Genomic DNA, 60,925 nt, shown 5'->3' on the forward strand with positions numbered 1-60,925 from the left:
GTAGTGTAGTAACAACTGTGCTTTCACTTTTTACGATCATTGATCCAAAAAAATCAATGCATGATGCAGTCAGTCGGCGCCGCGCGTGTTCGCATCTCTCTCTGATTGATGCAAAATAATTGCCCAGCTGAGCCAGTTCTGTGTATGCATGCAGCCTCTGGTGTAGGTGGAGAGAAGACAGCGACATAAAAACAATTGCGCACTGACGAAGCTTACCCTGGTTTATTTATACCTTCATGATCCGATACCAATGTGCATCCACCTAGCTGGCTGGCACCACTGTGGCACATGAAACTGGAGAAACCAGATCGCTTTGTTTTCGTAGCTTTCTTGTTGATGGCTGATGGCACGTTTTTCACTGGCATATTTAAATAATGTGGGTTTGGTTTCGTGTTAAAGAGACATAATGTTTGACCGACGCGGGGATAATAACGTTCCTCAGAATCCAGTCGATGAAATATTTGCTGTGCCATGATCGGCAACGGAATGGACCTGTTCTGGAGAATCTTGGCGGCTCTCAGCTTCGATTGTCTGAAAGATTTGACTTCATCGAGGTGAGTGACTATTTTTCTTGACATTTAGGCTATATAAATGAAAGGCCATAGTAGCCATGCAAGCCTTCTAGAGAATATAATTGTTATTTTCAATTAATGAATCAAAAATGTCATATTTTCAGAGATAGTTGCAGTTAGGTTGCAATGTTTTTTCTTCTTCTTTTAGACCAATTCTGAGCTCATTGTCCAGTTTCAATATATACCAATAAAAAACAAATAGCAAACGGCTACCTGTAGCTGTGTCCTATATACTGTAGGGTAGGGTCTAATATAAAAATCCCACATCTCCAACCATAGCCCTAGAATGGCTGTCATATAGGTCTGCATTTACACACAAACACACATGTGTTCACACTCACAACCACTGCAGATGTGCAGTCGATTTGCAGCTTTAATAATTTCTTAAATAAAACTATTTTATAGACAATCCTAATGGAACACTAGTGAATATATAGACCTTATGAAATGCCCTGTTTTCTTGGTCACTGTAGCCAACATTAAGCAACCAACAGAGGAAGTGTAAATCAACAAGCAACAAGAGAATAAATGCAACAAGACATTTAAAAAAATCTGGAAGGTTTTATTATCATCATTCATGTATTTGACCATTCATTGATTTTTTAATGATTTATTTATCTGGTTCTAGTTGTTGGATGTTTATGGTTACATCACATGTAGCCTACTGTACACTAGTTTATTTTATTTCTATTATCACTTATCCCCTACCCCAAGAACATAATATAAATCGATAAACTGCCTTTGTGATGAGATAGATGAGGGAGGTCAGCAATAGTAGAACAAGTGAGAAAAAGATTGGCAAAGATTATGAATTTGTACTGTATAATGTATTTTCCTTTTTCTTTCTCCCTTTTTATAGTTGTACTATGTTAGATCATTAATTAGGCCTATTATCGATGTAAATTGATGATGATTGCATGTTATCGTTTGTTTTGTCTTCAGTTTTTATGTTATCATATATATATATATATATATATATATATATATATATATATATATATATATATATATATATACATATACATATACATATACATACACCTGTATGCGTATAGAGACAGACAGGGAGTGACTCGCGGTCGCCGCATTAGAGCCTACTGTACTGTATGTGGCATGCACCTTAACCACTGGGCCAGCAGCGCCCCAGACATTAACTATTTCATCTCCATCCCTCAGATCTCCCACCAAGCTGAGCTCCAGTCCGGACAGCAGCTCCTTAACTGGCTCTCTGTCCCTGGGACCCGAACTGCCCCACTGCCAATGCTGCATCACCTACGAGGCCCGTCTCAAACGCCTCTCCTGTGGCCATCACTATTGCGACCCCTGCAGTGACCAGATTGTCAACCTGGCCTTTACGGACATCGAAGGCCTGTCCAACTACCCTTGTCCCGTGTGTAAGTCCATTCAGCAGCTCGGGGGTCTGGGGCCGTCCTGCTCGAGCTACTTCTATGGGCCCTACACCATCCTGCAACAGCAGCGCACAGAGCATGGCAGCCAGTGGGGCTAAAGCTGATGCTTTTGCATATGGGAAAGGATGCAGAGTTAAACCTAATGCTCTGTAATGAGTCATGACACAGTTGTGTAAAGTATACATTTATATATGAAAAGGTTAAATAGCACAGGGAAATGGTTAACAGCAAGAATGTTTTTTTTTCTCTTCCTTTTATGGAATGGAACAGGAATTGTGGGGAGAGAATGGTGAAACAAAAACATTTGATTGATTGACGGTTCACTGCGTCATTGGAGCGCTGGAAAAAGCCGGCTCAACCTTTCTTTAGCGCCTGTCAAGCAACTGCAAGTGTTGCTGTTTCTTTGTTGCTGCTGTGTGAACTCTATGAACTGACAATGCTGCGGTATTGTTTTCCGTTTTCTTTTGATGGTAAATGGAAACATTTTATTTATCTGATTTTAATGCATTTCCACTGCCATGATACAGTATAATGTTGTGCTGCCTCTGTTTCTTTTTACCTGTTATTGCCAAGTTTTCCCTGTATTTGCCCTGTGTCTAGTGGATGTGCAACCTTTTTTTCCTTTTATGATCGCTATGTTGCCATGTAGGACAATGGCAGTTACCTGGTTTATTCTGTGTTGTATATGGTGGTTAGGTAAAGCTAATGGAACCGCTAACATCAACTGGTTTTAAGTGCCAAGAATCATCTCAAGTGAGTAAGTGGTAGGAAATCCACACACTACCAAAAGTCATAAATGTCGGTTTTATTAAATATATTAATAATTTAAATTCCAGCTACGCACCTAAAAAGACTGCTCAGATGTTTGTAAGGGGCAGTTACACATTACTTAAATACAGTGGAATCTGGGAAAAAAGTTTGTGATTATTACATATTTTGTAAATCAAGTTTACTTTTGAGTAAAAAAAACTGTTGTGAAACTCTGAAAGAGTAAGACAACTGCACCTTAATTCTTAGTTTTAATGATTGTTTTAATTTCAGTCCTATTAATTTAATTTTTAAGAGTCCTATTGTACAGTAAGTGCCATGCTATTTGTAAAGTGTTGCAGATCATATTGTAAATATGTATTGTTGAAATGAAATTAAAGTTATTGTGTACTTTAAATGCAGAGATGAACATTAAGTAATGCAATAATAGTATTGTTTCAAAAGAGATTATTTAATCATGGTTATAACATGCTGATACAAAAAAATATGTACATCTGGCAAATGAAGTTTGTACCAAAAACAGTGGAGAACTGCACCTAGAAGATATAAAGGGCATACATGCTGGAGAAGAATTTTGAATTGTAGAACCTCATCTTTATAGTCCATGCAATTAAATAGTGTCCCTGTGTTTTTCCATGAAAGGCAAGCAAATGCATTGGCATCACATCCAGAAAGTTCTTAACCGATGTGCTTTTATATTCAAACAATATTTACAAATGTATAATTCACTGTGCCATCAAGTGAGGTACCTTTGAAAGAGACAGTCAACATTAGGCATAGATTTCTGTCAAATATGGATCCATTAAAAACAATACATGCTTGTTTGAATACATACTGCAAATGCACTCATGGGTATGATGCCAGTGTATCTGCTTGACATCCACATCATGCAAACAACATTTTGGCTTTTAAGGCCCAGTACCAAATACTTCCCTCTGTGATTTAAATAGAGCCAACCACATCCAAGTCATTGACCCAAATGCTACCTGCATACTAATCCAATACCACACAGGAAGCTGGATGCAATTAAAGTAAACACTGAACAAAAGCTTTCCCTTAGTTCGTAATAAAACCACCTTTGTAGATCATGGTTTGTTTCAGTCGCACAATAAGAAAATGGAGAGCAAAGCACAATATAACTCAACTTGTAAAAACACCTGAAATCACATTCATTCATAGCAATTCACTATATACAAACAGTGTGTGTGTGTACTCTGTAATGTATATAAATTGCAATGGCCCTATATTTGTCTCAATCATGCATTCTAAAATCTAAAATAATACTTCACAGGCAGTATCACTAATAACCTAATATAATACATGGAACTGAATGTAGGCCTCTCACAGCTTTCCTGCATCTATGCAAGTGGGGAGTTACGTACAGTACCAAAATAGCACATGCCCCATATTCAAGATTAATTTGCTGTGCATGATGCCTGAAGTAAAAAAAACAAAAACATTTGTTTTGCTTCTCTTTTTCCCCTAGTGTCCACTTAGTGAACAATAGTCACAGCTATTGTCTATTTTTCCATTCCAACCAACGGAACACTCTTAAACATTGGAACAAAAATGGTACAGCGAGGCAGGCTAAAAGCTAAGCTATGTTTAAAAAAAAATGTCTGTTGAAAGCTTTTGTTTTTGTTGAAAAATGTCAAAAAAAAAAGAAGCTTCTGAAGCCCTCATGTTACCAACTTTATTGAGCATCTTCTGCCCTTTTTTTGTTTAGAAAAAACAACACAGTGGTCAAGTAAAGCTAATGGAATTGCATGATATTAATAACCACCAGTTTTAAGTGCTAAGAATCACTGGAGGGTACTGTAATAATTAACAGCGTGGAGGATTTTCAGTCCATTGTCATTTTTATTTCGATTTTGGGACTTAAACTAAAGCAACAACCTATCTGTAAGGTAGAGTATGTTAATACAATATAACTAATATATATAACTGGTCATTGAGAAAATTTGACACTATTGTCTATGCACCGCCATCTTAACTGTAGTTCAGACATCCTTGCAATTGCAATCTCCACCGGGAGAGGGAGACAACATGACTCGTACCTTAACTTTAACTTAACTTTAGATCGGAATACTGAATATCAGGATTTTGTGCAATACACAAATCTAGTACAATATAATGATCATACTCTTCAATACCTTACAGCTCAGATGATAGGTTGCAGAGTCAAGAGCACTTGTCCTGCTTGCAGCACTAATCATTTCATCACTATACTGCAGTTCAACACATGTTTATCCTCCCACAACAAGACAAATGGGATTTGACAGGAGACTTGCTTCAGGATAAACTCAGTGTCTGCTGCTGTCAGTGAGGTGAGAATGGTCAGTTTTATATTGTGTGGGGGTAAAACTTTGTCACAGTCCCACAACATGGGGGGGGGGGCAATTGTCTGGATACTTTCTATGAGAAATGGATGAGGGTCAAGTCTCAGGAACCTAATGAAGGGCCATTGCTTTTTGTCAGCTTGCCGTTATTGGGCATCGGGTAGTAACGCTGGTCTTGGCGTGCCTCTGTCACTGAGGCATGGCCAAAGAGAAAGGTGTGCTTGTTGCTGCTGCCACTGCTGTCCTTGTGTCCGGGCCTCGACAGCGGGGCAGAGGAAGGCGGAAGGGCCCTCGAGGTCTGGAGGTTAGTGGAGGTAGGAGGTGCCACCTGTCTAGTCACACCCAGGCCCTGGGACCTCGATGCTGGGAAGAGGAAGGTGCCGTTGTTGGTGTTCTGATTGAGATTGGCATCTGTCCGTCTAGGTTCGGCTTGCTTGCTGGGTGGGTTTGCATCAGTACTGGCGGTGGACAGTGCTAGCTTGTCTTTGAGCTGCTGCACCTCCCAGGCAAGCTGCTCCACGGGGTGGGGGTGGTTAGAAGAGATGGGGTGGGAGAATGCCTGGACACAACACAACACAGAATGGGGTTGATCTCAGTTGGTCCTTCACTCTCTAGCTCACGAGTAGGTCTATTGAATCGCTGCTTTCACACACAATTAACCAAAACGCTGCCGATGTCTGGACTATTAATCCTCAAGCATGGCCATCAGTTTATAGCAAACTATCCTAAAACAACTCATTAAGTACCGCCATATTCCCCACATTATTTTATTTACCATTTTTGTCTTCAAAAAAGGTCCAAATATCAGATGACTACTTGTGAGAAAATCATTAAACCACTTTCAACTTGGCGTCCCTCTTTTCGGCATATGATTATAGGCAGAAGATTTGAATATTTGCCGGTCCTGTCAAACGCTCAATGCCATTTCAGTGGTATTTAAAATGTTTTTTCTTGTCTAAAATGTCCTAATTTACAGCCCTCTGCTTTAACTTCAAGGCCCGCTGTTAGCCCCGAAATTATAATAGTATGATACAGTAGGTCACGTGGTCTATTTGAAAACACTTTGAATCAAAATTTCCCGCAGCGTAGCCCCCTCCACTGCCCGCCTACTAATACCAGGCAGCCGGGGAGCTTATTGAATCCGTAGGAGGAGACGTGCGCGGGGAGGAGGAGGTGAAAGAAGAGCAGACAGCCTCTTTACTAGTCTGGAAAAATGCAGATAAACACAGCGTTTCCATTTCATATATATATCCTTCTTCAAATCACTTACTTAGCCCAACATCGTTCCTTATATTGAAACTATGTAACGTTATGGAGAACGCATTATAACGTGATTAACCAGAGCTCTCTGTTGGGTTGAAGAGGTAAATAACTAAACAAGGCTTTTTATTCATATCCCCAGTTAAGCCAGAGAAATAGGCAGGTAAATATTTTGGTCGAACAGATGGCGGCCAGTCCAAAATAAGATTGATGGCCAAATTCTCCCATTAAACAGTTTTTGATTGACTGAGTGAATCTACTCTACTCAGTCACTTTTAACTCATTTACTACCGGAATATTTAACCAAACTGCTCGTCATATCCCGGTTATTTTTCTTACCTTTTAATGTGCTCGCAGCGTGCCCATTGTGCACAATGCGCATGCAAGATCGCTACATCCGTGTTATGATAGTCAGTCACTCATATATGATACAGTCTGTTTCTGGTGAAAATTTAACTAATTCGGCGACAGTAACATTAGCATTTTCAATGTGTCAAACCGCTGAGATCATTTGTTTATGTTTGGAACACAGTTCTTATATGACCCGATATGAAAAAGGTCTATGGGAATTCAGAATGGGGGGAACAAGAACCAGGTAGTATGTGTAAATGACATCAAACCTCTGAGCTCTATTGCCATTTGTAGCCAAAGGACACCTGTTTGCCTCATACCTGAGCATGGAGCGCACCTCGGAGGTAACACTCCTTCCATACACCCACACAGGGACCCAGGAGGAGGGGCAACAGAGGCTCGTAGGGGTCGAGGGGTCCCTGGGGACCCATGGTGGAGCTGAGGCCCTGGGGCCCCTCAGTCAGGGCCCAGGCCTTCAGGAGCCTCTCCAAGCCAGGCAGGTTCTCTGATGACGGTTGCCTGCGGTGACTTTTCTTGTAAACGCCGGAGCTGCCGCTGCGCCAAGGAAGTAGGTTGGCAGGACAGGAGAAGGTGCCTCGAGAGAGGAGGAACACCGAGCCCGGAACAGTATCACTCAACTGATGGAGGGAGGTAGAGAAAGAGAGGGAGGAACAGTATCACTCAACTGATGGAGGGAGGTAGAGAAAGAGAGGGAGGAACATTATCACTCAACTGATGGAGGGAGGTAGAGAAAGAGAGGGAGGAACAGTATCACTCAACTGATGGAGGGAGGTAGAGAAAGAGAGGGAGGAACAGTATCACTCAACTGATGGAGGGAGGTAGAGAAAGAGAGGGAGGAACATTATCACTCAACTGATGGAGGGAGGTAGAGAAAGAGAGGGAGGAACAGTATCACTCAACTGATGGAGGGAGGTAGAGAAAGAGAGGGAGGAACATTATCACTCAACTGATGGAGGGAGGTAGAGAAAGAGAGGGAGGAACAGTATCACTCAACTGATGGAGGGAGGTAGAGAAAGAGAGGGAGGAACAGTATCACTCAACTGATGGAGGGAGGTAGAGAAAGAGAGGGAGGAACATTATCACTCAACTGATGGAGGGAGGTAGAGAAAGAGAGGGAGGAACAGTATCACTCAACTGATGGAGGGAGGTAGAGAAAGAGAGGGAGGAACAGTATCACTCAACTGATGGAGGGAGGTAGAGAAAGAGAGGGAGGAACATTATCACTCAACTGATGGAGGGAGGTAGAGAAAGAGAGGGAGGAACAGTATCACTCAACTGATGGAGGGAGGTAGAGAAAGAGAGGGAGGAACATTATCACTCAACTGATGGAGGGAGGTAGAGAAAGAGAGGGAGGAACAGTATCACTCAACTGATGGAGGGAGGTAGAGAAAGACAGGGAGGAACAGTATCACTCAACTGATGGAGGGAGGTAGAGAAAGAGAGGGAGGAACAGTATCACTCAACTGATGGAGGGAGGTAGAGAAAGAGAGGGAGGAACAGTATCACTCAACTGATGGAGGGAGGTAGAGAAAGAGAGGGAGGAACAGTATCACTCAACTGATGGAGGGAGGTAGAGAAAGAGAGGGAGGAACATTATCACTCAACTGATGGATGGAGGTAGAGAAAGAGAGGGAGGAACATTATCACTCAACTGATGGAGGGAGGTAGAGAAAGAGAGGGAGGAACAGTATCACTCAAATGATGGAGGGAGGTAGAGAAAGAGAGGGAGGAACAGTATCACTCAACTGATGGAGGGAGCTAGAGAAAGAGAGGGAGGAACAGTATCACTCAACTGATGGAGGGAGGTAGAGAAAGAGAGGGAGGAACAGTATCACTCAACTGATGGAGGGAGGTAGAGAAAGACAGGGAGGAACAGTATCACTCAACTGATGGAGGGAGGTAGAGAAAGAGAGGGAGGAACAGTATCACTCAACTGATGGAGGGAGGTAGAGAAAGAGAGGGAGGAACAGTATCACTCAACTGATGGAGGGAGGTAGAGAAAGAGAGGGAGGAACAGTATCACTCAACTGATGGAGGGAGGTAGAGAAAGAGAGGGAGGAATAGTATCACTCAACTGATGGAGGGAGGTAGAGAAATACAGGGAGGAACAGTATCACTCAACTGATGGAGGGAGGTAGAGAAAGACAGGGAGGGATGGTACAATAATGTAGCCTTACAACTAGCAACACTAAATTAAATTAACTCTGAGCGTGTCAATATTTACCCATTGTGGTAAATTCAAAAATTAATTAAATCAATTGGAACAGAAATTGGAACTATATGCAAAATGCATAACCACCACAAGGGGGAGCTTTGGTCTTTTGAAAATACTCCAGAGCAATTGCAAAAGCTCAGTATGCACAGATGAAACTATAGAGGAGTCTAAGAAAAATATACAACGCTCAACAAAACTCAACTTTCTTTCAGTGAGAATTGGCTAAGACCACATGCAGAGGTTTTTGCTATGCTGTTTAACCATCCAGTGCAACCTCAGTCCTAAATATGAGGTTGCACTACTACACAACTTGCACTACTTTTCACCTGGATAGGACAGCTTAATTGATCACACACCGTTTTTATTGGTTCTTTATGTGTGGTCTGGGTACGCCCTGTAGTCGTTGAGGGGGTCCCATGGGTCCCTGGCTAAATGACTGATACCCAGGAACCAAATGGACCCTTATGGAACTGCCAACTCAGAGAGTTTACAAATTGGTTCCATTTTGTACGCTTAAATTAACACTTTTTACAGTGTAGATTGGGGTCCCAGTCCCAGAGGTCCATGGCCTCGTGCATATCAAACTGAGGATCCATAAAAAGGTTGAGAATCAGTAGGCTATTGCCATTGCGAGAAGAAAAAACATTAACTAGCGACAGTGGCGACGTGGCAACAAATAATCTGCTTTTCTGTCACACTATAACAACTGGCTGGCTCTGGTATTGAGACAAACTTGAAGAGAGTGGATGACATCATTTACCCTATGTGTGTCTGGGTTGGTGTTGAGGTTGCCGTTGAGCAACGGTTGGAGCGGGGGTGTCGGAGGGATGGGCTGGGTGAAGCGGGCCCGTCTCTCTCTGCTGTACTGCAGGGCCCAGTCCCACACCGAGGGCAGAGGGGGGTCCGAGTGGTCCGGAGACGCGCCTCGAGGTAGCACATCTCTCCAGCCGTTGACTGGAGTGTAGGTCTGAGACAGGTGCTGTGGCACAAGTGACACAAGTTGGACATCGGTACAGTATCTTGTGCAATGTTGAATCAGACTATGGACTTATTACAGATGAGTGGAGACAGATGTATGCATAAGAACAAGGGGTCATCAATACAGTACGTCCGTACATGGACAAATGTGTCTGTGGCAAATGGATCCATAAGGGTCCATTTCCATTTGGACCCATAAGGTTTTTTTTTTCAATAGCTAAAGCAGGGGTCTTCAACGTTTTCAGGCCAAGGACCCCTTAGTTGAGAGAGAGATGAAGCAGGGACGCCCACAACCTGTTCATAGATTCCATATAGTTTCATGGTTTGACAGCACAATCATCAGTGTATTTTGGATTAATGTCAATGTGTGTTTTCAGATATTTAACCACTTGAACTGTCAATACTTAATAAACTTGACCTTTCACTCTGTACTTAGTCTGCTCTTTTTACCCTCTACCACAACCTCTTTGCCAAAAATAGCCGATCTACAAGCTCACAAGCAGCGTGAGGCGTTGTGAGCTTGTAGATCTGCTATTTTGGGCTAAAGGTCTCCGAATATGGATGCTAGGGTTCAAGTGGTTAATATAAAAAAATGTTTCTATCACTCAAAGATTTGGAGGACCCCCTGTAGTAACTCTGGGGACCCCCTAAGGGGTCCTGGACCCGCTGTTGAAGACCCCCGAGCTAAAGTATAAAATAATTCCAGGTCTTAACGGGTTAAAGTTTGGGCAGGGCGCCTGCTGCTGTATCTGCACCCCGTCCAATAAACACTAGCATGTCACAGTCGGACTGACATAATGAAGCGGTCTCGCCCCCCTCGTACCTGCGTGCGTTTGCACCTCTCGCGTTGGCAGTTGGCCAGGAAGCTGCTGAAGAGAGGCAGGTGAACGCTGTCGTGCAGAGCCAGCAGGAAGTCAGCAGTCATCTGGAAGCGGGAGGGGTGCTGGGCCAACAGCTGCCACACACAGTCCAGGAAGAGTAGGAACACTGGAGCCTGGAGGAGGGGGGAGGGGAAGGGAAAATAGGGAAACAATACTTGTTGTAAACGACATAGAATTTATTAGTACAATTCTGCATTTCAATTATGTATTTGAATTAGGGCATTCACAAATAGTGATTTTTAGTATTCGAATTATTCGACCTCAAAGTATTCGAATAGTCGAATATTCGAGAGGTGAACATTGTGAAAATAGCCGATCTACATGCTCACAACGCCTCGCGTTGCGAGGCGTTGTGAGCATGTAGATCTGCTATTTTCACAACATTTATCTGCGGAAGCAAGTCACATTAAAATGTAATACCTACAATTCCAAGTGCTTGTCAGGGTGGGGGTCCCCTGTTCAAATATGTTTATTTTGGGGGTCACGGCCTAAAAAGGTTTTGGTATAGAGCATTAACAAATTCATCCACCAGGGGCATTGACAAATCATTCTTATGACTTCCTATCTAGCCAAGCTTTATAAACTATATATTTCTTAAAGAGAAAACAATAAAATAAAAAAAATAAGCGAATATTCTACTTTGGTGAACAGCGTCGAATAGTGACTTTGATATTCGAATAGTCGAATATTCGAATATTTGGTGAATTCCCTAATTTGAATTATGTACTGTATTTCCGAGTGCAGTCTATTGACGGTCCTCCTCACTGCACACGGGAAGAAGCTGTTCCGCATCCTGCTGGTTCTGGCCTTAATGCTCCTGTACCTCTTCCCAGAGGGTAGGAGAGCAAACAGGCCATTATCCGTGTGCCCTCTATTCATGTGTTATTAGCTTAACGGTCAGGTTAGCTAGCCAAGAAAAAGTGCCTAGCCTACTGGTGGTTACCCTATCAACGGGTACAACAACTACGATGGTATAGCATGCAGTAAATGAGTGGGGAATTCATTCCCCATTCACATCGTTCCTGACTTGCATTGATTTCGAGTAGACTGATCCTCGTTTATAAATAACCTATCAAATTGCAATATCTATGGATCACATTTTACAAACCTGCATTAAATTATCAAAAGAAAGCACACTTCTAAAAAAAAGATAAGAGGTATGATAAAATATGATTTAGGAAACTTTATTCAATCGTGATGCCATGATTGAAGTTGAAGCAACATGAAAGTGAGTTGCAGGTGTTCCTCATAATGACAGTTTGGCAAGCACCAAGATATGGGCATGTGTGTTTAACACAGAACCTGCCAGAACCTTCCCTAAAACACCCTGGACAACAGTCCTTACATCCTAGACCTAGACTCTTCTCCTGGTCAGGAGAGATGTCATATAAAAGGCCTTCTATAAGGAGGTTAGAGGCATTTTGGGGTAAAATTGGAATCTGGCCATTTTACGCTTTTATGTAAAATGTAAAAATTGACCTTCTGATTTGCATAACAAATGGCTGCCGGAATTGCCAAGGCAAGCAAAAGAGTCTGCATCTTTGTTCTGAGTGTCAGGCAATGCGATCAAGGTTTAATTTGTCATGGAATAAGTGCTAAGCCTGCTCCTAAATATGAAAATTGGAGGCCACCACAACAGAAAACTGTTTAGTACTCAAAGGGGTCCACACACAGCACACACCTCTTATTACTTGTGCCAACAAAGTGTGCAAGTAGGGTGATGAGTGCTGTCTGTATGTGGCGCCAATTAGCCTATGAGAGAGCAGCATTGGCAACAATTAGCCAATGAGGGAGCAGGGCCATTGAACTCAACCTGTATGAATGTAGCCAATGAGGGAGCAGCGTTGGCACCAATTAGCACATGCAGACAGCACTCATCAACCTACTTGTGCGCTCTGCTGGCCCACACGTATGCCATATTTGGCTATGAGTGCACAAGACGCAAGTTGGCGCCTCGACAGAGTGCAGTCTAGTCTTTTGAGCAGTGCTACCGCTGCTACATCTGGCTTTGTCTGTTTGTACATGTATGTGCCGCAAAGCTTCGCTTTTATTTATTTTTATTGATCAGCCTACAGCCATATTTCGGTGTGACCACATTGGGTGTTTTCCTCCATTGTGCAGATGGTGGTTTTCACTGTTTACAGTGAAAGGTTTTTCTCCAGTGTGTATACGCTGGTGAATCTTCTGTACATCTAACCGACTAAAATTCTTGGATCACTGTTTACAGATGAAAGTTCTTTCTCCTGTGTGGATAAGCTGGTGTGTCTTCAGGTCACCTAACTTGAATGAAACTCTTGTCACTCTGTTTACAGATGAAAGGGTTTTCTCCAGTGTGGATACGCAGGTGTCTCTTCAGGTCACCTAACTGACTGAAACTCTTGTCACACTCTTTACAGTGAAAAGGTTTTTCTCCAGTGTGGATACGTTGGTGAGTCCTCAGGTTATCTAACCGACTGAAACTCTTGTCACACTCTTTACAGTGAAAAGGTTTTTCTCCAGTGTGGATACGTTGGTGACTCCTCAGGTTATCTAACCGACTGAAACTCTTGTCACACTCTTTACAGTGAAAAGGTTTTTCTCCAGTGTGGATACGCTGGTGTTTTCAGGTCACCTAACTGACTAAAACTCTTGTCACACTGTTTACAGAGAAAAGGTTTTTCTCCTGTGTGGATAAGCTGGTGAATCCTCAGGTTATCTAACCGACTAAAACTCTTGTCACACTCTTTACAGTGAAAAGGTTTTTCTCCAGTGTGAATACGCTGGTGACTCCCCAGGTGACCTAACTGACTGAAACTCTTGTCACACTCTTTACAGTGGAAAGGTTTTTCTCCAGTGTGGATACGCTGGTGTGTTCTCAGGTCACCTAACTGACTAAAACTCTTGTCACACTCTTTACAGTGAAAAGGTTTTTCTCCAGTGTGAATACGCTGGTGACTCCTCAGGTGACTTAACTGACTGAAACTCTTGTCACACTCTTTACAGTGGAAAGGTTTTTCTCCTGTGTGGATTGACAGGTGTCTCTTCAGCCAAACTAACCGACTGAAACTCTTGTCACACCGTTTACAGATGTGAGTTTTCTTATAAGTCAGTTGATGTGTTGTGTTGTCTTCTCCTTGTTGAGATAAAGTAAAGTAAGTTTGATGATCTGAGGGGATCTGTCCATTTATGGGCATTAGGTTGTCATGGCTCGATTGAGATCTGAAGTCCTTTGTCTCTTTGGGAAGACTGAGACCACATTCCTTCCTGGAGTGGCGGTTCATGATCAAATCTGAATCTATACATGGACTGTGATAGGGACAGAGTTTTAGGTTCTGTTGGGTAATGGACAATTTATTTATCCTCTTTCGTCCTGACTCCATATGCTTTCTATCTCCTTCTCTCAAGACAGCATGTGATAACCCGGGATCCCCGTCTCTGGTCTCTCTGGAATGAAGTGGAATCCAAACATATCGTCAAATCTTATACATGCTGAGCAGAGCTCTGTTCTGACCTCACTCACAACACAAACGGTTGCCGTGCATGCCTGACAACACCGATGTGCGAAGGCTGCCACCCCTCCATATTTGGGCAAGAGTGACATCATCAATATGACATCACCACCATGATGGAAGAGATCTACGTAGATGCCACGCTGTAATTAGACCCATTTTATTTATTTTTGAGCATTACATTTTTGTGTGTATTAGTACGGATCCCCATGTACTGTATGGTCATCCGTGCTCTTCGTCTTGGTTCTCATATGCCTGATTAAATGAATATCAAGTACATTTTGAATCAAGCAACTGTCTGAGGTGCACACAAAAGTCAGAGTAAACGTGGGAATTACCCCAGAAGTGTTTTAAATTAAAATATCCTTTTAAATCTATGGAGCGTTATATGTTTTGTGGTCTTCCGCGGCGCCTCCTATAACCTGACCCATGAAGCAGGTGTGTTATACAGGCGTAAATCCCATGGTGGTCTATTTATGGAATGTCACTCTGTTGACTTCAATATATTTATGCCTGGTCATCAGGGGCCAAACGTATACTTTGCCCAGGATCTTTACATGGGATCATCTAAATGTGTATTTTAGACGTCCAAAGATGCCAAAAATACAGATAAGTAGAAAAGAAAGTCTACAGTGTGTGGACCCCTTTTGTGTGGACCCCTTTGAGTACTAAACTGTTTTCTGTAATGGTGCCTACAGTATCTAAGGAGTAAGCTTACCACTAATTACATTACAAATACCTTACACACATTGTCTGACACTCAGAACATAAAAATATACACTTTATTTGTCTGTTTTGCTTGCTTTGTTATAGAGTTAGAGAAATTGTAAAAAAATGGCAGCCATTTTGTTATGGAGATTGGAAGATTATAAACTACACATTTTGCTTGGGAACCATGTTTTTCAGATGCAGCACCAAAATGTGTCTTTAGAGACAGTAGGGCTGTCACAATAAGACATTTTACATGACGATTAATAGAGGGCTATCTGGGCCCGCCCCTTTCCCCCCTCCCCCTGAGCGGCAGCCATGATGGAGTTACTGCTGCAGCAGTGTGTGTCTATGTCTATGGAGATGGGACTTTTAATGAAATTAGTCATTACCAGTCCCATCTCCATGATATTTAGATCTAATTCCTTCGCCAGTCCCATGCTTATGATTTGTAGATCTAATTCCATCACAAGTTCCAACCCTATCATTTGTATGTCTAATTCTATTGCTAGTTCCATCCACATGATTTGTAGATCCAATTCATGTGCCGAATCTGAAGCCGGTGGGACGAACGTTTCTCGAGATAAGTGGATTACATACATACATACATACATACATACATACTCACAGAGATTTGTCACATTTATTGTAAGCAGATGAATTATGTGGATGGGACTGTATCGAGTTAGACCTACAAATCATGGGGATGGAACTGGCGATGGAATTAGATCTAAACATAATTGAGATGTGACTGATAGAATTAGATCTACAAATCATGCGGATGAAACTGGCGATAGAATTGGACCTACACATCATGGGGATGGGACTGGTGATGGAATTAGATCTACAAATCATGACGATGGAACTATATAGAATTAGATCTACAAATCATGCGGATAGAACTGGCGATGGAATTAGACCTAAACATAATTGAGATGGGACTGATAGAATTAGATCTACAAATCTTAAGGATGAGACTGGCGATGGTATTAGACCTACAAATCATGGGGATGGGACTCATAGAATTAGATCTACAAATCATACAGATGGAACTGGCGAAACTGATGATGGAATTGGACCTACACATTATGGGGATGGGACTGGTGATGGAATTAGATCTACAAATCATGGGGATGTGACTATCGAATTAGAGCTAAAGAACATGGAGTTGGGAATGTATCGAATTAGACCTACACACCATGGGGATGGAACTGGCGATGGAATTAGACCTAAACATAATTGAGATGGGACTGATAGAATTAGATCAACAAATCATAAGGATGGGACTGGCGATGGAATTAGATCTACAAATCATGAGTATGGAACTATATAGAATTAGATCAACAAATCATGTGGATGGACCTGGCGATGGAATTAGACCTAAACATAATTGAGATGGAACAGATAGAATTAGATCTACAAATCATAAGGATGGGACTGGCGATGGAATTAGACCTACAAATCATGGAGATGGGACTCATAGAATTAGATTTACAAATCATTTGGATGGAACTGGCGATGGAATTAGACCTAAACATAATTGAGATGGAACAGATAGAATTAGATCTACAAATCATAAGGATAGAACTGGTGGTGAAATTAGATCTAAAAATCATTGGGATGGATCTGATAAAATTAGATCAACAAATCATGCGGATAGAACTGGCGATGGAATTAGACCTAAACATAATTGAGATGGAACAGACAGAATTAGATCTACGAATCATAAGGATGGGACTGGCAATGGTATTAGACCTACAAATCATGGAGATGGGACTCATAGAATTAGATCTACAAATCATGCGGATGGAACTGGCGAAGGAATTAGATCTAAATATCATGGAGATGGGACTGGTAATGACTAATTTCATTAAAAGTCCCATCTCCATAGACATAGACATAGACACATAGACACACACTGCTGCAGCAGTAACTCCATCATGGCTGCCACTCAGGGGGAGGGGGGAAAGGGGCGGGCCCAGATAGGCCTCTATTGTCACTCAAATAATTGCGATTAGCGATTTAATTGTGTTTTTGTCGTTGATAATTACATTTCTGTTTGGCTTTTAGGCTTTGAAGTTGCACATGGCAGATATGACACTGCACACATGACCTACATACACAACGAAATTACTGACATATTTGACAACTTAATACTTAAAAAATAACATTGATCTACAAGCTCACAACGTGTCGCGATGCAACGCGCTGTGAGCTTGTAGATCTGCTATTTCCACTATTTCTGAAAATGTTTGAACATTTTTCAACATTCACAATTATTACGATTATGACAAAATAATTGCAAGTATGTCAAATCATTGCGATTAGACGATTATGTAATAATTGTGACAGCCCTAGGACAGGACACAGATTAAGCAGGTGGGACACAGTGAAGTGAGCAGTCACACCAGCTGATACATGGTCTTTGTTGGGTTCTCTCTTCTGATTGGATGAAATTGGTGTCACACCTGAAAATGTATTTTCTGTTTTACTAAGAGCAGAGACCCCCTGTTACAGAACACAAACACTCTATAGCAATTACCACTATCACAGTATGATAGAGCTTCAACCTTTAAAGTATACAAAAAAAAGATTGCAAATCTAACGTTGTTAGTGCTGTGGTAACGGGTACCGCACTGGGCACTTTAACAACGAGTATAGCGAGTACTCTGACAGGTAACACGGTTATTGCATAACCGGGTGGGGCATGATAAAATAGATAAAATCTCTGAGCATGTACCTGGGACAAATCATTGCTTGGATGCCTTATGCTGAACATTTGGCAACAATGGCAGATCTATAATTTCACGACGCAAAGTGAGCTTGTAGATCAGATGTTTTTCGGTGAAGTGGGGAAAAGGAAGTGGACCTAGAGCCCTGGGGAAATCCAGTCATTGAAGTATTATGGTTTAAGTGGTTAATCTGATACTGCGGATCAGCTCAGTGGCCTTGTGGTTAGAGCGTCTCACCTGAGACTGGGAGGTTGGGGTTCGAACCCCGGGCCGGGTCATACCAAAGACTCTAAAATGGGACCCACTGCCTCCCTGCTTGGCACTCAGCATCAAGGGTTGGATCGGGGTAAGTCCCTGCGACATACTAGCGTCACGTCCTGGGGGTGTACTTGTACATCAAACTAACTGCCTCGCGCTAAGGAAACAGGAGATGGGCTCCTGCCCTATGGGCCTCCGGGCTCGGGAAGACTTACAACTACTACCGATGCTGCATGGCCTCCCTGCTGAAAGCTGATGACCTCTGTCATGTTGATCGTCTGATGCTTCATCCCTACTCGGATAACCTACAGCAGACTGCTGCCAAAAAACTGTCTGCTTAAACCGTGGATGGGTTCACATGCACACTCACATGCACACGCATACAATGCATGCCTGTATTGAGTCAACAGACACACAATCAAACGCTTGTAGACAAACATGTAGACAAACAATAATATGCGAGTGCGAACAAAGTAAGCTAGTAAAAAGAAGGATCACATCCTTACATTCAATCCATCAATTGTGTAAACTGTGCCCACACACACGTACTGTACGTACACACACACGCAAACGCACACACACACACACACACACACACACACACACACACACACACACACACACACACACACACACACACACACACACACACACACACACACACACACACACACACACACACACACACACACACACACACACACACACACACACACACACACACACACACACACACACACACACACACACACACCTCCTCCTTGTCATTGTCACGGTGGTGGTTGAGGCGGCTGTAGTAGCGGTGTCCGGCCATCACCCACTCCTTCTGCACCAGACCCTGGAAGCCCACCTGCGTCCGGCTGTGCGGGTCACACATCACCTGGACCAGGCTGGACACCACACAGCTCATATCCCGGTCCTCTGACTCTGGAACACAGCAGGAGAGAACAAACTATTTATGTTTCCTGTGCCTCTTTTTCCATTTCTTTACCTAGAGATAATATGTCTGTTATCAGTGCAGCCTACCAAGCTGCAGATATTGAACAGTTTTTTATTTTATTTTATATAATGAAGATGTTATCGTTTTCCCTTTTTAGTCATTGATATTAGCCCAGAATCTCCATATTGGTGCATCCATATTACTCCTTTATTATTTTATCACAACTAAGTATGCATCTCATTTGAGTCCGACTGTATTGTAGTGTTTGTCTAAATCACTGCTGGAAAAATTTCCAAATAAATACTTGAATAATAATATTAAACTATAAAGCACTTTATTGCACATTGCTTTAAATAAAACTGAAAATAAAATATGTTTTTAATCAGCAACAGCATAGAAACATGGTAAGTGCAACGAGTAATACAATCATTAAGTGTTTTTTGCTCAAGACATGTTTAATACGATTGCAAAATTAAAGGCAAATAAATATTGGATTCATTGGACGCCTGCCCCCTTTATTAAAGAAATCTGTCAAATTGCAGCCCCCTCCATTGGCATAACACAGAGGCAAGAGGGAGTGAGTGTCCTATTGCTGTGATCACATTGCAATGTTAAGCACTGAGCAGTTTCTTTCCAGTTTTTCAAGGCACAGTTACTGGTTGTTTAAAACCTGGATCATTGGATAGCTTTCACAAAGTGAGTTTGTGCTGGATATTCAAACCAAACAATGAAGATCTGAATGTTCCAGTGACAAAAACATTCAGAACATTCAGAAACATTCAGACTAGAATTTGATCGTATAGTCTATACCCCACCCCCCAATTCACAGCCAAGCATCTGGGGAGCAGACCTCTGGCTTTTCCTTCAACAGAATGACAACAAGCTAGAGAGAGAGAGAGAGAGAGAGAAAGAAAGAGAGAGACAGACAGACAGACAGACAGACAGACAGACAGACAGACAGACAGACAGACAGACAGACATGAGAGATTGAGAGGGAGAGAGACAGAATGACACAACAATGCAAGCTTGAGAAAGAGAGGGAATATGACAGGGACAAACATGCTGACAGACAAAGAGAGACAGGCACATACCACAAAAGCGCAGAGAGCGTAAGAGAGAGAGAGAGAGAGAGAGAGAGAGAGAGAGTGTTTTGAAGGACAAAGTGTTTTGGGGCCTGTCTAGAAGTGCCAGTGAGTCATTACTGCAGTGGCTTATTTACTAGTGATCAGGCCAGTGGTGGGCAGTTCTGCGGCTTGGACTGGGGTCTTAAGTCTGAGACTGATATATGAGCCTCTCAGCCAAACAGCCATTCTCAGACCCTGCCAACTGCAAGACATTTACAGCTGGAGAAGAGAAAATCAAAGGCCAGGCCAGTAGCTAGCAGTAAACATTGGGTGAAAACAGCAAGCTCATCCCCATGTTTATGCCAGACAGACAGACATATGAGTATTAGTGAACAACAGCCTACTGTCTCTGTATTGAGTGCCAGTAGTTGCTTGTACCATGTTCACATTGTCCCACGTAACTTAAAATGAGAACAGTAGATTAAGTAACGATTAATAAAGAGTGATTAAAACACAAATAATTAAATGAGACAATCACTAATCAATTATCCAGTTATACATACTGCATAGGCCTAGCAATATCTATCATGGCAACTGGAATACCAAAGTAGACCGCATTACAGCATTCCTTGTTTGCACGGAGAAATGACAAAGGCCGCTTTGAACATCTTCCACTTTAGAAGACTAGACAGCATTTGGCTACTTTCACTCTGTACTCTGAACTTTGCTTTGAAGCGCCTCAAGTCACAACAATTAAGCTGGCTCGTCCGTACGTGACAACCACAACAATGCAGGCGGCTGTAACAGTGTCCTTGACGCCGTGCTCTGGGTCAATTAAGTGACTTCATGTAGGCCCATTGGAGTGTGCTTGTCCCCAGTAGCAGCTCCTTCAGGGAGCATAAACATGCTCTTAATGACAGTGAGGTGCTGTGAATAATGGATGAATCGCATAACAAGAGCTGGGGTCGAGGGTCACGTGACTCACCTTGCAGCACCACGGTCAGGTGACCGCCGCGGAGCAGGCAGGAAACCTCGGCCGCTTTCCTCAGACAGCACCTGGAGACAGAGGCCTGCAGGTGAACAGGGTCTAGCACAGTTGTTCTCAACCTTTTCTGGCTGTGACCCCCAAAATAATCATATTTGAACTGGGGACCCCCACCCTGCACAAGCACTTGGAATTGTAGGAGTCGGAATTACATTTAGTTTAACTCGATCTATACCATTGTGAAAATAGCCGATCTACATGCTCACAACGCCTCGCGTTGTGAGCATGTAGATCTGCTATTTTCACAATTTCTGCCTCTAAAATTTGACAATTTGAATCATGTTTGACCAGAGGTACTAAAAAGGTCTTTAAAGTCCTTAAATTGACACTTTAGATACCATGTATACACTTATACTGTATGTTGGTCTGTTTACTGTTGAGTGAGAAAACAATGTTTTTTTTTTTGTTATCAATTATTTTTATTTTCCATAACATGAAATTAGAGACATACATATGAATAGAACAAGAAAAAGTAAAACATTAATCAAAAGAAAAATGCAATTAACAGACAAACAACACAAACAATAGCAAAACAAGAAAAGGAAAAGAAAACCCACCCACCCCCTTTCCCCGGACCAACACGGAATGTACAATAGTGCATGCCTGTGCTAGGCTGTTACCACTATATAGTGATTTCTTGAATCATAGCCTTAAGCTTATCTGCAATGTCCGACCACATATTAATGTTTTCTTCTTTTGCTCCGTGTAACCTTGCTATCGACTGCTCTAAATATACTATATCTAGAAAGGTCAAGGCCCACTGGCGAAACGTTAACGTATGAGGAGGTTTCCACCGCGTAGCTACCATCTTCTTCGCCGCCGTTAATCCAGCAAAGAAGATGCGCTTGCGTATATTGTTTAGTTGCAACTGTGAGACGTCATTTAATAAAAATAAAGAAGGAGAAGATATGATATTAATACTAAAAATAGTTGAAAGTTTGGAGGCAACCATATTCCAGAATGACGACACATTTGGGCATTCCCAAACCATGTGAAGGAAGGAGTGAGAAAACAATGTTAACATTTAGCTAAACATCTGGGGACCCCCCCAAAATAATTTGGGGACCCCTCTGGGGGTCCCGACCCACAGGTTGAGAACCACTGGTCTAGCAGATTACGGTGTGCAGAAAATATAATGCATTTTAACAGGAATACAGTACATAAATAGTAAATGCATTAGGGAAAATAATGAATTTGTTCATTCTTATCGTTTGTCAGATCACTTGGAAAGATGTTTAACGGCCATGTTGAGATGACAGGCAATTTTGCAAACATTGAAAAGATTTCAATCTCACTGTTACAAATGCATACATGACAGATACTGCATGTATCAAAGACCCTTATCTGTTTCTATGAAGCCCAAACATAACACTGTGCTTATAATGGTGGTATGCTGTGCAATTGACACTGGAAGCATTGAGTTCAAGCACAGATTAGCATAAATCAACATTATCAGTTTATTGGACAAGTATGTTCACAAGCAAGGAATTGGAGTTATCCAAGCCTATGGCCTGATTTATAATTTGTTATTTGGTGGTCTCCCACAACAAAAATAGCAGATCTACAGGCTCAAAACACGTTGCAATAAAGAGTTGCTATTGTCGGCATGGGTTACCATCGTATGACAGTGTAGTATTAACTATTAATTAGGCATATGATATGAAAATGTAACATCATATCCCCATGATACAATCAAGGCATCATAATCATGGCTAGTGGTTTTGATGAGAGAATATGTTTTAACTATGGTCAAATCAATTGTCAAATCTGTAAATATTATGGTCAAAAGAGAGACATTTCAAATCTTTGTGATCAATGTAAAGCCTTGGGTATCCAATCCATTATGGATGGTCCGTTACCTGGTGTAATCTAGCCAATGGGTGCTCTCCAGGGTTGATAGCCATTTGTCGTCGGGCACAGACACAGACGAAGAGATATCTGCAAGCCAAGACAACGGGACAAAAGAGTGAATTAAGGTTTTGTATCTCACACTACAAATCAGTGGAAGATTTGCCTACATAACAGCATTTCAACCAGAATATTTGTCTTGGAAGGGTGGAAAGGCTTCTGTAACTAGATTCTTAGAGATAATGAAACTATTGATATTAATTTAAGAGATGCAGCCACTGGCAGAGGAACGGTCTCCAAATTGTATAGATTATTATTTGAAACTAAATCTTTTGGCAGAAGTGCATCTATAAATAAATGAATAATAGGGAGAAAGATCTGGGTGTACCTCTCCCAACAGAGCAGTGGAAAGCAATACGAGTCAGTCAAACTATCTTTATTCAAACTAAATCATGAGTAACATTAAGTACATGGAGCTGATGGTAGGTGTTGCTCTTCACCTCAGCAATTCATCTCCCAGTGGTCTAGCACATTGAAAAAGGGATTGACATCCTGAGATTGTCCAAGAGATTGTCAGGCTCTGCATGCTACTTTGTTCTCTTGGGTATTTCATTCCCTTGCTGGCTCACAGCGTACACACAGGGTCGTCACAAGGGGTAGGAAAGTGGGACTGAGTTACCAGGGCCCAAGATGGAGGGGCCCTAGTGACTTTAGCTATTGAAAAATAGCAGATATACAAGCTCACAGCGCGGCATTGAGTGCCGCGCTGCTTGTAGATCTGCTATTTTTGAAAAGTCGTGAAAATGTGCGCAAATCTTTGAATATATGTATTTTTTAAGTGAACATTTGTAACTCAAATTTTGCTTCTGGGGGGGTCCCAGGAACTAAATATTTTGAGATGGGGGGTCCTTCACATGAAAAAGTTTGAGCATCACTGACATGGAAACATAGGTTTCTTGGCACACATTTTCACGATTTTTCAAAAATAGCAGATCTACAAGCTCGCAGCGCGGCACTCGGTGCCGCACTGTGAGCTTGTATATCTGCTATTTTTCAATAGTTAACATTCATGGGGGGCCCGCAGTGAATCCTTGTACCCAGGGCCCAGAATTTGGTGTGACGTCCCTGCGTACACAGCCTGTCACTGTCCATCAGCGATGGTGCTGAACCATTTGCCAATCAATTCATGTACTGTACTGTAGAGCGACAACATGCAATGTCCTTGGTTTGTCAATTGTATCCGCTTTCTTTCATCAAGTTCGTCCTTGCGGCTTATATGGCTCAATAAATGACAAGTTGTTTATGAAAGCATAAAAGCTATTTTAGTCGTGAATTTTTAAAATGATTTTGCGAGTACTTTACTTTATTTGTTTATTTAGACGGGACAATGCATATTAATGAACACTACATGAAAGCAATGTAAATAAGCCGGAATTAGCAAGAATGCTAAATTTCATCCGTAGTCCCCACATGAAGACAAAACAATACATACCAACAAACAGTAACCCTACATTAGGAGAGGGCGCCTAAGAACATACATACAAATACTATTTTTCCTCAACCAAGAGAAAACAACAAAAACAACACATATTACTAACAGTACCCTACATTAGAAAAGAAAAGTTTAAAAATATACGTACATGACATGGGCTGTACTCTTAAAACTATACATGGTCACAGGTTTGATTGTCAACTAACCATTTTTTTAGCTTGAACTTGAAGGATGGAAATGACAAACAGTCTCTTATTGTTAGAGGTAGGTCATTCCAGATTGAACATCCCTGCACTGAAAGGGTGTTTTTTCCAAAAGCGGTTACCCGGTACGGTACTTCGCAATCCCCTCTAGTGATTGCTCTAGTATTGAGTCCTCTATCGGGCTTCCTTTTTATGAATTCCTTTAGGGGAGGTGGGCATAGACCATTTAGGGTCTTATATATGATACTGACCTGTTTAAATACCTTAAAATTAGCGAAACTCAGAAAACGGTACCTCTGAAGAATATTACAATGGTGATATGAGCGGGGTTTCCTATCGAATACCTTAAGCGCACTCTTATATAGCTGTTCAATGGGTTTGAGAATCGTTATACCTGTGCAAGACCAGTTTGTGAAACAGTACTCAATGTGTGATTGGATCATGCATTGGAGATAGGATTTAGCAGCACTAACTGCCAAACAAGGTCTGATTTGTTTAAAGTTCTGAAGGTTGAACTTGATTGTGTTTGTAACCTTTTTTACATGTTTTTTAAAGGTTAGGGTTGAGTCTAACATGACCCCGAGGTACTTGAACTCAGGCACAAGTTCAAGTTCCTCTCCACCCAGAAACACATTTGATGACTCCATCACAACTGGTCTTTTGGAAAAAGCCATGCAGACCGTCTTTTTTGCATTCAGGAGCAGGCATGAGTCTGTAAGCCAGTCCTGAACGCTGGTCAGAACAGAAGTTAAAACCGTTGACACCTCTGCATAGCTCTTTCCATGAGTCAGTATAACCGCATCATCTGCGTACATCTGGATATGTACATCTTTACATACATCAGGTAGGTCGTTTATGAACAGAGAAAACAGAATTGGTCCTACTATTGATCCCTGGGGGACACCAACCGAGCAAGTGTGATAAGGAGACTTGATGCCATTTATGCTTACACACTGTTCTCTATTTGATAGGTATGATGTAAACCATTTGATGGCCTCTGGGGACAAGTTGAAATGTGTTAGTTTGGACAAGAGGACCTGATGGCTGACAGAGTCAAATGCTTTCTTGAAATCTAAAAATACTGCCATTGCGCAGGGGGCCTTGTTCAAAGCACACTTTAGCTTTTCAATGAATAAGCAATTTGCTGACTCAGTGGAGTGGAAGGCTCGAAACCCAAACTGCATAGGATGCAGAGGGGTGTAGCCTTTGTCTAGATGTTTAACAATAGACTTTACAATCCACTTTTCAGCCACTTTTGATATAACAGGTAAGATGCTTATGGGTCTATAGTTTGATATGTCCGTTTTTGAGCCAGATTTGAATATAGGTGTTATAACAGCAGCTTTCCACTGAGTTGGGACAGTGCATTTTCTTATGGACAGATTTACCAGATGTGTGATTGGTGCCACCAGAGATACAATATTTGTTTTAAGAAAGTTTGTGTCAAGCCCGTGTGCATCTTTAGCTTTGGATGCTTTCAGTGATCTGACAATGTTTGTCACCTCGTTTTCTGTGACTTCCTCCAAATTAAAAATGGGGAGATCATTTTGAACAGGGCGTGAAACAAACTTAGAGGGTCTGAACAACTGTGTGATTTCATACACAGAGTTTAGAAAAAACAGCATTAGATTGCTAGCAAGCGTGTGGGGATCTTTCACCAGGACATTATCTATTTTAAGTTCTAAGTTGTTATTATCCTGCTTATAGTATTTCCCTGTCAGTTTATTTATGTATTCCCACACTTTTTTTCCATTTCCTCTGGCACTCTCTATGATGGAGATATAAAATCCAGCTTTAGCCCTCCTTAAGAAATTTGTGACTTTGTTTCTAGCATGTGTGAATAGCTGTCTGTCCGTTGTCAGGCCAGATTTTAATGCCTTTTTAAGCAATAAATCTCTGGTTTTCATTTGATCTCTACATTTTTTATCGACCCAAGGTAGAGTAATTTTTCTCACTTTCCTCTGGTTACCACCTCTGGTGAAAGATTCCATTACCCTGCCAATTTTGGAGAGCAGGATATTACATCCGGTCTCAACATCATCACATGAGTGTAGATCATCCCACTCTAGCCCTTGTAGGGCAACCTCAAGGCTATGTTGCAGATGTTTTGGGATTGTTTTGACTATAGGCTGGGACTGAGCTTTGCTAAACGCCTGTTTTGAGAGTTTTCTGGAAAAGAATATTATGTTGTGATCAGAGAGACCTGTCACGAAGTTAAATGTTTTAGCGATTCTTTCCACTTTATTTGAAAACAGTAAATCTATCTTGGTTGCTGAGTGACTGGTTATTCTTGTAGGTTGCTCTATTAATTGGGTCAGATTATAGTGGTCTGTTACCAGTTTAAGATTTTTCCTTATTTTTTTATCGTCCCAGTTAACATTTGTATCACCAATTAGTATTACTTCTTGATTAAAATCACACGCCGTGAGGATGCGTGAGTAGCGCCCCCTCAGTGTTGTGTCTGGGGCTTAGCTACCCATACAATTCCAAAACCCTTTTCATTTCCTATCCCTTTGTTATGATGACTCTAAGCTTATTTCCCGAAAGTTCACCAACGATGTGAAAAGGTGTTTTCATAATTATGCCAACTCAGTGAGACACAAAAGTCAAAACAGCGTGAGCAATAACTGAAGAATGTATGTGCTGTGAAAATGGGACACTGAGTGTACACTTTCTTCCCACCAGTATGTGTGTGTGTGTGTGAGATAATGGTTAGTGACCCTGGTCATTGATCTGCCCATGTGAAACAACTGTGTTTGTGTGTGTGCATAATGCACTCGCTTACGTGCGCGAAGGCCGTTTAGTGTGCAATGCAGGCCAGGCATGCATCTCACACTTCCAGGGCCAGCAGTCGGTTATTTGACCATGGGCTTTGTCTACCCTGCTTTTATTCGACCGTGGAATGTGCTGCTGTGTGCGCCTACGCACACAGAACACAGCAACACCATCTCCCACAGCTTGTTCTGACTTGTCAGTACATGGTAGGAGAGTCTCCAAAATAATAATTATGTGCTTAGAAATAAACGACTAAATCTGAAGTATTAAAAACAAGAAAACGCCCATCAAAGACTGTTTGTCCTGAGTAAAGTAATGGGTTGACTATGAATCAAAAGCCTGTGACCATTACAATCTAACTGTCAGCTATCTACAGTCATACTGCATTCTGTAGTACCCAGGTCTGACTGTATACAGTATATCTGGTATATATAAGTAGGAATGTGAAGTAGGGCAAGGCTGAAAAACAGTATAAGCAAAGCATTGATTTATGATCTTTTTGGCTTTCATCCAGGTCCATGATTTGAGGAGGTCTGATATGTTGTGAGGTCCTGTCATCTGGTTCTGATCTAAGAGCTCATTTCTCCTCTTCGCTCGGCCCCAGTAGCATGGTAATGTAGTCCACATGGGAGCAGATTAGCACCACTTTACATTATGTCCAACCTGCCTGCTGGACCCTCAGGGCAAGAGGCTGTATGCAAGATGAGACTAAACTGCTTTGCCAACAAATCATAATGACTGATTAACAATGTGTGTGTTAATTAGATAAAGCACGTGCACTGGCACTTGTTCCTTTCAAGGTCTGCACATGTGTTATTAATAATGGGCTGAATAAAGCTTTAATGGAGGATGCCCAACTGTTCTGCCTGCATCACAGACCAAAATACATCTATAGAAGGGAAATATACTCAGTGTTGTACCCGAACGCGTTCAAAGAACGATCGTTCATGAACACGTTCATATTTTGGGTGAACGTGAACTGAACGTAATTGTTTTCGCTTGATGAACGATATTGTCGAACGCGGTCATTCTGACGCCCGTGAACGACGTTCGTCGGCGTTCGTCGGCCGTTCATGCGGCGGTCCGCGCCTCCGCGGTTGTCTGTCCTCTCCTTTCTCTTTTCATTCACATGCTCCAATAGAAGCACGCACTGTGTGCCCATTCACTGAGCTGAAGTGTATTCTCTCGGTGGAACACTGTCTTACGGACTAGTATAGCGCTGCCCCTAAACTCCCCATCCCCCCTCCCCTTTCTACACACAACACTTCAGCTCAGTCTGCACTCTGAGCAGTGAGGGAGAGAGGGATCTGCCGTCTCTAAGTGAAGCTGTTAAAACAGGATTTCACTCACTGGAATAATAACTGATCATCATACAGTACATCTTATAATATAGTCTAGCCTACTTCTACCTATTCTATTTGTTCCTGAAATCCGCGATGTTGTTAGGGTGCTGGGTGCTCCAACTTTCTTGGATCAGATGACAGACTGCACGCACGGTAACACTGTCTGCCAGGCATAACGATCGACTCGATCGCCTCATTGAAAATGTGCATTTGACACAGATTTGACCACAGGCAATTAACAGCTCAACATTAATAGCAGCTGTTACAAACGCTTGTTTTCTCTGTCTTGTGCACGTGTGTCAACTGTTAAATTTGTAACCAAGATGTCAAATAATTCTGTGTTATATAGTGCAGTGGTTCTCAACCTGTGGGTTGGGACCCCTAGGGGGATCCACAATTTTATTTTTTGGGGGGTCCCTGACTCCCCAGTTGTTAAGCTTAATGTTAACATTGTTTTCTCACTCAACAATAAACAGATCAACATACTGTATAGGTGTGGCATCTGCACATTTCTAAAGCACATGTTCACATCCTAAAAAGGTTGAGAACCACTGTAGTAGAGTAGTGCAGGTAGGGCCTACTCAGTAGATTCTCTCCACCTTATTTTAAATGACTTGTAAGTTCCACTTCTCAAAGGGGCAACTTTATTTGTCAACCTGAATGGCAAGCATAATATTATTGTGTTCATGTCTTACTTTATTTAATTCATATTTCTTCAAGACGTTGTGTGTAGGCCAGTGTTTTAGACATAGCCTTAGGCCTATTGTATAGATTGCTACACAATAAATGGTAAGGTAAAAAAAAGGGAAAAAAAGAAAACATAAATAAAAAAATACATAAATAATTTAATTTATATTTTTTGAATAGCCAAAAGTATAAAAAGAATTATGGTTAAAAAAAGAACGAAAAAGAACTAAGTTAGTTCATTTTGGGGAACCATGAACTTTAGTTCAAAATATAGAATCATGAACTAGAAATGAACTAGTTCCTTTTAGAAGTTCTGAACTTGAACTTGAACTAGTTCGTTTTTAAAGTGAACTTTCCCAACACTGAATATACTGTACCGTTTCATGGTCAATTTCACTCTGGGTCTCTCTTTGCAGTAAAATTCCTTACCTACAGATTCAAATAAGCTCACTGCCAGCTCTCTACATCAGGGGTATTTCAAAGTTTTCAGGCCAAGTCCCCTTAGTTGAGAGAGAGATGAAGCAGGGACCCCCACAACCCTTTCATAGATTCCATATAGTTTCATCGTTTGACAGCACAATCATCAGTATATTTTGGATTCATGTCAATTTGTGTTTTCAGATATTTAACCACTTGAGCCGTCATTATCCAATAAACTTGACCTTTTACTCTGTACTTAGTCTGCTCTTTTTCCCCTCTACAGCAAACGTCTTGCCAAAAACAGCCGATCTACAAGCTCCCAACGCCCCGCAGCGTGAGGCGTTGTGAGCTTCTAGATCTGCTGTTTTTGGCCAAAGGTCTCAGAATATGGACACTAGGGTTCAAGTGGTTAACAAAACATTTTATTATTATGTATTATTTTATTATTACTCAAAAGATTTGTAGGACCTCCTGTGGTAACTCTGAGGAACCCCTAGGGTTCCCGGACCCCCTGTTGAAGACCCCTGCTCTACATAATGTTCAGTTCTGGTGTATATCCCTAACCTACAGCGCATGCTCCAACTTCCTGCTTTACATAGTACTACAACTGAAAAGGGCAGCCAGGCGTTTAACACAAGATAAACACACAAATCAGGCGGTGTCTCTGTAGATTGGTTTGAGTGAGAGTAGTGATACAGTACGCATTAGCACATATACCTCTCCCAAATTTGCTGCAAGCTCTGCAACTCTTTAGACAGCCACATAGGAAGATTTGATAAGTTATGCCTCGATCTGGTAAATTATTATGTTTCCTGACAGGTGAATTTCCCTTCAACATATATTTTGGTAGCATTTTATATCATTATTATTTACAGAAGTATTTTAGAAATGTGAACCATATACACCGATTATGACTTCCTTGTGTGTGCATGAGTGTCTCATATTAGTGTGTTTGCGTCTTATCGCACCTCCCAGACAGAGCGCACGCAGACGGCTGTGAGCCAGCTGTATGTCAGTGGGTGAAGGCATCTCCTCTCCCAGGTCAACCACCACACAAAGAGAAGAATGGCCGCCGAACAGGATCAACTCAAGGTTCCTATCACACCCACACCCACACACACACACACACAAAACAGAAAAAGATGGTGAACACCGCATCATGAGTGTGTATTGAATCTGATCCATGTCTAACTTCCAGCATGCCATGTTTTCTATCTATACAAGTTTTAATTTTTCTTTCCTTTTTTAATGTATTTTCTTTTCTATATATTTTTTTGTAACTGTTCAGTCGTCCTTTAATGTTCTCCCCAATTTACTGTTGGTCTGGGGAGGGTGTAAACAACCACGTGTTTCTTCCGATACAGATGGAGTCATCAGACAGTGAGGTGTTCCGCCATGAGGGCGTAATGCGTGCAGACGAACACACTTCCTTTCAAGGTCCACACCTGCACCCCGAACAACATGTTGGATTCTGGTCACTTGTGTTTCGTTGGAGTGCCTGGCCAAGCCGAAGTCACCAGAGCATAAATCCAAACACAGTCTACACTATCCACAGTGGTGGGCGGATCCTTTATCACTTTCTTTTTAAAATAACTGCCACAAGCCATCACACTGCTTGTATCGTAGACATCTACATGTACAGTATGTGAATGCATGAGGGCTTGGTTCTTAGCCGTAGGCTTCCTACTATTAAAGTGCAACATCAAACACATATTTTCACAACCTCCCTGGAATGAGGGGTGGTGAGACATGATGCTTTTCCCCTTGTGATAGTTATAGCCCTCAGCTAAAAAAAAATAGTGGGAGGGGTGGAGGATGTGGTGGGGATGGGGACACGAGGAGACTGTGGTACGGAGGATAAAGTTGCATTTAATGCTCTCCTTGCACAGACACAGACACATACGCATGCATGCACACACGTACACACACACCCACCCACACATACACTCACCTGATGTCATCCTTCTCATGGTAAATGTTGTTCTGGAAGCTTGCCATTCGTAGCAAATCACTGCCCCTAGGGTGGCGCCAACACCAGCGCTAAAAACACAAAAAAATATCCATGTCTCAGCCTTGTACCATTGCAACAGCACTCTTTTTTTAATGGCAAGATCATACAGCTTAGAATCCACAAAATAGTAATTTGCTCTGTTCAGTGTGTGATTTATGACATTTGAACGAAAATTAGCAGGTTGCACGTAACCTCTCTGAAATTACGGCAGCTCAGAGGTTACAAAGTGTATAGTAAATACACTGAAAGAGGAACACTACTCATTTTAAGAATTCCTACACATCATTTCTTTCACCATCTAGGGCTGCCAAATCACTATGTTTTAACGTGAACAGATATTTTCCAAAGCCAGAGAGCTAAGACTCAAGCGTGTGATGTCACGCAAAGTCTATGTCTACTCCCTACAACTGGATTTGTGGATTGTTTATGTCCCCAGTTGAACTTTAATACAGACTGCATCCCCAAAATGTCCCCAAGGGTGCTCTCACAGTTACCTTTACCATCTTTCTCCAATAAACCTCTGTTGCACCTAATGTAACCTGATCACATTGAAAGTCTTGGATCTCTGGTTTCTGCCAATGGGAGACGGTCTGTGTTCACAATAATGACTGGAATGTTGAGACCATATGAATGAAACTTTTAAACTGCATGGTACGTCATTAAGTGTACTCAAAATGTCTCTCTATGCTAGACTGTGTGCTTACCGGGATGCGTCCTTCATTGAAGTGGGCAAAAGTCCTCTTCAGCTCCGTGTCTAGAACTTTCTGTGGAACTACATTGAACCTGGGAAGACTGACAGGGGACAAACAAACGGTGCTCAATGCTCAGGGTTTAAGCAATTCCTGCTTTACACTGGAGTGTGACAGGATGAATGGGGAAGATAACAAGCTAAGTTGTGTGAAGAGTTGGAATCATACCTATGATGTCTCAAGAACATGTCATTAACTGACATGTAAATGTTCTTAACACAAAAATGTACTTCAGGATACATGTGGACATTTACATGTATTGCAATTTGTATTTTTCACTAGTGCAGCTATTTTAGCTAATTCCTTGCATATGCTACAGTACCTATTTCATATTTATGTAATGCAAGCCATCTCAAAATTAGGTTGACAGATAAAGTTTGGCAATAGAGGGTATGCGTGTGACATCACTGTAGCAGGAAGTTATGTGGGAACACGCCTACTGAGTGGCAAAAAACTCATTTCTGCCATTGACAGCCCATACATCCAAACAGAAAAGTCCTATCTGATTGTATTAAACAAAGTTAACTCACCATCATTGTGGCTGTACTGAAAGCTTGAATTATCCTCTTTCTATCTGCAAAGTTTTTGTTTCATAAAAATCCACCATAGGCGTGTTATGAGATACTTTCTGTCAAGACATTCTGTGCAGGTTTTTACTTTTCCAAGTGTCAGAGTTTGGAAGCACTCGTTTTCTACAACACAACATCCTGCTGCCTCCTGCATTATGTGCAAATTAGAAACAGGTGGTATGCAGGGCCATTGAGTGATTTGCAACTAGCACTTCCAAACTCCAATGCTCCAGGCTGCTCAATGTTTTGCCACTCAGTCTAGATTAGGGGGGCGGGTCCCAGTGGACGTGCATACCCTCTATTGAGGCTTCTTTATTTTGTTGCCTTGCACCACCTTTCAGTGCCACTTGACACCATTTCCTTAGTCGGATATAAGCCTTATTCAACTGCGGTTGACTAGTTGGGGGTGGGAACGCTGTGAGCAAAACTACAGCTTTGTAATGCCGTTAGTACTGAACAACAAAACTATTAACTTTGTTCCGCTCTATCCCTGACTTTATGGGGTCATGGTGATCTGGGTGATCTGTTAAGTACTGCCATAGTGGGCTGCAAATGTTATTTTTAACTACAGCAGCATATCGAATAGTAACATCCATTCCCTGCCAGGTGGCATCTTTTTCCAGAGCTTTTGAGGGCGTTCTCTCAGGAGGCATTCTGAGGTTTTATGTCAGATTTTTCACGTCCTCCTCACGGCGATAGGATTCAGGTTAAAACTACCAATGCTGGGGTTGTCACTGGGAGCATTTTTAACTGATAGGTCATAATATGTATTCAACATATGAGGCGAAAATGTCCACCAAAATGTTTGTTTCACTTTTCAATTTCAATGTCTGTAAAGGGTCTAAGCCAGTGGTTCCCAACCTTTTACGAATCGGGGCCCACTTGAAAATCAAAAAGCGACCCACCCATTTGGAATGGGTCGCGTGGAGCGCATGCATTTTTAGACCATGTTTATTTGAATGATTAAACGAACAACCGAATTGAATCGATTGCGTTCCGGCCTTTATCAGTGGAATCAAAGTAGCATACTTTAAGACTCACTGCTCTGTGGAATGGAACTGTACCTGGTGGACATCTCGAAGCGATCGTTGACCGAGCTGACCCTCCAGCCAGTGGCCCGGCAGCGCTCCAGCTCCTGCTCCCAGTCTGCCGAGGACTCGAACCAGTTCATGTGGGCGTCCTGGCGACGGTTGCTTAGGAACTGCTTCATCTCTGGAGGAGTAGAGAGTGGGACATGGATATTCAGAAGAGAAATGTACGTGAGTGTGGTCAACCTGCGGCCGCATGCGGCCCCTGCAGCATGTCTATGTGGCCTGTCATGGTCATTCCAATAAAATATATTTTGTCTACTTTCAGTCTGGATAAATAATTTCTGATGTCATATTTAAGTTTCTCTGAGAGATCACTAAGAAACTATTTTGTCTTGTTTTGTACAATCGACATCTTATCCTGTGTTTCTTAAACCGAGACGTTTTTGCTTTTTTGTTTGTTCCAAAAGAAGAGACATCATCATTTCATCATTAATCATTCCATGACAATCTTTTTGTTCAACGAGGTTTGGCCTTAAAGATGGAAATGTGTCTGTTTTCTGTATGTTTCCTTAATTTTTAGACAACTTGTGTAGTGTGTTACAAAGTCATTGTCTTAATGTCCAAAATAGGACATGTCATTTTTAGCTTGCGGCCCTTGGATTTTTTTGTATTTTGCTGATTGGCCCCTGAGCCATCTTAAGTTGAGTAGCCCATAGCGAATGTACTGTATAGGGGGACTGCCCCATAGGTCGCAGCAAAGGGACACAGGAGGACTCACTACCCCTGCTACGGAACAAACATGCTATAGCGCAAATGTTGGATTACCCATCTCCAGCAAGTTTCATGTCCCTGCCAGCTGATTTTGCAACCATACTGAGATCAATGGAATCAAATTGGCTTCCACGAGAAAAACAAATACAAGCTTTAAAAATGTGCATAATGTCAAGTATACCATGCAGTCATAGTCAATGTACTAAACATGCCAGACTGGTATGGTTCCTTAAATAATGAGATGTTGACAAAGTGGTTGAAGATCAAAAGGTTACACTATAAACTGTCACTCAAGGTGGTTGAATTGAGCACCCTGTAACTGACCACACACTGGCCAAACTTGACCCTTGGGCAGAGTTGAGCTGGGGGTCATCTGGTGACATGTTTCAGAGAGGCCTTTGCATTATTCATCTGACAGCCAGCAGCCATCTATAACCTGGGCAGCCTAGTGTGGCCTTAACATAGCATAATGTATTGTACATCCATCCGGGCTCATGTTTCTCTGCAACCACAATGGCTAAATACCCAAAACTCGAAGCAATCGGATGCATAGACTCATTTTGTTCCAAAAAAATGTGTTTGGCAAAGGTCGACCTGCTGGTGGCGCTATAACAAGTAATTATGAAACGGGTGGCATTTGACCTAGTGGGAATGTGCATGAAAAAGTTCATGGAAAGCGCAAGCTGCGTTCATGATTTGAGGCATTTTGTTCAAAACAGACCAATCCTGCAAACTTTGGAAGCCAATCAGGTTGGAATACAAAAATGGATTATGGACCGTAGAGATACTGAACCATGCCTTTCCCCTTATCCCAAAACTTCTTTGCCTTTTTTTTTTACTATTTTGAAGAATGTTTTATAATACTTCAAATAGCTGATCTACATCGACAAGTTGTGAGCTTGTAGATCAGCTATTTGAACCATTTAAAAATGTTTTTCAAAATAGTAAAAATTTGCAAAAAAGTGTAGGGTTAAGGGGTAAGGCATGGATGAAAATAGAGCCCATTGTCTACCCATTTGCGTGATTTTTGGAAATAAATCTGTAGAAGTAGTGTCAAAAAATTTTTTTTTGGAAAAAGCTGCCTCATGGTGGCGCTAGAACAGGCCCATGTGAAAAAAATGGGGCAGAGGTACAGACAGGGGGCAAAGCATAGTCTCAGCAATGCCTTTCGGCCTGGCGGAGACAACCAGTAAGTCTCAGATTTTACACTGATAAAAGCTGTCTGGCTTCTTTGTCGATTGAAACATTTCTACATTTCATTGCAAAATGAGATATTCACCACTTTAAACAAGTCACCTACTCCTATCAATAATCGTTCAAATCAAAACAAATTATTGGACTCTTTGCTTGTCTTTGGTTGACAAAATGTTTAAAAAACAGAGAGGTTAATATACTGAGACATACTGAATGATGAACGATGAATTTGGACCAATTTCTCTCTCCCAAAAATGACTTATTCAATTGTTGTCAAGATGGATTAATGCAGTCTGGGTTTTTGTACCCGTGCAAAAATAAATAGACTTCCTCACATCTGGCAGTGGTTTCAGCCTCGGGGAGGTTTCTTTGTTCTCTCATCGTGACAGAGCACATTTCTCCTTTTGTCAGCCACCGAGGATCTGAGCTATACATCTCATCACGGTCCGCCTTAGAAACCAAAATACTTCCTGTTTAATATCCTCTATCTGCATTAAGGTTTTAAAAATATGCTGACGATAAGAAGAATTGAGAGAGAACCCCAGACAAAAATAGACGGAGGGATGGTGTAAAGACATTATTTAATGAATCTCTTACAAAGCAAGCATGCACTTTCACTAATATAAGGCACAAACAAAAGGCTGTCTTGCCTGGTGACACTGGACTGCCACCTTTCATAACGAGAACAGCTTCATTGTGCTTAAGTTTACAGTAGAGAGAGATACGATATAAATCAATATACAAAAAAGGAAATACAAATAAATGGACAGATGTTTGCACAGTATTTGAGTAAATGTGATAACCATGGTACAATAGACACTATTAGACTACTATTAACATTATCCTATGCGTTATGTGGATGTGATAGTAGGTTTCTTCATGACCACCCAATACATTCTGCCCATGAATATAAATTAACTATAAATGAATATAAATGAGAATATGGGGGAGGTGCGCACACACTCAGCTACTCACCCACGCTCCCAAGGGCAGCATTCTGGAAGGATAGGACGGTCCCGGCTTTGAGAGGCTGATACGTCTTCGCAATGGTGTAGGTTATCTAAAGCAGGACGACACAGAGAATCAATATGACAAATGTCATTGGCGCTCAGCTCAGAGGCCCATTAGCATCAGATTAACAACCCACACACAGCACAAATATGCCTCTCGAGGCAGAGGACTTTTGTCATGAGATGGTCGTTGTACAATTGCAAATGGAACATGTGATCTACACCTAAACCTTTAACTGAAATGTACTGTATGTGTACACATACACAAATAGATACACAGTAGACTTGATTCCATTTGTAAAGAAATAACCACAGGATAGAACAATTCGAGGATAAGACACATTGTGGTCCGCACAGAATTACGGGTTTGATTCCATTTTGGAAATATCAGCCGGTTGAGAAAATGTGGCATTTTCTCTGACGAAATACATGATAGCAACACCAACCATTAAAGGCATTTGAGCGTTTTTCTTTGGTTTTGATATTGAGCGATGCACATCAAGTTACATACGTTGTCCCAAAATGGATACATTAGCCTCTGGAAATGAATCCACTCAATTGACGCGCACGGCACGGCGCGCACACGCACATGCACACGCACACACACGCACACACACACACACACACACCTCTACTGCCTGTGTGTCTGGGGTGAGGCGGTCGAAGAGGAAGCAGATGACTCTGAGGTCCCTGCAGTAAAGCACCAGCTCCTCTGGGGTGAACTTCAGTGAGGAGTTAGGCGTCACCAGCTTGGTCCTCGATGGGCCCACTGCAACACAGACCACAACACAGTTGCCGGGAAGCCAAATTACATATAGATAGGAGCCACGAGGGTGCTTTTCATCTTTTTGTTTATTGTATTTATCCTAGGTAGCCTATTTTCCATCTTAATGGATCCCCATTAACGTAGTAATGTATATAGGATCGATTTACTGGCATACGTTGACATTTGAACCCTTCTGGATCTAGATCTTCCCACTGGTATCCGCTGTTGTGAAAAACCCTGGCAATGGCCATAAAAGCCCCAAAATTTAAATAATCGTAAAAACAAGAAAACCCTGGCAATGCTAATAATAACTTCATGTAAAACCAAAATTATACTACTACTACCAGTAAGACTCCCTAATAGGCCAAAAGTTTGTTTTACCAATTATTACACTCTATGTGAACATTTACATCAACAAATCCCAAGTACTGGTTTTTAGGGGTGCTGAGTGTGGCGCAGCAGCGTGTCATGCATCTTCTGCAGGGCCTTGTCAATGGCTTTGCGTTCTTGCTGCTTTTTGTTGTTGTTGATCCTCTGGAAGCGCGCCCACTCGTTTGCGTGCAAATCAGCTGGATAGAGGCACAAGCCTTACTATTTTAAGATGATAACATTGTAGTTAACTGGTTTGCAGTCCTGCACACTTACAAACAAAATGTATTACCGCCTAAACGCCTAAAAAACAAGATTATAGAATGAAAATAATGTCTTTTACTCACAAGCATGGTAACAGGTAAAAAATAGCAATCTTGCATGTGTATTCTTTACACATTCATCAATATTGTTGAATGAGTTAGCTTGCTGCCAACAGCATCATTGGAAGCAAATACTGTAGCTGCAGATGGCCAATGTCATGGCTCAGCTGTGTCCAATATTCCCTCTCATCACATGAAAAAAGGTCAGTGGTAGATATTGGCCAATGTGGTCACAGAATGTGATAATAGAATTCATTTAACTTCTGCAATTGGCTCTGTCAGTGGTTTGCAGGCCAGACACCAGACATAGAAGTGCTGCTACTTACCAGCCACAACCTTCTCTATGGAAGCCAAAGCAACATCGTGGTCTCCTAAAAGCACTGGGTCTGCATTGTCCTGCATAATCACATTTGAAGGAATCTACTGTTATAAGACAGTTCTAAGATGCTCAACAGTACTACTGCGTCAAAATGGCAGATTACAAATCAGACTTTGTCTTAAATCAATCAATCTTTGATTTAAATCTTTGAAATACCATAAAACCGGAACGTAGGCCTACAGCAATAGGAAACCGTGATTGCATCACATAAGTTGTCAAACAAACACAGAACTTTTTTCTGAAGTGACTTTCAAATATGCTTGTGCTGTAATGTACAAAATGTTCTAGAACGGTAATGTACTACTTGGTCAATCCTAGTAGCTGGCACAAATTCAGGTTAAAACAAACCAAGGGAAGTCATTTTAAATGCCATTATTGTCATGTCAATTCCACTTGAAGTTGAGAAGGGCTTACATCAGGTTTGGGACTGTCCTGAGGCACGAAGGCCACCCTGAAGTGGGTACAGAACAGGGTTCCGGACAGCCAACCTCCTCCCTCCCTGGCAGTCAGCTTCTTCCTCACCAGCACGGCCCTCTGAAGTACGCACTCGCCTAGAAGGAACACACATACCCACATTAGAGATGCAGTGCAGAGGCCAGAGGCAATCGCAGGATATGGAATAAACTGCAGGTTTGTGATAAGTGAGTGGGGGAAGTTGTGTTTTTACATGAATCTCCAAGACGGTTGCCCACTCTAAACTATGCGTAATAGTTCATGTAAAGCAGCCTCAGCATGGATATTTATTTACCCTGAAGATTCAGACTAATATGCTTGATTAGCTCAAGTGGATCTGGGTGCATGTGTGATTTACATATTACTATGGATTATGATGGGAGAGAATTCTGGGATTAGCAGACAGTTTCTCTACCTTTCTAACCGCACAAGACCAAGAATTGTTTAGAAGCAATGGGAGCTAGAAACATTCTCACCTCGATCCAGCCTGGTACTAGACTACTACAGATGGAGAATGCTACTAATTCTTCACAGGCAGCCCCCCGACTCCCAAGGTGACTAACAACATTAATATTGAATAAACTGGTTTGTAAACGGTCTAATCAAATATGAACATATTTTTTATTATGGGTTTCCCCTATTAGTATGATTTGATGTGCAGGGATAATGAATTGTCTCCTTGTCGAAGATAATCCAGAATGTTGAATTCCAGGACAAGAACAAACTATTTATTCACCCAGTGACACACAAACAAAGTTGGCAACATTCTCAAAGGTAAAACATAAAAACGAAGCGCCAATGTGCATACAATATGTGAATATGTACTCAGTGAGACGGCACATTTGCACACCTCTCCCCTATAGGATTACAAAACCTTTGCCAGGCTAAACGACAGTTGCCATGGTGACTAGGACAGAGTACAGGGGGAGAAAACAGGCATTTTTTCCCTGACAAGAGAAGTACTTGGCCAGACAGATGATGAGGTAAAATGTTGTCATATTTACTTATTACACCATGAAACAGGAAAGGCTGATGGGGCCGCTCCTTCCTCGAAATCATAACAACATTTCAAGGAACCAACAAATTCCTTCACAGCAATTGTGAAGGGACCAGAAACCCAAGAGAAAATTACAGAATGTTTTGGGTGTTAGTTACAAAGCACCAAATAGGAAGAGGTCGTTTTACACATGAAATGCTTGTGTATCTAGGGGCAGAAACAGGAAGTATGGTTGTAATCAGAGCCTTCATTTCCAATGCCACAAGAGATGAGAGTGAGAACGTTTTCAGTTAAAGACCAAAACAGATTAGACTGCAAAAGATTCAGTCTAATCATCAAGGCCTTGTTAAGTCCACCAGACTGAACTGTGATTATGCAAACCTAAGAATAAAAAAAGCCAAACAAAGTGAGAAAACGCTAGTCTTATGGAGTTATAAATACACAGAGCCTTAAGATGCTTAATGCAGAGCACAAGTGAACCCTTTGTGGTTAACTTGTTCCTCCCAGGACAATAGGCCTCAGCAGGATTTGCGTGTTTCGTTTTTATGCCTCCCCAGGGCGCAGCGGAGACGAGAACATTCCTCAGGCGTGCAACCAAGTCAAGGGCTGAATTCGTGGAATGGGACAGGGAAGGAGATGGAGGATGGAGTGTTCCTGGCCTGTTCTTTGGCAGATGTCTACACTGAGTTTAATTCAAATATGGCTACATTTGGACACACTCAATAGTTAAATGAACACCATGGATTTGACTGTGTGGTGAGTTTATTCTAGCAGGTAGTTTTAACACAGCATGAGAGCCGGTGAGATTGACAACTGAAGGTGTTTACAAGATGGGCCTCCTTAAAATTGTGTAAACCGTTTTATGTTCTTGGAGACCCCGAGGTCTAGCCGCCCACACACAATCTCCAGATTTAGCCCTAGAACACAGTTAAGTTAACTAAATAGTTGCGGTGTACAGTAGGGCAGACCCCAACAAACGTAAGTCACCCCAATATTTTATTGAGCTGGTGAGTTTCCGTTAAATAGTTAGTTATGTAAAAAACGAATCCATAACATATAAGAAGCCCACAACATTTCGGTCCTTTCGTACGAGAAATGATCAAAGCGTAGATAGTGTAGATGTGAACCAATGATTCCCGATCCATGTGGCCCAAAGGTCAGCAGCCTACAGTATCTCCTGTTTCTATAGCGTGAGGCCATGACACTATTATGTCACGTTGCGAGCTTGTACATTGGCACAAAAGAACACCACCTTACCAGGAAATGTGAATCAGGCTTTATGTATGCTTTACTATCAAGTGTGACACAATGCTGTGCCAGACACTGAGACCTAACAAAACCTCTGTGCATTACTTTGTGAACAAAGTAATTCAGATCATGATTATTATTATTTTTTTGTGGTCAGTGATTTCTAGAAGGGAGGAGGGGACAACCTGCTGCTGAGAGTCATGCGTTCCACATGCTCTCTTGACGCTTTTATTTGTTTTCATTCACATTTGTTTCTCGTTTTCATCTTGGATGCGTGCAGAGCTGAAGGTTGCTGCCCTCCTCAACCAAGAAAGAGGCCACTTTTCAAATTGTGGACCACACGCAGCAATGTTTTCCTTAAGTTATTTAATCTTATACATAATTTAGAGTTTCAGAGTTGTTTCTTTCTTCTTTATTTTGTTCTTTTTCTTAATACTTTTTTTTGAGCAGTGCTGTTGACACTTTATTTGTAGATTTATTTGTTCATTTCCCTATTTTAATTCTTTAAAAGCCCAAGTCATAGAAAGTAAGTAAATAAATGTCACATGTACAGTCACCACAGAAACGCCCAGTGAGGTTTTAGTCTATGCTGTGATTTGATTTTCATTTTACTTAGTATAATTAAGTGTACTTTTAATGACATCATTGGGAAGACCAATTAAAACTCTCATAAAGAGGCATGAGTTAGTGCGAGATGGTTTATAGTTCTGGGATATGAGCAGAATAAATCTAATGCGTTTCTTAATGACCTGCCCAATTCAACCCATTGTGTCTGGAATAACTTTGACTTTTTATTATGCATTGGAATGCCCTGCCTATATGCAAAATATATCAAACCCAAAATCAATCAGGTGTCGATTTTATACTTTCAACATTTTTCAAAAATAGTGAAAATATCCCATGTACAAGCTCACAATGTGACAGGTTGTGAGCTTGTAGATCTGCAGCATTTTCTTTTTGCAGAAAATGTTCAGCCATAATGATTAATTAAATTAAAAAAGATGATTTTCCACGCAGTCTGAAAACAGAGGTCTTCATACTCCACCTCAGCTCCTACTGTAGCACTCCTCTCTCCTTCCCTTCTTGTTGTCACCTCATTATATCTATACTATAATTTTGCGAATGTCTGAGTGAGTGAGTGAGTGAGTGAGTGAGTGTCTGTCTGTCACAGCGTTTCTCCTCAGTGGCTGGAGCAATTGATCTGAAATCGCATCACCATCAGCATATGAACACACCTGACATAACTGTGAAGCCCGTTTGTCACTTTCACAAATCGTATGCTGTATATTAGCATTTTTATGGTGTATCTATTATCTATTCTGCATCTAGCTTGAGGCGTTTCTCCTCAGTGGCTGGAGCAATTTATCTGAAATCGCATCACCATTAGCATATGAACACACCTAACATAACTGTGAAGCCCGTTTGTCACTTTCACAAATCATATGCTGTATATTAGCATTTTTATGGTGTATCTATATCTATTCTGCATCTAGCTTGAGGCATATCTATTCTCCATCTAGCATGAGGCAACATGTTTAACCAGTGTGTGTGTGTGTGTGTGTGTGTGTGGGGGGGGGGGGGGGGGGGGGGCGGCAGGGGCGGGATGGGGGGGGGGGGGGGGGGGGGGGGTGGCGCGGTTGTCTGGCCCTGTTACAGATTTTGTCCAAAATCATGCAGATCGGTACACAGTATCTCTGTAGCCATTAAACGAAACGGGTATTTCTTACATTGATGCTCCTACATATTATCATGCAAGCACCAGTTAAAGTTACTTTCCATCCCTCATATACTGTGTGCACAGTGCACATCCCATAACCCACACACTGCACATCATTTCAGAGCTCATATCGTTGAACGGCCGGACTAGTTTGAATAGATTACTATGCAGATAATATATTGTGACCTTCGGCGGACAGATCACCTGCTTCTCTTCCTGGAAGCAGGTGATCTGGACTACTGCAGCACACTCTTCACTGGGATTCCTGGCATGAAGTATTCAGAAACAACAATACATCCAGAACAGCGCTGACAGGATCCTAATGAGAGTCCGTAAGCACGATCACATAACACCCATCCTATTCACCCTGCACTGGCTCCCTGTTTCAGCCAGGAATCAGGATTACACTACAACAAGGTCTTTCTAATCACTCATAACTGCATGAACGGACAACTTATCAAGCCTCCAAACTTCCACCCGCACCCTCAGATCTGCAAACAGATTCCTCCTCGATGTCCCTAGGACCGATCTACGCACCATGGGGGGCCGGGCCGGGCCTTCTGCTCGGCAGCACTGTGCCTTTGGAACAGCCTTCCTATCGATTTGAGAGCATCACAGACCCTGGACTGGATTTCGGAAGTTTAAATTGTTGTGAAACCACTGTCAGCAATAGGCCTATACTTTAATATACTTTAAAAACCTATGGTTGATTATGTGTTTTAACCATGTAGCTCTCTGGGATTCCCTGAAAAGTGCAATACAAATACATTTTATTATTTTTATGTGCAGATATATGTTACTTGTTCACATGTTTTTTGTTATTTTTATTAGTTGTTCTTGACAACAAGAAACAACTATAGATAGACAGCATCCTAGTTTCTTTGAGGCACTACATCGTTCTATTTGCACTCAATATGTGACAATGGCCTTGTCGCTTGCTGACTAGGGTTGATGCTTACTCTGCTTAAACTCAAGACAGCATCTGCTAAATGTCTGAACTATGAATAGGCTCTATGCACAGCAGCCATATAGGAATTGGGCCTCTTCCTTCCTTCCTTCACAGGTCAATTATACTAACTAGTCCATACGCAGGGATGGGAGCTCTCAGGTGAAGGTAGGCTTAAACAAACACGTTAGGCTAGGTACTAGGCCACCACTGGGGTTATTGGGTCAGGATCTACAGCAGGGGTCTTCAATGTTTTCAGGCCAAGGACCCCTTAGTTGAGAGAGAGATGAAGCAGGGACCCCCACAACCTTTTCATAAATTCCATATACCGTAGTTTCATTGTTTGACAGCACTATCATCAGTTAATTTTGGATTCATGTCAATTTGTGTTTTCAGATATTTAACCACTTGAACTGTCAATACTTAATAAAGTTGACCTTTCACTATGCATTTAGTCTGCTCTTTTCCCCCAATACACCAAACCTCTCTGCCAAAAAATAGCCGATCTACAAGCTCACAACGCCTCTCACCGCCAGGCGTTGTGAGCTTGTAGATCTGCCATTTTTGGCTGAAGTTCTCAGAATAAGGACACAAGGGTTCAAGTGGTTAATATAAAAAAGGAGAAAAAGGTTTCTGTCACACACAGATTTGGAGGACCCCCTATAGTAACTCTGAGGACCCCCTAGGGGTCCCAGACCCCCTGTTCTACAAGACCTGTAGATCTACAGTAAATAGCGACCTGACTGTCTGTCCCTCTTCCATCTATCTCTTCACTGAGACTGAGGCACCTCCAGAGGAGGACATCTTCACTGATTCAGAGGATTCTTTATTTATGTGTAGGATATAAGGCTCTGTTCCGTTTACTGAAGCACAGTGGTTCTCAAACTTTTTAATTTCAAGGACCCCCATAAGAGTGTGTAAGGATGTGCCGTTTCAAGTCTTCGGGCTTTACTGTTCTTTTCCTGCAAATGCTTTCCACAGGTTTCTTTCTCTGTTTTTCCTTTCTAATTTTGATGGAGAATGGAGCGAGAATGGTTTCTTGCAAATGGTAAGAAACCACTCCATTCCCATTGAAAAGCAGAATCCACCTTCATAAGTAGATTTAAACTTCGAAGTCAGAGAAGGACATAACAATAGCAAAATAGCTGATCTACAAGCTCAACGTTCTGCCAATTTACTGGAATTGCCAACAGTAGGACGTGTGACGTTTAAATGGCACATCTGTACAAATGGAATCAAATGGACCCTTATGGATCCATTTGATTCCATTTTGTACACTCCCAGAGTTATACACCCTTAAGGGCTTTGCAGTTTGCACACAGGCCGGTTGCGTTTTTTTGCGACCGTCAGGTCACAGTTACTATCAAAACCTCCACCGGCTGTCCGTCCGTCCCGTCACGTCACACTTTTCTCCTACTCATACCTCCGCCACCGTAGCCCCAATCCATCATTTCTCACATGGTCCTCTTCTAGTGCTACCATGAGGCCGATTCTTGCAAGACACATTTTTGGACACTGCTCCTACAGATGCTCCTACATAGTAACATACAGACAAAGTCACTCTGAGGAGAAGGTGTGACCACCGCGCAAAAATCGAAATAACCTCTTGACATTCTCTTCTCATGTTTGTCACTGATGCCAGTGAGCAGGCCCTGCCAAGCCTGACCACGCACAGTAACATAAGAACATGGAGAGATGGGAAGGCCATGTTCCCTCTGAGGAGGGTCTTCTTGATCAAATGCCATTGTATGTGGATGGACATTGGACAATATAGCCCCCAACGTGCCATTCAAAAGGCACATGATCTACCTATGGCTGTTTGCACTGCCCTGATCCATTGGCCCCCCACAGGTCAGCTCGGTTTCTGCTGCCCTGTGTCCTGGTGTCACCTGAGAACAATGCTGTGCACAGTGAGCTGCGGCCATACATCGGGACGATGAACAATTACAACATCTTTTCCTAATAATAATCAAAATGCATCGCATCCATAAGCTTGTAGCTTATAGCTATTTTTCAACTGTCATACAACATTATCATTATGTTACATTGAAAATTAACACGAATGGGATTTGTATTTGCGTAGTTTTTGGGGTATTGCAGCTTTGTGTGTGACAACTAAGTATGTCTATGTTTGTGTAGAGTAAGCGTGTGTGTGTGTGTGTGTGTGTGTGTGTGTGTGTGTGTGTGTGTGTGTGTGTGTATAACAGCGGGAGAGAGAAAGCGAGGGAGCGAGAGTGCAGTGCTGTAATGTGAAACCTCTCCACACTTGGTTTAGGTGCATTGCAGGAGAAACCTTTTCACTCATTCTGGTGGGAGAGCAGGAAAATATATGTCATAAGGATGACATCACGATATCAAGGTATCGTGATGTCTGATTGGGTCATTGGGTGAAGGGTTATAGGCAGCAGATGATGAGTAACTAACTCGGACAAGTACTTCAATGGGAAAACCCTTTGAGAAAAAGGTTACATTAGATCAGGGTTCCCCAATAGGCGGCCTGCGGGCCATTTGCGGCCCGCGGGGGGCTACTGTCTGGCCCCCACCAATCCCAGTAATAATGGTGGTATAAGAGCAGCAACAACACTAGTATATCGTTGTTGTCGGGTGGAAACCTTGTATCTCCAAATTTGTATGTTCTTTCGCAAAGTAAAGCCCTGCTTCATCATACAAGGCCGTCACACAAAAGTAGTGAAAACAGCCGATCTACAAGCACACAACGCCTCGCATCTAGTTTAAATCATTTTTTAAATGATAAATGCAAAACAAAGGGTTTTGGACAGGGATTTTCACCTGACAACGACGATATCTGAACTGTCGCTGGAGTAGTGGGAACGCCACCGTCGCCCCCTGCAATGTTGTGGCCCTCGGCTTGGTACCCTAGACATAAATCGGCCCTTGGGGAAAACTAATTGGGGAACCCTGCATTAGATGATGAGAAAGCTAGACAAGAACTATAGTGGGGCAACCACACTAAATATGACACTGCAATATCACCTACAACCTCAGAACCCCAGTGCCTGCATCTTACAGTATACTGTAAAATTCCTTCTCTTGTATTATTGCCTAAGTGCAATTGTAGTGAATATACACTAATGGTAAGAGAGCCAGAGGGCCAACAGAGAGGAAAGGCAGTCTGCATTTCACAGTGAAATGTTAACAGTTAAGAATAGGAGCACTGTGTGACTTGTGTAAGCCTGAGAGACCATGGAAAGTATTTGACCAAAACAGATTTCAGGCAAACTAATTTGCCTGGGGAAAGTTAATAACGTGAAGAATGGATGCCCTCATACAAAGTCTAAGTGTGCTGAAAGTATATAAAGGTATGTGGATGTACTTCCATTTCCCCTCTATACCATACACACACCCTTCCCTAAAACCTCCTTAAATATCCACACACAATCTCACACCCTGACTCTCTGACGGATGGTGCTACTGTGAAAAAGTGCTGATACGAGAGGTTAAAGATTAAGCTTGTCTAGGGGTCGGGGCCCTCTGGTCTGCCAACATTCTTTCCTGCGCAAAGTTGCTGCAGAATAGTTTTGCTGACACCACTACGTAATAGCCAAAGATCTAGCCTAACCTACAGAAGCAGCAGAACTGTAGGCGGTGTAGACTTGCAATCAGTCCAACTAGGTTACCCTGGCCTGTGGGAAAATTGTCTGACCAAACTCTAATACAGTAGGTGGTTGGAAAGCCATCTTGTTTACAGGGGTCCACATTTGCTGAGGGTAGTTTAAAGCGAAAACATAATACAGTACTAATTTGTGTGGGGGCCCAGAGTTGCATCTTCGCAGAGAGTTCAAAATGTTTGACCAGATTGCTGGCTGCTAAACACATTAGCACTGAAAAGGTACCTGATCAAATATGTGTGGAGGGACCGAGCAACCCTGACATTTAGGATCATTCCCAGGAGGAGATATTTCAACTGAACCTGAGCGAACAAAGGGAAGGTTTCTGTAAGGCTGATTCTGTAAAGGTGTACACTGTGTATGTGTCTGGCCTGTGGCCAGAATGCAAAGCCCTTACCATTAATGGACAATTGAGTTATTTAAATCTTATACAATCAATTCCAATTAGTTTTACTTTAAAAAGGAAGGCGTAGGTCAATAACTCACTATTTTCTCATCAAGATAAAAAATAAATAAATGAAATGACAGTGTGACCTTACCAGGGAGACAGCGAAGTCCAAACATATCTCGACTCCTGGCATTTACCCCACTCTGACTCAGCATCCTCTCCTATGTGGGAGACACATTTCATGTTAGCATGGCAAAATTCTCTCTGAAAACAAAACTTACTTGGTTTACCCCATTTTTAGACATCCCTGTCAAAATCCCTGTCAAAATCCACGACAACCCCTTACCGCAGACGAAAGTAAATATGGAGGATGGGCTCTGCAGGGAAAGGTATCTTGTTGTGGCGTAGGCTAAATTTATAGTACATTCATGGCTTTCTCAAGACTTATTTTGATGCACATCACGTGTCATATAACAGAAACATAGATTTTTATATTTATAGCGTGTCATTCTCACTTTAGTACAAAGGCTGAAGGCATAACTTAAGATACAGAACAGGGAGACAGGGAGCAATACTATTTGAGTAAGTGGTAGTCAAGCCTGGATGGTCCCAATGGACATTCTGAATAATTAATAATCATATTCATTTTACTAGCAGCAACACACATTCATTTTGTTGCTTAGTATGAGAACCGTCACATCTTGACCGTATCAGTCTGTCTCTGTAATTGGTTTGATCTTTTATTGTTGATTGACTGACACGCTCTGACATCACTGTGATCCCTTTTATGCCCGTATATGGAGATCCCTGATGTCATTAATTTATTAATCTGGTTCCCCTAACAGGACATCATATGGGAATGCCCATATATGGAGGCCAAATCATCTGTCACATACAATCCCCTTTTATGCCCATATATGGAGGTCCCTGTCTGTAGAACCAGCCACAATGGTTAGACTGACATGTATAGTCTTACTAGTTGTAAGTAAGTGTATGTAAGCCCGTTTATTGTGTGATAGTGCATGCATCTTTGGCACCCAGTCTTTGGCACCCAGTCTGTTTCTCTCATTAAAGTCTGGTTCTTAATGACCAGCTCCCAAAGACAAAGCTGACCATGACCGCACAATGCTCCATGATTCTACATTTCCATGTTGCTGTTCCTTTCTGCTCTCTCTGATGGTCATACAAGTCTGGAGCACTTCAGGCAGTTCTGCATGCAATCCCACAGAACCACAGAGGTTGCTATAATCAGACTGCTAGTTTGCAGCCACATATGGATCTACTTAAGAGTTGCTACCACCCCCCAGTGAACACCATTTACATTTATCGGTAACGCTCAATTTATACTCTGTTGCGTTCTGGTGTCGTGCACCGACAATAGCAGATCTTTTGAGTTCAAAACGCGCTGCACTATGATGCATAGTGAGCTTGTAGATCGGCTATTTTCAGTGTGCAACACCAGTGCTTTATAGCCAGTCAACACACACTGGAAATGGAGGATAATGGTTATACAGGTGGCAAATAAGCTAAGATGTACTCCAGAACAAAAATAGAGAAATGTCCTTGAGTTGAGGTCCAAGAAAACTATACATTATAAAGCCCCAGACTTCTACCTCAGCAATTCTTTTAGGCTCATAAAGACTCTATTCATCATTATGTTCTATTTGTAGTGCTGACTTCATCGTACAAAGTAGAATTCTTGCATTTCTTAGAGTCAGCGAAGATTTGTGAACAAAAAACAATGAAGCCACTCAGCAGACTATGTTACGGTAACACTTAAGCAGTGTGAAGAAGTCTGTGTTATCAACATGCGAATGAAAACTTGAGCCTCTCCCTCTCTCAGCACAATGAGCACATGTCCTCCTTATTAAAACCAGACATCTGAACAAAGACAACCTTTGCTCTTTGAGAAGTAGTAGTAAAATTATGCTCATTCATAGCTGGGTGTTTTCAGTGCATGTGACACTGACGAGCTGTTCCAGAAAATGGGCCTTAAAATAGCTGGTGACCCTTGGGGAGGATGATGCATTGCAGACAGATTTGTTCATTCAAGCTTTTACATTTAATAACAAGTGAATCAATCTACCCTAAAAACTGCAATCAGCTTGGTGAACTGTAAGACAAAAAGGACAGAATATTGTCCTAATCCAGGGCCAAAAACTAAGCAATAACAACTGGTTACAAGGGGTTGCAGGCAGCAGCCTGCAGGTTCAAATCATTATGAACTAGAAGCAATGCTCTTCCGAGCACAGGTCTCCACCAGGCCAGGCGTCCTGGTGGTGCTACTGTATAATAGGCCAATGTAAAAAGGGTGGCATATGTTCTTCACCTTAGACCTTTCATGGCAATCAGACTATGCATGCATGATTTGAAGCATTGTGTTCCAAAAATGTGTTTTGCTAAAGTCTACCTGCTGGTGGCGCTATAACAGCCCAATGTGAAAAAGGTAGCATTTGTTCCTTGACCTAGTGGGAATATGTGTGGCAAATTTCACACTAATCGCAAGCTGCGTTGATGATTTGAGGCATTTTGTTCAAAAACGGAGCAATCCTGCAAACTTTGGAAGCCAATATTAGCCAATTAGGATGGAATATGAAATATCAGACGGATCGGAGTTTGTGAACGCCAAATCTCAGTCACCGTTGGCCCGATCGCATTGCAGACAGATTTGTTCATTCAAGCTTTTACATTTAATAACAAGTGAATCAATCTACCCTAAAAACTGCAATCAGCTTGGTGAACTGTAAGACAAAAAGGACAGAATATTGTCCTAATCCAGGGCCAAAAACTAAGCAATAACAACTGGTTACAAGGGGTTGCAGGCAGCAGCCTGCAGGTTCAAATCATTATGAACTAGAAGCAATGCTCTTCCGAGCACAGGTCTCCACCAGGCCAGGCGTCCTGGTGGTGCTACTGTATAATAGGCCAATGTAAAAAGGGTGGCATATGTTCTTCACCTTAGACCTTTCATGGCAATCAGACTATGCATGCATGATTTGAAGCATTGTGTTCCAAAAATGTGTTTTGCTAAAGTCTACCTGCTGGTGGCGCTATAACAGCCCAATGTGAAAAAGGTAGCATTTGTTCCTTGACCTAGTGGGAATATGTGTGGCAAATTTCACACTAATCGCAAGCTGCGTTGATGATTTGAGGCATTTTGTTCAAAAACGGAGCAATCCTGCAAACTTTGGAAGCCAATATTAGCCAATTAGGATGGAATATGAAATATCAGACGGATCGGACTTGATCACATGACTATAGAGATACTGTGTACCAATTTGCATGATTTTTGGATAAAATCTCAAGGAATAATAGGAAAAAATGTGTTTTACATAAGTCGGCCTCCCGGTGGCGCTATAAAAGGCTGATGTGAAAAATGCAGGGAAAGGGTTTTTCCTTGGCCTCTAGGGAGTGTGCTTACAAAGTTTGAAACTGATTGGTGGAGTTATAGGTAAAACCACAAATCGGCCTGTTATAGCGCCACCATGAGGCTGATTTAAAAAAAAAAAGTGGCATTTCTTCCTCGACCTAGTGGGAACGTGTGTGCGCGATTTCATGATAATTGCACTTTGCGTTTGGGATTTGAGGCATTTTGTTCAAAGCGGCTCAATCATACAAACTTTGGAAGCCAATCTTAGCCAATCAGGATGGAATATGCAAAATCGGACAGATCCGTGTCGATCACATGACTGTCGAGATACTGCCTACCGATTTGTAGGATTTTTGGACAAAATCTGTAAGAGTAGTGCACAGAAATGTGTTTTGCGAACATCGGCCACTAAGTGGCGCTAGAAAAGGCCCATTTGAAAAATCTAGGGCAGAGGTTCTAGATTGGCATCCAGGGAATGTGTGTGCTCACTTTGGCAGCGACCGGGCCAACGGCGACTGAGATTAGCTGCACACAAACTGCGAGGACACACGGACGGACGGACGGACGGACGGACGGACGGACGCACGGACACACGGACGGACGAAGGGGAAAACATACTCTCCCCCATGCCTTCGGCCGGTGGAGACAACAATTTACAGGCATCATATGTGAAGTCACCAGCGTCGGCAGGTTAGCATTTCACCAGCTTCCGCTGCCTTAACCCAGCTGCCTTTTTGATACACTCGGACTGAAAGACCTGCAAAAGAACACTCTCCCGTACAACATTAACGTCTTAAGCTTGAAAGATAGGATACCTGCCCTGATTAAGACCCGTTGTTGGTTGAAACATTTTGTAAACATGATTAAAGTAGGATGCCTTGAGTTTACGCCCTCTCCTCTGTAATTGTCTCCACCAGCCGAAGGCTGAGGGAGAGTATGTTTTCCCCTCCGTCCGTCCGTCCGTCCGTGCGTCCGTGCGTGCGTCCTCGCAGTTTGTGAACGCCAAATCTCAGTCACCGTTGGCCCGATCGCTGCCAAACTGAGCACACACACTCCCTGGATGCTAATTCAGAACCTCTGCCCCACATTTTTTAAATCAGCCTCATGGTGGCGCTATAACAGGCCGATTTGTGTGGCCTGGTGGAGACCTGTGCTCGGAAGAGCACTGCTTCTAGTTTTTGATCTGTGTTGTGAAACACAGATCCAATATGAGCTCGCGAAACTGCCCTGAAAGTCACGTGATCGTGAAGCGCTCGATAAATTAGACAGAATGCGGAGAGAGATAAATCTAATATCAATAGAGAGAAAGACATAGATACATAGATAGATACATAGATAAAGATAGAGATCTCCGGAGTCCGTATCAGTTGCATCACTAGGCTTAACAATAATTTATAATAACATAAAAACAATAACAATCGTCATAATAATAAAATAATAACAATAATATCTGGATTCAACACAGATACATTATTGACAATATGTCAATTCTAGTTTGAGTGCTCGGACCTCTCCTCTTTTTCAAGTTTTGGTTCCCGTTCATCCTAGAAGCACCAATCTACGCTTCAACTCAACTTTTATCTCCATTGAGCACAGTGATCTCTCTCTCTCTCTCACCGTCTTATAATAAGCTTTAAGAGACATTCAGGATAGGGTTATGGTTCTACAAATTGTATTTATCAAATCAAAAAGGGGCCTTAAACCCAAAATAGCTAAAACAAGTGGTGAGAAACAAGGCCTTTTCAAATTATAAAGGCAGGACACTAAACTTTTACAAGACTTTGGGTTCTGCTTGCTAGTACATTGTTCATTTTATTTCCATCTGGCTTTAACAGTCTCATGCTTTCCCTCCTTTCAGCTTACATAGTCAACACCCACAGAAAACCCACAGCTGAATTCCTCACTCCTTTTTTCAGAACATCAGAGGCTATTCAGAACATGTTTTGTTATTACTTTGATAAGTCAAGTTCCTTGAATCTGTCCTCCGGGACGCCAAGATAGTCAAACTATTCTTGTGTCTCAGGGTCGTTCCTCACAAGCCGCAGTAACTTTGAAAGATAACAGTACAAGTTAGGAACTCACGACAGTCACTCTGCTGTAACAAAGGGTGCAGACGGTACAATGTCAGTACTTGTATATTAATACAGTGTGTTGTCACTGTACTACACATCCAAAAATAATTATTTACCTGTACCTGTCCTCAGACTGAAACGCGGGTTAGTCAGACATGATAAAACTGCTCAACTCACCCCCAACAAAGAAAAGAAAATATGAAATGGTGAAAATGTTTGATGGGCTAGAGCGGATTTTGAAACGTCACTCTTTGACATACGATAGGATAGGAGTGAGGAGTCAAAATCCATCAAATGAGGGAAACCTTTCATTTGTCAACTTTGAGACTCAAGGAGTTACAATATGAATCACAGGCATTCTTCTAAAACACTAAACCCAAACTAGAATTGGCACAACAGAAAGACAAAACAGGTACACAGGCAAATTAGATAAAGAAATCACGAATGAGATAATGTCTAGGCAAAACAGCCATGACAACATTGTCTGCAATTCCCACAACGGAAAAATAACACATTTCCTGGGCTTCATTTCTACAGAGGTTTCACTATTTGCCTTGCTTCGTTGTATGGCCTTGGTGTGCAGCACACCGGTGCTCTATCACTTTCACTACTTCTTTCTTCCTTGTGCCCCCCTTCTGCCCTCCAGAACTCCCTCCCCTTCTCCTTAGGGATGGCGGCCAAGGCCTATTGCGTTTTCCATTGCTCACGGCTTCCCCTCGCTACTGCGGCCAGACTTCTGCAGTCAGCATGCAGTAAGGGAACATACCTCTTCTTCCCAAAGAAATAGGCCAAACTCACGACAGCAAGAGCGAATGGGGGGGTGGGTTGAGGGGTAGGGAGGCAGCCCCTTACCACATAAACCACACGTTCTGGAGGTTTAACATCCGTTGTTAAGAGCAAAAGCACAAGAATGGTTCCATTTTGGAATCCAGTTGGTGAGTTATTACACTTACCATGGGGGCAGTAAAACTCGGGGCTTTCAGCTGCTGTTTGCTGTACAGAAATAGGTCAATGGCTGTTTGTTTGGGTTGTACTATTCATTTCCTCACATACACAGAGAAGGTTGAATGGCAGAATAAGGTAGCTTCAACAAAATAAGGATATGAGGTAGTTTTGCTAAACATGGTTTTGCTTTGAAGTGTTTCGCGTACCGTCCTGTCATCCATTCAGACTTCACAAACACACATCGCTCTCCTGACAAAAGCAGGCTTGCTTTTTGGGGGCTTTGTTTTGTTTTTATTGATTTTTTCATGACACTTATTTTCTTTCATTGCTTAAACTCCATTGTATGGCAGTGTTGGGCACCAAAAATTGATAATCTGCTGTACAAGCTTGTAGATCTACAATTGTATGCAATTTTCGCCGTTAAGGCTGTCACAATCATGACGTTTTACTTGCCGATTAATTGTCGCACAAACAATAGTGATTACTGCCTTAATTGTGTTCTTGGCATTGAATTGAATTATGAGCTTGTAACACCTGACTTTCTAAAGCAGAACAAGCCTGGCTAACACTGGAGTCCACCGTTAAGTTTTATTTAACACTGACCTCCCTCTTTTAAAATAGTAGCCTGTTATGTTTGTCAGTATCGTCATTTCTGTTTGTGGCAAGTCATAACCTAACTTGGAATGCTATCTCAAGATGTGTTTCCATGGCTTGCCTTATGGGTAGACAGACGGTCCAGCAACAGCCAAAAACATGTCTCGCATTAGCCAATAGCCATCATGTGTCTTGTCACTGTGATTCTGAGCAATTCACAAACAGTCTCCTACCGTTTCACTTATACTCAGGTTAATGCACTCTTCAAATATGTACATTAGTTCAGGGGTTGACACTAAGGGCTCAGAGGCACTTGCCCATCGGACAAGTACAGCCAATGTGCTACTTGCCCCAAGGTCATGCCCACTTGCCCGAAAAGTAAATCGCCCATTATAAAATGACTGGCAAGATTTTAATTATTGCTCAATTTAACACTTATTTCTTTACTTTCTGGTCCTGTGCGATTAAAAAATGTCATACCTTAATACCTCTAAATCCAAATGCCAAATAATAAATAGTGTAGCAACAGTAAAAACAGCACATTATAGGTAACAGTGCTCTTATTTTACATTCCACAGACCAGAAGACAGAGCACGCTGTCCATGTTCAGGTGTTTAGACAGATATCTCGTGTTGTGTTTATAGATGGTTGTGTCCCCTCTCAAACGAGCACTTGCCCGGTCGGGCAACCCGAAAGCAAACTCCACCTGCCCCAAAGTTTTATTTACCTGCCAGGGGCAGGTGGGCAAGCCTTGGTGTCAATGCCTGCATTAGTTGATATAACACTAAATGTCCACATGCTCTTCGACTCCAAAGATATTGACTCATCACTTCTGAAATTCAATTCTTGTTTCAGCAGTCACTCATTTCCAACAGTTACACTCCTACAAAGGGCACTATCAAAGCCATTTCATACACTCAAAACAACCTAGCCCCTAGAGCCAAACCCCTTTCTATTGTGAATAGTGGAGCTGGTTAATTATCACCCAATGCCAGATCAATACACCCGCTAAAGAGGAGCATAAATCTGCTCTAAACGCTGAGAAGAGTTCATTGTTTTTCTCCAGTCCAACATGGGGAGCTTTGGTAGCCCAGAGGCTGGTATACTGGATCTTACATCTGGGCCCTGTGGGAGTGGGTGTGGGTGTCTGTGCCGTTTTGGCCTGCTGCTATCATGCCTGAATCTCCAACACGTGTCTGAAAGGAGCTCAGCTGAAGCCTTCTTTGACATTTTCATCCTGCTGAGCTTTGTGGGCTGCTTCAAATCCAGCTGACAGACAGACATACAGATAGAATAAAGGGACAGCCGGCCACACGATTGATTGAACGCGGTCATACTTAAGTCACAGATCTGAATATCACATCTCACACATTAAATTAAGTAGCCTTTTCACCTTTCATGATCCACAGCTGATGCAACACAATGTGGTCTGGTTACCAATTAAACAGGATGGAATGAATGCATTCCGTCCTGAAACGAGATCCTAATTAATTAGCTAGATTCCCTTTTCCCCAAGGCACTCTCAACACATGAATACGGAAGTGACAACCGATGGGCGTGTGTAGGTGGTCCTACAGTACATATTTGCCATACTGTTTCAGATATGACTTTACATATTTGACCATATCTTATGTACAACCACAATGCCCTTATCAGAACACTTGGGATTCAAATTCCTTTAACCCATTTAGAACGGGTACACATTTTGTGTATCATTATTTTATGCTTTAACTATTGAAAAATAGCAGATATACAAGCTCACAGCGCGGCACCGAGTGCCGCGCTGCGAGCTCGTAGATCTGCTATTTTTGAAAAGTCGTGAACATTAGAATTTTGACCCGATTCTATAAGTGTCTTTTGAATCCTTCTAATTCTAGGCCTAAATGGGTTAAAGACAGCAGTGGGGTGGTGTGTGTGTGTGTGTGTGTGTGTGTGTGTGTGTGTGTGTGTGTGTGTGTGTGTGTGTGTGTGTGTGTGTGTGTGTGTGCGCGTGCGTGTGTGGTGGGGGCTCTGATGATTTCAGCCAGGCAGACGAGCCTGCGCGTCTCATTTTGAGATAATCAAATTCAAAACTGATGTGCCTGCCTCGTCGCTGCTGTCTCCATGGCGACAACCAGATGTTGTGCACATCACCCCCACTCCACATGCTAGCAGGGCCTGGGGGCGGAGTTATGAGGCATCTGTTACCATTTCCCCCAGTGGCGGCTGAAAATAACTGGACACAGAGAGAAGCCAGGCAACAACACAAAGCCTAATTTATACCCTGAGGAATTGGTGACTGTGAAGGAACTCATGACGTGTGTGCAGTGCACTGCACATTGCTTTGTGTTGTCCATCAAGTTCACTGTATTCCCTCCAAGGTGCCTTTACCCTTCAGCAGATGCAACTACTGTGTCTGAGACATTTCAAAGTGTTTAATTGCAGAGTGTTAAGGACCTTTCAAAGGATGCTGTTACTGTCAGACTAAAACTGTAAGTGTACATATGGACATGATGAGCTCAAGTGCCATTATTTACCTCATATAATTACCCCTCACAATCAAGCCCTTAGCCCCCCTGTAAGAAGAGATTGTGCTCCAAAACCTGCCTGTCTATAAACAAGCACAAAGATAGAGATCCCTTGTTAAACTACAAATAGACCAGTTTTGCCATGTTTTCCCAGTTTACAGCTGGGGGACATGTGATACACATGCAGGAATTCAACCTTTGACCATTTGTTTTGGAACAGACTTTCAAAACACTTGATCACTGTCATAAAATTGCACTCCTGAGATGGACACATAAAAAACCATAACACAAAATCCACACTGTAAACTTAAAAGTTGTTCTGGTGAAGGTCAAGTGAAACACTGCAGGTCTCTAATTCAGACTGCAAAAAACCACCTGAGGTTCAATGTCTACATTTATAGCTCTACATCTGAATTATCTGCTTCCTCTGTCATTAGTCTGCTTCCTGACCACCCACCACCCAGGGTAACAGAACATAATGAATGAAAGGGCTTTTTTGTGTTAAACTCGAACAGTATGCGTTTTCATCCATACCACCAAAAATATTTAGCTCACGATGACGCCTATATATATGCCTATGATATCATATGTAGCCTATGATGTCAGAAACAAATGATCTGCCATCAAGCTCTTCCAGCTGACTCTGGAAGATGAGAAAACGATTATTTTAACACACCTTGATTTATAGGCTTGTTCGTTGGATCATCCAATAAAGTCCGTGTTTGGATGTACAGTCAGTTGTTGGCCTATCATACAGTGTGTGTTTAACCGTTTCACAGAAAGTATAGCCTACAATTCCAGTCATATTTCAGCATCAACGTGTCTGCTTATAATAGCGGACTCCTGTGTTCTATCATGGAAGACTGGAAGTCACCCAAACACTTTTCCCAAACCATTTTCTTTTTAAATAATTGAACCTACCTTCATATCTGGAACCATTTGTCTCACTTTAAACGTGGTTTTAGATCCTGTCAGCATTTTGAAGACCCGACGACGAGTTTGTCCACAAAAAAGAAAACGAGGAAAAACTGTCTTTCTGTAAACTAGTATTTTTCTTTCTTTTTTATCAACGAGGGCATGCCGTTAATTTCCCCCAACCCTTCCATACTACTGAAAACCCCGTCAAATAAGGTCCTGCAGTTCTTCTATACGAGCAGTCAGGCTACCGTGTATATCTCATCATCATCGGCTGCTCAAACAGAGGTGTTCAGTGTGGACAGCCAAACTATTTTCACTCTTTTCATTCGTATAACAGGCTCTCTGACAGCATCCATGGCTTCAAGAGAGCACGCCCTGCTCCAAACCCTCCTTTTAGGCAGTCGGCTGTTATGGTTTGGTTTGGTTACTAGCTAGTTTAGTAGGAGAAAATGTGTTCACCGCTAACTGCCAACCATTGCTTTCCATTTGTTTATACCCCTTGCCATAGTGAGAATGAAAAGAGACCGAGAGCAATGGAGCTCTTAAAGGGCCAGCAGCAGCGCGTCTGGTCGGTGAGATCTACGAGACAGCTAGACACGTCTAGACCTGTGGTTTTCAAAGTGGGGTCCGGGGACCCCCAGGGGTCCCTGAGGGAGTTCCAGCCAGGAGGTCCCAGCTAAATGATAAATAGGAACCAAATGGACCCTTATTATGGGTCTGTAACTCAGAGAGTGTACAAATGAAACCAATTTGGTTCCATTTGTACACTACCTGGGCCAGTAGGGGTCCTTGAGGGACCCCCAGGGGTCCTTGGGAGAGTTCCAGAGGGCCCCCAGCTAAATGATAGTTCGGAACCAAATGGACCTTTATGGGTCTGTAACTCAAGCGAGTGCACAAATGGAATTTATGGGTCTGCTACTCTGTAACTCAGAGTGTACAAATTTGGTTCCATTTGTACACTCTCAAAATTTCCATTTGTACACTCTCAAAAAGTAAAAATTAAGATTGATATAAATAAAAATATAATAAAATATAAATTGGGGTCCCAGAGATAGAAATGCCATTACATGGGGGTCCGTAGCCTAATACATCACACTGGGGGTCCTTAAAATAGTTCATTGAGCATCACTGCTAGCTGTAAAAAAAATATTCTCTTATATATAAGGGTCCTTGGTATATACGTATTTTCAAATGGGTTCCCCGGGCTAATAAGTGTCAATGTGGGGGTCCTTGACATGAAAAAGTTTGAGAACCACTGGTCTAGACCTAAAGGTGTTTCTGAAACACAGCCATCGCAACCACAGTTTTGCAGCTCTGTTATTTTCATCAACACCCACCATAGAATATACTTCAGCACTGAAACTAGCTGATCTACAAGCTAACAACAACCATTGGATGCATTGGACTGAAGAAGAGCTCTCTGGTACAGATTTGAGATTCTCAAGATAAGTAATAGCCTGCAGTTAAACATTGGAATATGTGAATTGAACAATGTAGCCTAGGGTATAGCTAAGTACATTTTAGATGCAATGTAAATAGGATGGGTTAGATGCAGAGGACACATTTCCCTGACAATTTGACAAAATACCACCTTTTAAAAATGGATATAAATTAATCTAGGCCTACGGCATAGTTTAGTGTAGCCTAAATTATTTAATGCAGGACTGATATCAGCCATGCATTTCGAGTTTTATTAAACTCAAACTTAAACATGATGATCTCAAGTATTCATTTAGGCATAACAAAGTCAACACACCACAAACAACCTATAGTCGCCTAAAACATAGCCCCCCGCCCCCAGCAGTCCATGATTTCTGTATTCATTCATTAATTTACAATACCTTCTGATTATCCTTCTGTACGGAGGGAGTCCTCTCCTCTCTTTCATCCAAACATAGAAACATTCTGGAAGATGACATGGAGACAAATTCAGCATAAATTCCTTCCAATGAGAAAATGGAAAGTTTTGAATAATTTCCTGAGGTACAGTCTATCCTCTCTAAATGAACAGGTGGGGAGACTCTCCTTATCTCTCTGTGTGTAAACTATAATAGAAAGAGGTCTGGATTTTTTACCACATGGGAAACTGTTCAATATTACATAAGGGTCTCCGATTTCTCTAATACATAAAACAGCTCCAGAGTAGACACAGGACCTTGCATCATCTGAGCT

At 42.0% G+C, this 60,925-nt stretch overlaps 1 protein-coding gene across 1 annotated transcript; it reads right to left on the reverse strand.

Moving 5' to 3' along the window:
- Window positions 1-4,513: 4,513 nt before the first annotated feature.
- Window positions 4,514-59,243, reverse strand: mtmr11 (myotubularin related protein 11). Its single transcript, XM_080754869.1, has 17 exons — window positions 58,757-59,243; window positions 48,499-48,568; window positions 39,384-39,520; window positions 38,917-38,986; window positions 37,762-37,901; window positions 37,098-37,182; window positions 34,191-34,338; window positions 32,513-32,600; window positions 31,749-31,837; window positions 30,766-30,893; window positions 22,889-22,967; window positions 20,970-21,040; window positions 18,735-18,907; window positions 10,737-10,907; window positions 9,696-9,914; window positions 7,020-7,337; window positions 4,514-5,647 (listed from the first exon to the last, which is right to left on the reverse strand). The coding sequence occupies exons 1-17, from the start codon at window positions 58,811-58,813 to the stop codon at window positions 5,192-5,194; spliced, it is 2,499 nt and encodes an 832-aa protein (XP_080610995.1). The 5' UTR covers window positions 58,814-59,243; the 3' UTR covers window positions 4,514-5,191.
- Between the last annotated feature and the right edge of the window lie 1,682 nt (window positions 59,244-60,925).

The sequence above is a fragment of the Nannobrachium achirus genome (genome assembly GCF_963921795.1).
Source record: "Nannobrachium achirus genome assembly, chromosome: 2".
NCBI lineage: Eukaryota > Metazoa > Chordata > Actinopteri > Myctophiformes > Myctophidae > Nannobrachium > Nannobrachium achirus.

Coding starts and splice junctions, on each gene's coding strand:
- mtmr11 (XM_080754869.1), bottom strand. CDS start 58,813: ATGCTGACAGGATCTAAAACCACGTTTAAAGTGAGACAAATGGTTCCA. Junction 37,902..38,916: donor CATAGAGAAGGTTGTGGCTG/GTAAGTAGCAGC, acceptor TCTGTGTTGCAG/TGGGCCCATCGAGGACCAAG. Junction 30,894..31,748: donor CATGAGAAGGATGACATCAG/GTGAGTGTATGT, acceptor TGGGTGTGATAG/GAACCTTGAGTTGATCCTGT.